This window comes from Pristiophorus japonicus, chromosome 4, assembly GCF_044704955.1.
Source record: "Pristiophorus japonicus isolate sPriJap1 chromosome 4, sPriJap1.hap1, whole genome shotgun sequence".
Lineage (NCBI taxonomy): Eukaryota > Metazoa > Chordata > Chondrichthyes > Pristiophoridae > Pristiophorus > Pristiophorus japonicus.
In genome coordinates this window covers 143446314-143518402 of record NC_091980.1, presented here as the reverse complement: position 1 = coordinate 143518402, position 72089 = coordinate 143446314, and the positions used below count along the sequence as shown (strand labels likewise).

The window sequence follows — 72089 nt, the reverse complement described above, 5'->3', positions numbered from 1 at the left end:
ATATCATAAACTGCATCCAGTCACAATCTCCCAAACTTCACTTGACCTCAATATCATAAGCTGCACCCGGCCCCAATATCATAAACCGCACTCAGTCCCAATATTAATAAACTGCACCCAGTCCCAATCTCATAAACTTCACCCAGTCCCAATATCATAAACTTCACCCAGTCCCAATATCATAAACTGCATCCCAGAGCCAATATCATAAGCTGCACCCGGCCCCAATGTTAAAAAATTGAACACAGTCCCAATATCATAAACTGCATCCAGTCCCAATATCAGAAACTGCACCCGGCTCCAATATTAATAAACTGCAGCCAGTCCCAACATCATAAACTGCACCCAGTCCCAATATCATAAACTGCACCTGGCCCCAATATTAATAAACTGTACCCACTCCCAATATCATAAACTGCACCCAGTCCCAATATCATAAACTGCACCTGGCCTCAATATCATAAACTGCATCCGGCCCCAATATCATAAACAGCACCCACCCTCAATATTATAAACTGGGCCCGGTCCCAATATTAAAAAACTGCACCCAGTCCCAATATCATAAAATGCACCTGGCCCCAATATTAATAAACTACACCCAGTCGCAATGTCATAAATTGCACCTGGCCACAATATTAATAAACTGCGCCCAGTCCCAGTATCATAAACTTCACCTGGCCCCAATATTAATAAACTGCACCCGGTATCAATATAATAAACTGCACACAGTCCCACTATCATAAACCGCACACGGCCCCAATGTTAATAAACTTCACCAAGTTCCAATATCATAAATTGCACCCAGTCCCAATATCATAAACTGCAACCAGTCCCAATATTAATAAACTGCATCCAGTCCCAATATCATAAACTGCACCCGGCCCCAATATTATAAACTACACCCAGCACCAATATTAATCAGCTGCACCCAGCCCCAATATCATAAACTGCACCCAGTCTCAATATCATAAATTGCACCCAGCCCCAATATCAGAAACTGCAACCCAGTCACAATATAATAAACTGCACCCAGTCCTAATATCATAAACTGCACCCAGTCCCAATATCATAAATTGCACACAATCCCAATGTCATAAACAGCGCCGGGCCCCAATATTAATAAACTGCACCCAGTCCCAATATCATAAACTGCACCCAGCCCCAATATCATAAACTGCACCCGGCCCCAATATTATAAACTACACCCAGCGCCAATATTAATAAACTGCACCCAGTCCCAATATCATAAACTGCACCCAGCCCCAATAGCATAAACTGCACGCAGTCCCAATATCATAAACAGCACAGGTCCCCAATATGAATAAACTGCACCCAGTCCCAATATCATAAACTGCACCCAGTCCTAATATCATAAACTGTACCCATCCCCAATATTAATAAACTGCATTCAGTCCCAATATCATAAACTGCACCCAGTCTCAATATCATAAATTGCACACAGCCCTAATATCAGAAACTGCAACCCAGTCACAATATAATAAACTGCACCCAGTCCTAATATCAAAAACCGCACCCAGTCTCAATAATAATAAACTGCATCCAGTCCCAATATCATAAACTGCACCCACTTCCAAAATCATAAACTGCACTCGGCCCCAATATCATAAACTGCACCCAGTCCCATTATCACAAACTGCACCCAGTCCCAAAATCATAAACTGCTCTCGACCCAAATATTAATAAACTGCACCCAGTCCAAATATCATAAACTGCACCCGGACACAATATCATAAACTGCACCCAGTCCCAATTTTATAAACTGTACCTGTCCCCAATATCATAAACTGCACCCAGTCACAATATCACAAACTGCACCCGGCCCCAATATCATAAATTGCACCCAGTCCCAATATCATAAGCTGCACCCAGCCCCAATATCATAAACTGCACCCTGCCCCAATATTAATAAACTGCATCCAGTCCCAATCTCATAAACTGTACCCAGGCCCAATATCATAAACTGCACCCGTCCCCAATATTATAAACTACACCTGGCCCCAATATTAATAAACTGCACCCAGCCCCAATATCATAAATTGCACCCAGCCCCAATATCATAAACTGCAACCAGTCCCAATATCATAAACTGCACACAGTCCCAATGTCATAATCAGCACCGGGCCCCAATATTAATAAACTGCACCCAGCCCCAATATCATAAACTGCACCCGGCCCCAATATTATAAACTACACCCAGCCCCAATATTAATAAACTGCACCCAGTCCCAATATCATAAACTGCACCCAGCCCCAATAGCATAAACTACACGCAGTCCCAATATCATCAACAACACAGGACCCCAATATTAATAAACTGCATCCAGTCCCAATATCATAAACTGCACCCAGTCCCAATATCATAAACTGCACCCAGTCCCATTATCACAAACTGCACCCAGTCCCAAAATCATAAACTGCACTCGACCCAAATATTAATAAACTGCACCCAGTCCAAATATCATAAACTGCACCCGGACACAATATCATAAACTGCACCCAGTCCCAATATTATAAACTGTACCTGTCCCAAATATCATAAACTGCACCCAGTCACAATATCATAAACTGCACCCGGCCCCAATATCATATATTGCACCCAGTCCCAATATCATAAGCTGCACCCAGCCCCAATATCATAAACTGCACCAGTCCCCAATATACAAAACTACACCCAGCCCCAATATTAATACACTGCACCCAGCCCCAATATCATAAATTGCACCCAGTCCCAATGTCATAAACAGCACCGGGCCCCAATATTAATAAACTGCACCCAGTCCCAATATCATAAACTGCACCCAGCCCCAATATCATAAACTGCACCCGGCTCCAATATTATAAACTACACCCAGCCCAATATTAATAAACTGCACCCAGTCCCAATATCATAAACTGCACCCAGTCCCAATATCATAAACTGCACCCAGCCCTAATATCATAAACTTCACCCTTGCCCAATATTAAGAAACTGCATCCAGTCCCAATATCATAAACTGCACCCAGTCCCAATATCATAAACTGCACCCAGTCCCAATATCATAAACTGCACCCAGCCCCAATATCATAAACTGCATTCAGTCCCAATATCATAAACTGTACCCGGCCCCGATATTAATAAACTGCATGCAGGTCGCAATATCATAAACTGCACACAGTCTCAATTTAATAAACTGCACCCAGTCCCAATATCATAAACTGTACCCAGCCCCAATATCATAAACTGCACCCAGTCGCAATATCATAAACTGCACCCGGCCCCGATATTAACAAACTGCATCCAGTCCCAATATCATAATCTGCACCCAGTCCCAATATCATAAATTGCACCCGGCCCCAATATCATAAACTGCATCCACTTCTAATATCAGAAACTGCACCCAGTCCTAATATCATAAACTGCACCCAGCCCCAATATTAATAAACTGCATCCAGACACAATATCATAAACTGCACCCAGTCCCAACATCATAAACTGCACCCAATACCAATATAATAAACTGCGCCCATTCCCAATATCATAAACTGCACCCAGTCGCAATGTCATAAACTGCACCCGGCTCCAATATCAAAAACTGCATCCAGTCGCAATATCATAAACTGCACCCAGACCCAATATTAATTAACTGCACCAGTCCCAATATCATAAACTGCACCCGGTCCCCATATCACAAACTGCACCTGGCCCCAATATCATAAACTGCACCAGGCCCCAATATTATAAACTACACCCAGCACCAATATTAATCAACTGCACCCAGCCCCAATATCATAAACTGCACCCAATCCCAATATCATAAACTGCACCCAGTCCCAATATCATAAACTGCAACCAGCCCCAATATTAATAAACTGCATCCAGTCCCAATATCATAAACTACACCTGGCCCCAATATTATAAACTACACCCAGCACCAATATTAATCAACTGCACCCAGCCCCAATATCATAAACTGCACCCAGTCTCAATATCATAAATTGCACCCAGCCCCAAAATCAGAAACTGCAACCCAGTCACAATATAATAAACTGCACCCAGTCCTCATATCATAAACTGCACCCAGTCCCAATATCATAAACTGCACACAGTCCCAATGTCATAAACAGCACAGGGCCCCAATATTAATAAACTGCACCCAGTCCCAATATCATAAACTGCACCCAGCCCCAATATCATAAACTGCACCCGGCCCCAATATTATAAACTACACCCAGCCCCAATATTAATAAACTGCACCCAGTCCCAATATCATAAACTGCACCCAGCCCCAATAGCATAAACTGCACGCAGTCCCAATATCATGAACAGCACAGGTCCCCAATATGAATAAACTGCACCCAGTCCCAATATCATAAACTGCACCCAGTCCTAATATCATAAACTGCACCCATCCACAATATTAATAAACTGCATTCAGTCCCAATATCATAAACTGCACCCAGTCGCAATATCATAAACTGCACCCAGTCCTAATATCATAAACTGCACCCATCCCCAATATTAATAAACTGCATTCAGTCCCAATCTCATAAACTGCACCCAGTCCCAATATCATAAACTGCACACAGTCCCAATGTCATAAACAGCACAGGGCCCCAATATTAATAAACTGCACCCAGTCCCAATATCATAAACTGCACCCAGCCCCAATATCATAAACTGCACCCGGCCCCAATATTATAAACTACACCCAGCCCCAATATTAATAAACTGCACCCAGTCCCAATATCATAAACTGCACCCAGCCCCAATAGCATAAACTGCACGCAGTCCCAATATCATGAACAGCACAGGTCCCCAATATGAATAAACTGCACCCAGTCCCAATATCATAAACTGCACCCAGTCCTAATATCATAAACTGCACCCATCCCCAATATTAATAAACTGCATTCAGTCCCAATATCATAAACTGCACCCAGTCGCAATATCATAAACTGCACCCAGTCCTAATATCAAAAACCGCACCCAGCCCCAATATTAATAAACTGCATCCAGTCCCAATATCATAAACTGCACTAACTCCCAAAATCATAAACTGCACTCGGCCCCAATATCATAAACTGCACCCAGTCCCAATATCATAAACTGCACCCAGTCCCATTATCACAAACTGCACCCAGTCCCAATATCATAAACTGCACTCGACCCAAATATTAATAATCTGCACGCAGTCCCAATATCATAAACTGCACTCGGACACAATATCATAAACTGCACCCAGTCCCAATATTATAAACTGCACCTGGCCCCAATATCATAAACTGCACCCAGTCGCAATATCATAAACTGCACCCGGCCCCAATATCATAAACTGCACCCAGTCCCAATATCATAAGCTGCACCCAGCCCCAATATCATAAACTGCACCCTGCCCCAATATTAATAAACTGCATCCAGTCCCAATCTCATAAACTGCACCCAGGCCCAATATCATAAACTGCACCCGTCCCCAATATTATGAACTACACCCAGCCCCAATATTAATAAACTGCACCCAGCACCAATATCATAAATTGCTCACAGCCCCAATATCATAAACTGCACCCAGTCCCAATATCATAAACTGCACACAGTCCCAATGTCATAAACAGCACCGGGCCCCAATATTAATAAACTGCACCCAGTCCCAATATCATAAACTGCACCCAGCCCCAATATCATAAACTGCACCCTGCCCCAATATTATAATCTACACCCAGCCCCAATATTAATAAACTGCACTAGTCCCAATATCATAAACTGCACACAGTCCCAATGTCATAAACAGCACTGGGCCCCAATATTAATAAACTGCACCCAGTCCCAATATCATAAACTGCACCCAGCCCCAATATCATAAACTGCACCCTGCCCCAATATTATAATCTACACCCAGCCCCAATATTAATAAACTGCACTAGTCCCAATATCATAAACTGCACACAGTCCCAATGTCATAAACAGCACTGGGCCCCAATATTAATAAACTGCACCCAGTCCCAATATCATAAACTGCACCCATCCCCAATATTAATAAACTGCATCCAGTCCCAATATCATAAACTGCACCCTGTCGCAATATCATAAACTGTACCTGGCCACAATATTAATAAACTGCACGCAGTCCCAATATCATAAACTGCACCCAGTTCCAATATCATAAACTGCACCCAGTTCCAATATCATAAACTGCACCCGGCCCCAAGATCATAAAAGGCACCCAGATCCAATATCATGAACCGCATTCAGTCTCAATATCATAAACTGCACCCGGCCCCACTTATGATAAACTGCACCCGGCCCCATAATCATAAACTACACCCAGTCCCGACATCAATAACTGCAGCCAGTCCCAATATCATAAACTGCACCCGGCCCCAATATTAATAAACTGCACGCAGTCACAATATCAAAAACTGCATCCGGTCCCAATAACATAAACTGCACCCGGGCCCAATATCATAAACTGCACCTAGCCCCAAAATTAATAAACTGCACCAATACCCAATATCATAAACAACACCAGCCCCAATATTAATAAATTGCACCCAGTCCTAATATCATAAACTGCACCCAGTCCCAATATTAATAAACTGCACCCAGACCCAATATCAAAAACAGCACCCAGTCGCAATATTAATAAACTGCACCCAATTCCAATATCATAAACTGCACCCGGCCGCAATATTAATAAACTGCACCCAGACCCAATATCATAAACAGCACCCAGTCGCAATATTAATAAACTGTACCCAGTGTCAATATCATAAACTGCACCAGATCCCAATATCATAAAATGCACCCGACACCAACATCATAAATTGAATCTGGCCCCAATATCAAAAACGACGTCCGGCCCCAATATCATAAACTGCACCCGACACCTACGTCATAAACTGAACCCGGACCCAATATAATAAACTTCACTCATTCCCAATATCATAAACTGCACCCGGCCCCATATTAATAAACTGCACCCAGCCCCAATATCATAAACTGCACACGGCCCCAATATTAATAAACTGCACCCAGTCCCAATATCGTAAACTGCACCCGGCCCCAATATTGTAAACTGCATCCAGTCCAAATATCGTAAAATGCACCCAGCCCCAATATCATGAACTGCACCCAGGCGCAAAATCATAAACTGCACCCGGCCATATTATGAATAAACTGCGCCCAGTCCCAATATCATAAACAGACCCAGTCCCAATATCATAAACCGCACCTGGCCCCAATATTAATAAACTGCACCCAGTCCCAATATCGTAAATTGCATCCAGTCCCAATATCATAAACTGCACCCGGCCACATTATTAATAAACTGCACCCAGTCCAAATATCATAAACTGCACCCAGTCGCAAAATCATAAACTGCACCCAGCCCCAATATAAATAAACTGCACCCATCCCAGTATCATCAACTTCACCTGGCCCCAATATTAATAAACTGCACCCGGTACCAATATAATAAACTGCACATAGTCCCACTATCATAAACCGCACACGGCCCCAATATTAATAAACTTCACCCAGTCCCAATATCATAATTGCACCCAGTCGCAATATCATAAATGGCAACCGGCCCCAATATTAATAAACTGCACCCAGTCCCAATATCATAAACTGCACCTGGTCCCAATATTAATAAACTGCACCCAGACCCGATATCGTAAACTGCATCCAAACCAATATCATAAACCGCACCCGGCCCCAATATTAATAAACTGCATCCAGTCCCAATATCATAAACTGCTCCCGGCCCCAATATTAATAAACTGCACGAAGTCCCAATATCATGAACTGTACCCAGTTCCAATATCACAAACTGAACCTGGCCCCAATATTAATAAACTGCACGGAGTCCCAATATCATAAACTGCATCCAGTCCCAATACCATAAACTTAACATGACCCCAATATCATAAACTGCACCCAGATCCAATATCATGAACTGCATTCAGTCCCAATATAATAAACTTCACCGAGTCCCAATATCATAAACTGCACCCGGTCTCAATATTAATAAACTGCACCTAGTCCCAATATCAAAAACTGCACCCGGCTCCAATATCACAAACTGCATTGGGCCCCAATATCAAAAACTGCAACCGGCCCCATATTAATAAACTGCACTCAGTCCCAATATCATAAACAGCACCTAGCCCCAATATCATAAACTGCACCCGGCCCCAATATCATAAACTGCACTCAGTCCCAATATGAATAAACTGCACCCAGTCCCAATCTCATAAACTTCACCCAGTCCCAATATCGTAATCTTCACCCAGTCCCAATATCATAAACTGCATCCCAGAGTCATATCATAAACTGCAACCGGCCCCAATATTAATAAACTGCACCTAGTCCCAATAACATAAACTGCACCTAGTCCCTATATCATAAACTGCACCCGGCCCCAATATGAATAAACTGCTCCCAGACGCAATATCATAAACTGCACCCGGCCCCAATATAAATAAACTGCACCCAGTCCCAATATCATAAACTGCACCCAGTCCCAATATCATAAACTGCATCCAGTCACAATCTCCCAAACTTCACTTGACCTCAATATCATAAGCTGCACCCGGCCCCAATATCATAAACCGCACTCAGTCCCAATATTAATAAACTGCACCCAGTCCCAATCTCATAAACTTCACCCAGTCCCAATATCATAAACTTCACCCAGTCCCAATATCATAAACTGCATCCCAGAGCCAATATCATAAGCTGCACCCGGCCCCAATGTTAAAAAATTGAACACAGTCCCAATATCATAAACTGCATCCAGTCCCAATATCAGAAACTGCACCCGGCTCCAATATTAATAAACTGCAGCCAGTCCCAACATCATAAACTGCACCCAGTCCCAATATCATAAACTGCACCTGGCCCCAATATTAATAAACTGTACCCACTCCCAATATCATAAACTGCACCCAGTCCCAATATCATAAACTGCACCTGGCCTCAATATCATAAACTGCATCCGGCCCCAATATCATAAACAGCACCCACCCTCAATATTATAAACTGGGCCCGGTCCCAATATTAAAAAACTGCACCCAGTCCCAATATCATAAAATGCACCTGGCCCCAATATTAATAAACTACACCCAGTCGCAATGTCATAAATTGCACCTGGCCACAATATTAATAAACTGCGCCCAGTCCCAGTATCATAAACTTCACCTGGCCCCAATATTAATAAACTGCACCCGGTATCAATATAATAAACTGCACACAGTCCCACTATCATAAACCGCACACGGCCCCAATGTTAATAAACTTCACCAAGTTCCAATATCATAAATTGCACCCAGTCCCAATATCATAAACTGCAACCAGTCCCAATATTAATAAACTGCATCCAGTCCCAATATCATAAACTGCACCCGGCCCCAATATTATAAACTACACCCAGCACCAATATTAATCAGCTGCACCCAGCCCCAATATCATAAACTGCACCCAGTCTCAATATCATAAATTGCACCCAGCCCCAATATCAGAAACTGCAACCCAGTCACAATATAATAAACTGCACCCAGTCCTAATATCATAAACTGCACCCAGTCCCAATATCATAAATTGCACACAATCCCAATGTCATAAACAGCGCCGGGCCCCAATATTAATAAACTGCACCCAGTCCCAATATCATAAACTGCACCCAGCCCCAATATCATAAACTGCACCCGGCCCCAATATTATAAACTACACCCAGCGCCAATATTAATAAACTGCACCCAGTCCCAATATCATAAACTGCACCCAGCCCCAATAGCATAAACTGCACGCAGTCCCAATATCATAAACAGCACAGGTCCCCAATATGAATAAACTGCACCCAGTCCCAATATCATAAACTGCACCCAGTCCTAATATCATAAACTGTACCCATCCCCAATATTAATAAACTGCATTCAGTCCCAATATCATAAACTGCACCCAGTCTCAATATCATAAATTGCACACAGCCCTAATATCAGAAACTGCAACCCAGTCACAATATAATAAACTGCACCCAGTCCTAATATCAAAAACCGCACCCAGTCTCAATAATAATAAACTGCATCCAGTCCCAATATCATAAACTGCACCCACTTCCAAAATCATAAACTGCACTCGGCCCCAATATCATAAACTGCACCCAGTCCCATTATCACAAACTGCACCCAGTCCCAAAATCATAAACTGCTCTCGACCCAAATATTAATAAACTGCACCCAGTCCAAATATCATAAACTGCACCCGGACACAATATCATAAACTGCACCCAGTCCCAATTTTATAAACTGTACCTGTCCCCAATATCATAAACTGCACCCAGTCACAATATCACAAACTGCACCCGGCCCCAATATCATAAATTGCACCCAGTCCCAATATCATAAGCTGCACCCAGCCCCAATATCATAAACTGCACCCTGCCCCAATATTAATAAACTGCATCCAGTCCCAATCTCATAAACTGTACCCAGGCCCAATATCATAAACTGCACCCGTCCCCAATATTATAAACTACACCTGGCCCCAATATTAATAAACTGCACCCAGCCCCAATATCATAAATTGCACCCAGCCCCAATATCATAAACTGCAACCAGTCCCAATATCATAAACTGCACACAGTCCCAATGTCATAATCAGCACCGGGCCCCAATATTAATAAACTGCACCCAGCCCCAATATCATAAACTGCACCCGGCCCCAATATTATAAACTACACCCAGCCCCAATATTAATAAACTGCACCCAGTCCCAATATCATAAACTGCACCCAGCCCCAATAGCATAAACTACACGCAGTCCCAATATCATCAACAACACAGGACCCCAATATTAATAAACTGCATCCAGTCCCAATATCATAAACTGCACCCAGTCCCAATATCATAAACTGCACCCAGTCCCATTATCACAAACTGCACCCAGTCCCAAAATCATAAACTGCACTCGACCCAAATATTAATAAACTGCACCCAGTCCAAATATCATAAACTGCACCCGGACACAATATCATAAACTGCACCCAGTCCCAATATTATAAACTGTACCTGTCCCAAATATCATAAACTGCACCCAGTCACAATATCATAAACTGCACCCGGCCCCAATATCATATATTGCACCCAGTCCCAATATCATAAGCTGCACCCAGCCCCAATATCATAAACTGCACCAGTCCCCAATATACAAAACTACACCCAGCCCCAATATTAATACACTGCACCCAGCCCCAATATCATAAATTGCACCCAGTCCCAATGTCATAAACAGCACCGGGCCCCAATATTAATAAACTGCACCCAGTCCCAATATCATAAACTGCACCCAGCCCCAATATCATAAACTGCACCCGGCTCCAATATTATAAACTACACCCAGCCCAATATTAATAAACTGCACCCAGTCCCAATATCATAAACTGCACCCAGTCCCAATATCATAAACTGCACCCAGCCCTAATATCATAAACTTCACCCTTGCCCAATATTAAGAAACTGCATCCAGTCCCAATATCATAAACTGCACCCAGTCCCAATATCATAAACTGCACCCAGTCCCAATATCATAAACTGCACCCAGCCCCAATATCATAAACTGCATTCAGTCCCAATATCATAAACTGTACCCGGCCCCGATATTAATAAACTGCATGCAGGTCGCAATATCATAAACTGCACACAGTCTCAATTTAATAAACTGCACCCAGTCCCAATATCATAAACTGTACCCAGCCCCAATATCATAAACTGCACCCAGTCGCAATATCATAAACTGCACCCGGCCCCGATATTAACAAACTGCATCCAGTCCCAATATCATAATCTGCACCCAGTCCCAATATCATAAATTGCACCCGGCCCCAATATCATAAACTGCATCCACTTCTAATATCAGAAACTGCACCCAGTCCTAATATCATAAACTGCACCCAGCCCCAATATTAATAAACTGCATCCAGACACAATATCATAAACTGCACCCAGTCCCAACATCATAAACTGCACCCAATACCAATATAATAAACTGCGCCCATTCCCAATATCATAAACTGCACCCAGTCGCAATGTCATAAACTGCACCCGGCTCCAATATCAAAAACTGCATCCAGTCGCAATATCATAAACTGCACCCAGACCCAATATTAATTAACTGCACCAGTCCCAATATCATAAACTGCACCCGGTCCCCATATCACAAACTGCACCTGGCCCCAATATCATAAACTGCACCAGGCCCCAATATTATAAACTACACCCAGCACCAATATTAATCAACTGCACCCAGCCCCAATATCATAAACTGCACCCAATCCCAATATCATAAACTGCACCCAGTCCCAATATCATAAACTGCAACCAGCCCCAATATTAATAAACTGCATCCAGTCCCAATATCATAAACTACACCTGGCCCCAATATTATAAACTACACCCAGCACCAATATTAATCAACTGCACCCAGCCCCAATATCATAAACTGCACCCAGTCTCAATATCATAAATTGCACCCAGCCCCAAAATCAGAAACTGCAACCCAGTCACAATATAATAAACTGCACCCAGTCCTCATATCATAAACTGCACCCAGTCCCAATATCATAAACTGCACACAGTCCCAATGTCATAAACAGCACAGGGCCCCAATATTAATAAACTGCACCCAGTCCCAATATCATAAACTGCACCCAGCCCCAATATCATAAACTGCACCCGGCCCCAATATTATAAACTACACCCAGCCCCAATATTAATAAACTGCACCCAGTCCCAATATCATAAACTGCACCCAGCCCCAATAGCATAAACTGCACGCAGTCCCAATATCATGAACAGCACAGGTCCCCAATATGAATAAACTGCACCCAGTCCCAATATCATAAACTGCACCCAGTCCTAATATCATAAACTGCACCCATCCACAATATTAATAAACTGCATTCAGTCCCAATATCATAAACTGCACCCAGTCGCAATATCATAAACTGCACCCAGTCCTAATATCATAAACTGCACCCATCCCCAATATTAATAAACTGCATTCAGTCCCAATCTCATAAACTGCACCCAGTCCCAATATCATAAACTGCACACAGTCCCAATGTCATAAACAGCACAGGGCCCCAATATTAATAAACTGCACCCAGTCCCAATATCATAAACTGCACCCAGCCCCAATATCATAAACTGCACCCGGCCCCAATATTATAAACTACACCCAGCCCCAATATTAATAAACTGCACCCAGTCCCAATATCATAAACTGCACCCAGCCCCAATAGCATAAACTGCACGCAGTCCCAATATCATGAACAGCACAGGTCCCCAATATGAATAAACTGCACCCAGTCCCAATATCATAAACTGCACCCAGTCCTAATATCATAAACTGCACCCATCCCCAATATTAATAAACTGCATTCAGTCCCAATATCATAAACTGCACCCAGTCGCAATATCATAAACTGCACCCAGTCCTAATATCAAAAACCGCACCCAGCCCCAATATTAATAAACTGCATCCAGTCCCAATATCATAAACTGCACTAACTCCCAAAATCATAAACTGCACTCGGCCCCAATATCATAAACTGCACCCAGTCCCAATATCATAAACTGCACCCAGTCCCATTATCACAAACTGCACCCAGTCCCAATATCATAAACTGCACTCGACCCAAATATTAATAATCTGCACGCAGTCCCAATATCATAAACTGCACTCGGACACAATATCATAAACTGCACCCAGTCCCAATATTATAAACTGCACCTGGCCCCAATATCATAAACTGCACCCAGTCGCAATATCATAAACTGCACCCGGCCCCAATATCATAAACTGCACCCAGTCCCAATATCATAAGCTGCACCCAGCCCCAATATCATAAACTGCACCCTGCCCCAATATTAATAAACTGCATCCAGTCCCAATCTCATAAACTGCACCCAGGCCCAATATCATAAACTGCACCCGTCCCCAATATTATGAACTACACCCAGCCCCAATATTAATAAACTGCACCCAGCACCAATATCATAAATTGCTCACAGCCCCAATATCATAAACTGCACCCAGTCCCAATATCATAAACTGCACACAGTCCCAATGTCATAAACAGCACCGGGCCCCAATATTAATAAACTGCACCCAGTCCCAATATCATAAACTGCACCCAGCCCCAATATCATAAACTGCACCCTGCCCCAATATTATAATCTACACCCAGCCCCAATATTAATAAACTGCACTAGTCCCAATATCATAAACTGCACACAGTCCCAATGTCATAAACAGCACTGGGCCCCAATATTAATAAACTGCACCCAGTCCCAATATCATAAACTGCACCCAGCCCCAATATCATAAACTGCACCCTGCCCCAATATTATAATCTACACCCAGCCCCAATATTAATAAACTGCACTAGTCCCAATATCATAAACTGCACACAGTCCCAATGTCATAAACAGCACTGGGCCCCAATATTAATAAACTGCACCCAGTCCCAATATCATAAACTGCACCCATCCCCAATATTAATAAACTGCATCCAGTCCCAATATCATAAACTGCACCCTGTCGCAATATCATAAACTGTACCTGGCCACAATATTAATAAACTGCACGCAGTCCCAATATCATAAACTGCACCCAGTTCCAATATCATAAACTGCACCCAGTTCCAATATCATAAACTGCACCCGGCCCCAAGATCATAAAAGGCACCCAGATCCAATATCATGAACCGCATTCAGTCTCAATATCATAAACTGCACCCGGCCCCACTTATGATAAACTGCACCCGGCCCCATAATCATAAACTACACCCAGTCCCGACATCAATAACTGCAGCCAGTCCCAATATCATAAACTGCACCCGGCCCCAATATTAATAAACTGCACGCAGTCACAATATCAAAAACTGCATCCGGTCCCAATAACATAAACTGCACCCGGGCCCAATATCATAAACTGCACCTAGCCCCAAAATTAATAAACTGCACCAATACCCAATATCATAAACAACACCAGCCCCAATATTAATAAATTGCACCCAGTCCTAATATCATAAACTGCACCCAGTCCCAATATTAATAAACTGCACCCAGACCCAATATCAAAAACAGCACCCAGTCGCAATATTAATAAACTGCACCCAATTCCAATATCATAAACTGCACCCGGCCGCAATATTAATAAACTGCACCCAGACCCAATATCATAAACAGCACCCAGTCGCAATATTAATAAACTGTACCCAGTGTCAATATCATAAACTGCACCAGATCCCAATATCATAAAATGCACCCGACACCAACATCATAAATTGAATCTGGCCCCAATATCAAAAACGACGTCCGGCCCCAATATCATAAACTGCACCCGACACCTACGTCATAAACTGAACCCGGACCCAATATAATAAACTTCACTCATTCCCAATATCATAAACTGCACCCGGCCCCATATTAATAAACTGCACCCAGCCCCAATATCATAAACTGCACACGGCCCCAATATTAATAAACTGCACCCAGTCCCAATATCGTAAACTGCACCCGGCCCCAATATTGTAAACTGCATCCAGTCCAAATATCGTAAAATGCACCCAGCCCCAATATCATGAACTGCACCCAGGCGCAAAATCATAAACTGCACCCGGCCATATTATGAATAAACTGCGCCCAGTCCCAATATCATAAACAGACCCAGTCCCAATATCATAAACCGCACCTGGCCCCAATATTAATAAACTGCACCCAGTCCCAATATCGTAAATTGCATCCAGTCCCAATATCATAAACTGCACCCGGCCACATTATTAATAAACTGCACCCAGTCCAAATATCATAAACTGCACCCAGTCACAATATCACAAACTGCACCCAGTCCCAATATCATCAACTGTATCCTAGAGCCAATATCATAAACTGCAACCAGCCCCAATATTAATAAACTGCACCTAGTCCCGATAACATAAACTGCACCTAGTCCCAATATCATAAACTGCACCCAGTCCCAATATCATAAACTGCACCCAGCCCCAAAATTATAAACTGCACTCAGTCCCAATATCAAAAACTGTACCCAGCCCATTATCATAAACTGCACAGGCCCCAATATCATAAAATGCAACCAGTCTCAATATCATAAGCTGCACCCAGTCCAAATAGCATAAACTGTACACTGTCCCAATAGCATAAACTGCACCCGGCCCCAAGATCATAAAAGGCACCCAGATCCAATATCATGAACCGCATTCAGTCTCAATATCATAAACTGCACCCGGCCCCACTTATGATAAACTGCACCCGGCCCCATAATCATAAACTACACCCAGTCCCGACATCAATAACTGCAGCCAGTCCCAATATCATAAACTGCACCCGGCCCCAATATTAATAAACTGCACGCAGTCACAATATCAAAAACTGCATCCGGTCCCAATAACATAAACTGCACCCGGGCCCAATATCATAAACTGCACCTAGCCCCAAAATTAATAAACTGCACCAATACCCAATATCATAAACAACACCAGCCCCAATATTAATAAATTGCACCCAGTCCTAATATCATAAACTGCACCCAGTCCCAATATTAATAAACTGCACCCAGACCCAATATCAAAAACAGCACCCAGTCGCAATATTAATAAACTGCACCCAATTCCAATATCATAAACTGCACCCGGCCGCAATATTAATAAACTGCACCCAGACCCAATATCATAAACAGCACCCAGTCGCAATATTAATAAACTGTACCCAGTGTCAATATCATAAACTGCACCAGATCCCAATATCATAAAATGCACCCGACACCAACATCATAAATTGAATCTGGCCCCAATATCAAAAACGACGTCCGGCCCCAATATCATAAACTGCACCCGACACCTACGTCATAAACTGAACCCGGACCCAATATAATAAACTTCACTCATTCCCAATATCATAAACTGCACCCGGCCCCATATTAATAAACTGCACCCAGCCCCAATATCATAAACTGCACACGGCCCCAATATTAATAAACTGCACCCAGTCCCAATATCGTAAACTGCACCCGGCCCCAATATTGTAAACTGCATCCAGTCCAAATATCGTAAAATGCACCCAGCCCCAATATCATGAACTGCACCCAGGCGCAAAATCATAAACTGCACCCGGCCATATTATGAATAAACTGCGCCCAGTCCCAATATCATAAACAGACCCAGTCCCAATATCATAAACCGCACCTGGCCCCAATATTAATAAACTGCACCCAGTCCCAATATCGTAAATTGCATCCAGTCCCAATATCATAAACTGCACCCGGCCACATTATTAATAAACTGCACCCAGTCCAAATATCATAAACTGCACCCAGTCGCAAAATCATAAACTGCACCCAGCCCCAATATAAATAAACTGCACCCATCCCAGTATCATCAACTTCACCTGGCCCCAATATTAATAAACTGCACCCGGTACCAATATAATAAACTGCACATAGTCCCACTATCATAAACCGCACACGGCCCCAATATTAATAAACTTCACCCAGTCCCAATATCATAATTGCACCCAGTCGCAATATCATAAATGGCAACCGGCCCCAATATTAATAAACTGCACCCAGTCCCAATATCATAAACTGCACCTGGTCCCAATATTAATAAACTGCACCCAGACCCGATATCGTAAACTGCATCCAAACCAATATCATAAACCGCACCCGGCCCCAATATTAATAAACTGCATCCAGTCCCAATATCATAAACTGCTCCCGGCCCCAATATTAATAAACTGCACGAAGTCCCAATATCATGAACTGTACCCAGTTCCAATATCACAAACTGAACCTGGCCCCAATATTAATAAACTGCACGGAGTCCCAATATCATAAACTGCATCCAGTCCCAATACCATAAACTTAACATGACCCCAATATCATAAACTGCACCCAGATCCAATATCATGAACTGCATTCAGTCCCAATATAATAAACTTCACCGAGTCCCAATATCATAAACTGCACCCGGTCTCAATATTAATAAACTGCACCTAGTCCCAATATCAAAAACTGCACCCGGCTCCAATATCACAAACTGCATTGGGCCCCAATATCAAAAACTGCAACCGGCCCCATATTAATAAACTGCACTCAGTCCCAATATCATAAACAGCACCTAGCCCCAATATCATAAACTGCACCCGGCCCCAATATCATAAACTGCACTCAGTCCCAATATGAATAAACTGCACCCAGTCCCAATCTCATAAACTTCACCCAGTCCCAATATCGTAATCTTCACCCAGTCCCAATATCATAAACTGCATCCCAGAGTCATATCATAAACTGCAACCGGCCCCAATATTAATAAACTGCACCTAGTCCCAATAACATAAACTGCACCTAGTCCCTATATCATAAACTGCACCCGGCCCCAATATGAATAAACTGCTCCCAGACGCAATATCATAAACTGCACCCGGCCCCAATATAAATAAACTGCACCCAGTCCCAATATCATAAACTGCACCCAGTCCCAATATCATAAACTGCATCCAGTCACAATCTCCCAAACTTCACTTGACCTCAATATCATAAGCTGCACCCGGCCCCAATATCATAAACCGCACTCAGTCCCAATATTAATAAACTGCACCCAGTCCCAATCTCATAAACTTCACCCAGTCCCAATATCATAAACTTCACCCAGTCCCAATATCATAAACTGCATCCCAGAGCCAATATCATAAGCTGCACCCGGCCCCAATGTTAAAAAATTGAACACAGTCCCAATATCATAAACTGCATCCAGTCCCAATATCAGAAACTGCACCCGGCTCCAATATTAATAAACTGCAGCCAGTCCCAACATCATAAACTGCACCCAGTCCCAATATCATAAACTGCACCTGGCCCCAATATTAATAAACTGTACCCACTCCCAATATCATAAACTGCACCCAGTCCCAATATCATAAACTGCACCTGGCCTCAATATCATAAACTGCATCCGGCCCCAATATCATAAACAGCACCCACCCTCAATATTATAAACTGGGCCCGGTCCCAATATTAAAAAACTGCACCCAGTCCCAATATCATAAAATGCACCTGGCCCCAATATTAATAAACTACACCCAGTCGCAATGTCATAAATTGCACCTGGCCACAATATTAATAAACTGCGCCCAGTCCCAGTATCATAAACTTCACCTGGCCCCAATATTAATAAACTGCACCCGGTATCAATATAATAAACTGCACACAGTCCCACTATCATAAACCGCACACGGCCCCAATGTTAATAAACTTCACCAAGTTCCAATATCATAAATTGCACCCAGTCCCAATATCATAAACTGCAACCAGTCCCAATATTAATAAACTGCATCCAGTCCCAATATCATAAACTGCACCCGGCCCCAATATTATAAACTACACCCAGCACCAATATTAATCAGCTGCACCCAGCCCCAATATCATAAACTGCACCCAGTCTCAATATCATAAATTGCACCCAGCCCCAATATCAGAAACTGCAACCCAGTCACAATATAATAAACTGCACCCAGTCCTAATATCATAAACTGCACCCAGTCCCAATATCATAAATTGCACACAATCCCAATGTCATAAACAGCGCCGGGCCCCAATATTAATAAACTGCACCCAGTCCCAATATCATAAACTGCACCCAGCCCCAATATCATAAACTGCACCCGGCCCCAATATTATAAACTACACCCAGCGCCAATATGAATAAACTGCACCCAGTCCCAATATCATAAACTGCACCCAGTCCTAATATCATAAACTGTACCCATCCCCAATATTAATAAACTGCATTCAGTCCCAATATCATAAACTGCACCCAGTCTCAATATCATAAATTGCACACAGCCCTAATATCAGAAACTGCAACCCAGTCACAATATAATAAACTGCACCCAGTCCTAATATCAAAAACCGCACCCAGTCTCAATAATAATAAACTGCATCCAGTCCCAATATCATAAACTGCACCCACTTCCAAAATCATAAACTGCACTCGGCCCCAATATCATAAACTGCACCCAGTCCCATTATCACAAACTGCACCCAGTCCCAAAATCATAAACTGCTCTCGACCCAAATATTAATAAACTGCACCCAGTCCAAATATCATAAACTGCACCCGGACACAATATCATAAACTGCACCCAGTCCCAATTTTATAAACTGTACCTGTCCCCAATATCATAAACTGCACCCAGTCACAATATCACAAACTGCACCCGGCCCCAATATCATAAATTGCACCCAGTCCCAATATCATAAGCTGCACCCAGCCCCAATATCATAAACTGCACCCTGCCCCAATATTAATAAACTGCATCCAGTCCCAATCTCATAAACTGTACCCAGGCCCAATATCATAAACTGCACCCGTCCCCAATATTATAAACTACACCCAGCCCCAATATTAATAAACTGCACCCAGCCCCAATATCATAAATTGCACCCAGCCCCAATATCATAAACTGCAACCAGTCCCAATATCATAAACTGCACACAGTCCCAATGTCATAATCAGCACCGGGCCCCAATATTAATAAACTGCACCCAGCCCCAATATCATAAACTGCACCCGGCCCCAATATTATAAACTACACCCAGCCCCAATATTAATAAACTGCACCCAGTCCCAATATCATAAACTGCACCCAGCCCCAATAGCATAAACTACACGCAGTCCCAATATCATCAACAACACAGGACCCCAATATTAATAAACTGCATCCAGTCCCAATATCATAAACTGCACCCAGTCCCAATATCATAAACTGCACCCAGTCCCATTATCACAAACTGCACCCAGTCCCAAAATCATAAACTGCACTCGACCCAAATATTAATAAACTGCACCCAGTCCAAATATCATAAACTGCACCCGGACACAATATCATAAACTGCACCCAGTCCCAATATTATAAACTGTACCTGTCCCAAATATCATAAACTGCACCCAGTCACAATATCATAAACTGCACCCGGCCCCAATATCATATATTGCACCCAGTCCCAATATCATAAGCTGCACCCAGCCCCAATATCATAAACTGCACCAGTCCCCAATATACAAAACTACACCCAGCCCCAATATTAATACACTGCACCCAGCCCCAATATCATAAATTGCACCCAGTCCCAATGTCATAAACAGCACCGGGCCCCAATATTAATAAACTGCACCCAGTCCCAATATCATAAACTGCACCCAGCCCCAATATCATAAACTGCACCCGGCTCCAATATTATAAACTACACCCAGCCCAATATTAATAAACTGCACCCAGTCCCAATATCATAAACTGCACCCAGTCCCAATATCATAAACTGCACCCAGCCCTAATATCATAAACTTCACCCTTGCCCAATATTAAGAAACTGCATCCAGTCCCAATATCATAAACTGCACCCAGTCCCAATATCATAAACTGCACCCAGTCCCAATATCATAAACTGCACCCAGCCCCAATATCATAAACTGCATTCAGTCCCAATATCATAAACTGTACCCGGCCCCGATATTAATAAACTGCATGCAGGTCGCAATATCATAAACTGCACACAGTCTCAATTTAATAAACTGCACCCAGTCCCAATATCATAAACTGTACCCAGCCCCAATATCATAAACTGCACCCAGTCGCAATATCATAAACTGCACCCGGCCCCGATATTAACAAACTGCATCCAGTCCCAATATCATAATCTGCACCCAGTCCCAATATCATAAATTGCACCCGGCCCCAATATCATAAACTGCATCCACTTCTAATATCAGAAACTGCACCCAGTCCTAATATCATAAACTGCACCCAGCCCCAATATTAATAAACTGCATCCAGACACAATATCATAAACTGCACCCAGTCCCAACATCATAAACTGCACCCAATACCAATATAATAAACTGCGCCCATTCCCAATATCATAAACTGCACCCAGTCGCAATGTCATAAACTGCACCCGGCTCCAATATCAAAAACTGCATCCAGTCGCAATATCATAAACTGCACCCAGACCCAATATTAATTAACTGCACCGGTCCCAATATCATAAACTGCACCCGGTCCCCATATCACAAACTGCACCTGGCCCCAATATCATAAACTGCACCAGGCCCCAATATTATAAACTACACCCAGCACCAATATTAATCAACTGCACCCAGCCCCAATATCATAAACTGCACCCAATCCCAATATCATAAACTGCACCCAGTCCCAATATCATAAACTGCAACCAGCCCCAATATTAATAAACTGCATCCAGTCCCAATATCATAAACTACACCTGGCCCCAATATTATAAACTACACCCAGCACCAATATTAATCAACTGCACCCAGCCCCAATATCATAAACTGCACCCAGTCTCAATATCATAAATTGCACCCAGCCCCAAAATCAGAAACTGCAACCCAGTCACAATATAATAAACTGCACCCAGTCCTCATATCATAAACTGCACCCAGTCCCAATATCATAAACTGCACACAGTCCCAATGTCATAAACAGCACAGGGCCCCAATATTAATAAACTGCACCCAGTCCCAATATCATAAACTGCACCCAGCCCCAATATCATAAACTGCACCCGGCCCCAATATTATAAACTACACCCAGCCCCAATATTAATAAACTGCACCCAGTCCCAATATCATAAACTGCACCCAGCCCCAATAGCATAAACTGCACGCAGTCCCAATATCATGAACAGCACAGGTCCCCAATATGAATAAACTGCACCCAGTCCCAATATCATAAACTGCACCCAGTCCTAATATCATAAACTGCACCCATCCACAATATTAATAAACTGCATTCAGTCCCAATATCATAAACTGCACCCAGTCGCAATATCATAAACTGCACCCAGTCCTAATATCATAAACTGCACCCATCCCCAATATTAATAAACTGCATTCAGTCCCAATCTCATAAACTGCACCCAGTCCCAATATCATAAACTGCACACAGTCCCAATGTCATAAACAGCACAGGGCCCCAATATTAATAAACTGCACCCAGTCCCAATATCATAAACTGCACCCAGCCCCAATATCATAAACTGCACCCGGCCCCAATATTATAAACTACACCCAGCCCCAATATTAATAAACTGCACCCAGTCCCAATATCATAAACTGCACCCAGCCCCAATAGCATAAACTGCACGCAGTCCCAATATCATGAACAGCACAGGTCCCCAATATGAATAAACTGCACCCAGTCCCAATATCATAAACTGCACCCAGTCCTAATATCATAAACTGCACCCATCCCCAATATTAATAAACTGCATTCAGTCCCAATATCATAAACTGCACCCAGTCGCAATATCATAAACTGCACCCAGTCCTAATATCAAAAACCGCACCCAGCCCCAATATTAATAAACTGCATCCAGTCCCAATATCATAAACTGCACTAACTCCCAAAATCATAAACTGCACTCGGCCCCAATATCATAAACTGCACCCAGTCCCAATATCATAAACTGCACCCAGTCCCATTATCACAAACTGCACCCAGTCCCAATATCATAAACTGCACTCGACCCAAATATTAATAATCTGCACGCAGTCCCAATATCATAAACTGCACTCGGACACAATATCATAAACTGCACCCAGTCCAAATATTATAAACTGCACCTGGCCCCAATATCATAAACTGCACCCAGTCGCAATATCATAAACTGCACCCGGCCCCAATATCATAAACTGCACCCAGTCCCAATATCATAAGCTGCACCCAGCCCCAATATCATAAACTGCACCCTGCCCCAATATTAATAAACTGCATCCAGTCCCAATCTCATAAACTGCACCCAGGCCCAATATCATAAACTGCACCCGTCCCCAATATTATGAACTACACCCAGCCCCAATATTAATAAACTGCACCCAGCACCAATATCATAAATTGCTCACAGCCCCAATATCATAAACTGCACCCAGTCCCAATATCATAAACTGCACACAGTCCCAATGTCATAAACAGCACCGGGCCCCAATATTAATAAACTGCACCCAGTCCCAATATCATAAACTGCACCCAGCCCCAATATCATAAACTGCACCCTGCCCCAATATTATAATCTACACCCAGCCCCAATATTAATAAACTGCACTAGTCCCAATATCATAAACTGCACACAGTCCCAATGTCATAAACAGCACTGGGCCCCAATATTAATAAACTGCACCCAGTCCCAATATCATAAACTGCACCCAGCCCCAATATCATAAACTGCACCCTGCCCCAATATTATAATCTACACCCAGCCCCAATATTAATAAACTGCACTAGTCCCAATATCATAAACTGCACACAGTCCCAATGTCATAAACAGCACTGGGCCCCAATATTAATAAACTGCACCCAGTCCCAATATCATAAACTGCACCCATCCCCAATATTAATAAACTGCATCCAGTCCCAATATCATAAACTGCACCCTGTCGCAATATCATAAACTGTACCTGGCCACAATATTAATAAACTGCACGCAGTCCCAATATCATAAACTGCACCCAGTTCCAATATCATAAACTGCACCCAGTTCCAATATCATAAACTGCACCCAGCCCTAATATCATAAACTTCACCCTACCCCAATATCATAAACTGCATTCAGTCCCAATATCATAAACTGCACCCGGCCCCGATATTAATAAACTGCATGCAAGTCGCAATATCATAAACTGCACCCAGTCCCAGTTTAATAAACTGCACCCAGTCCCAATATCGTAAACTGCACCCAGCCCCAATATCATAAACTGCACCCAGTCGCAATATCATAAACTGCACCCGGCCCCTATATTAATAAACTGCACGCAGTCCCAATATCATAAACTGCACCGAGCCCCAATATTAACAAACTGCATCCACTCCCAATATCATAAACTGCATCCACTTCCAATATCAGAAACTGCACCCAGTCCTAATATCATAAACTGCACCCAGCCCCAATATTAATAAACTGCATCCAGACACAATATCATAAACGGCACCCAGTCCCAACATCATAAACTGCACACAATCCCAATATAATAAACTGCACCCAGTCCCAATATCAGAAGCTGCACCCGGAACCCATATCGTAAACTGCACCTGGCCACAATGTTATAAACTGCACCCAGTCGCAATATAATAAACTGCACCCAGTGCCATTATCATAAACTGCACCCAGTCCCAAGATCATAAACTGCACCCGGCCCAAATATTAATAAACTGCACCCAGTTTCAATATAATAAACTGCACCTAGTCCTAAAATCATAAACTGCACCCAGCCCCAATATCATAAACTGCACCCAGTCCCACTATCATAAACTGCACCCAGTCCCAATATCAAAAACTGCACCTGGCCCTAGTATTAATAAACTGCACCCAGTCCCAATACCATAAACTGCACCCTGTCCCAATATCATAAACTGCATCTGGGCCCAATATTAATAAACTGCACCTCGTCCCAATATCATAAACTGCAACCAGACCCAATATCATAAACTGTGCCCATTCCCAATATCATAAACTGCATCCAGTCGCAATATCATAAACTGCACCCAGACCCAATATTAATTAACTGCACCAGTCCCAATATCATAAACTGCACCTGGTCCCCATATCACAAACTGCACCTGGCCCCAATATCATAAACTGTACCAGGCCCCAATATCAAAAACTGCGCCCAGCCCTAATATCATAAACTGCACCCAATCCCAATATCATAAACTGCACCCAGTCCCAATATCATAAACTGCACCCGGCCCCATTGTTAATAAACTGCACCCAATCCCAATATCATAAACTGCACCCAGTCCCAATATCCTAAACTGCACCTGGCCCCAATATGAATAAACTGCACCCTGTCCCAATATCATAAACTGCACCCAGTCCCAATATCATAAACTGCATCTGGCCTTAATATTAATAAACTGCACCCAGTGCCAGTATCATAAACTACACCCAGTCCCAATAGCATAAACTGCACCCAGTCCCAATCGCATAAACTGCATCCGGCCTCAATGTTAATAAACTGCACCCAGTTCCAATATCATAAACAGCACCTGGCCCCAATATTAATAATCTGCACCCAGTCCCAATATCATAAACTGCACCCAGTCCCAATAACGTAAACTGCACCCAGCCCCACTATTAATAAACTGCACCCAGCCCCAATTTCATAAACTGCACCCAGTCCCAATATCATAAACTGCACCCAGTCCCAATATTAAGAAACTGCACCCAGTCCCAATATCATAAACTGCACCCAGTCCCAATATCATAAACTGCACCCAGCCTCAATATCATAAACTGCACCTAGCTCCAATATCATAAATGCATCCAGCCCTAATATCATAAACTGCACCCAGTCCCAATATCATAAACTGCACCCAGCCTCAATATCATAAATTCACCCAGCCCCAATATCATAAACTGCACCCGGCCCCAATATTATAAACTACACCCAGCCCCACTATTAATAAACTGCACCCAGCCCCAATATCATAAATTGCACCCAGCCCCAATATCATAAACTGCACCCAGCCTCAATATCATAAATGCACCCAGCCCCAATATCATAAACTGCACCCGGCCTCAATATCATAAACTGCACCCAGCTCCAATATCATTTAAGCACAGCCAGTTCGAATATTGTTGAACTTCTCTGAGCTGCTGCGTTGCCCTAGCATAAAGGAATTGATAGGAACAGGAGTCGGCCATGCAATGTCCTGAGCCTATTCCGCCATTAAATTAGATGAGGGCTGATCTGTCCTCAACTGCATTTTCCTGTCATAACTATTCTCCTTTGAAACCCTTACCCAACAAAAATCTATCAATTTCTGTCCTAATAGCTCCAATTGTCCTAGCACCCTTAGAGCCAGAATTTCGGCTTCATTGTCGCCGATTTTCTTGGTGTTACAGCTGGTTTTTCGCCCGGTGGGAATTTCCAAGTAAGTTTTTGAACGTTGTCGCCCACATCTGAAGGCACCCACCAGGACCAGACTGCCCACGTGCAATGCCGAGATCAACCACCGGGCGTAAGTTTGGACTCAACCGCCTGCGTCCAGATCGCCGAGAGACCCGCCCTGTAAAAGCTGCAAAGAAAGGTAAGTTAAAGGTTATTTCATTTTTTTTTAAATTTTAACACGGCGATTAGAGTCAAAACTGTCTTGGGATTGCTTTGTAAGTGTTTATTAATTTTTTTAATGCCATTTTTTTTTTTAAGTTTTCACCCCTCCCCCGGCCCAACCTCAGCCTCGGACTAAATTTCACTACTTACCATTCATTCCAGTAACGACTGCCCATTTGGCTAACTTTCCACTTTCCCGCCGAGAATGAGTGTACAATGCCCATTTTCTCGGCGGGAGATTAGTTTTACTTACTTTTACCTTTAAAATGGAATTTCTCGGCAGCTTTTTTCGCTGAACGTAGCGTTGCTTCTCAGTGGGCAATCGGGTGCTGAGGGCCTTTCGGGAAAGTCTGTCCCTTAGTCTTTTGGGTGAGAAGATTCCAGGTTTTTATCTCCCTTTTTGTGAAAATTCCTGTGTTTTGATTGTTTGTTTACTGTACTTCTTCCAAAGTGTCTGTTTTTTCTCAATCTATGGGACTGTAGATCAACAGACAGGTGTCAGCCTTGGTTTAGAGGTAGCACTTTTTTTCTTTATCAACAGCAACAACATAAACTTGCATTTATAAAGCACCTTCAATGTAGTAAAACGCCCCAAGATGCTTCACGAGTGATTCTCAAATAAAATATAACACTAGGCCACAGAAAGATATATTAGACCAGGTGCTTGTTCAAAGAGTTAGGTTTTAAGGAATGTATTAAAGGACCTGCGAGGAACATCTGCAGCAGGTCGGGGCCTTAAAAGGAGCATACCATTCCAGAGAGCAGCGCATGCTGGTGTAGCAGGGCAACGGCAGTGAAGAGGGCGACTGGAATGGATGTTACTATAATCCAGGTCATTGATTGGATCATAGAAACATAGAAACATAGAAAATAGGTGCAGGAGTAGGCCATTTGGCCCTTCTAGCCTGCACCGCCATTCAATGAGTTCATGGCTGAACATTCAACTTCAGTACCCCATTCCTGCTTTCTCGCCATACCCCTTGATCCCCCTAGTAGTAAGGACCTCATCTAACTCCTTTTTGAATATATTTAGTGATTTGGCCTCAACAACTTTCTGTGGTAGAGAATTCCACAGGTTCACCACTCTCTGGGTGAAGATGTTCCTCCGCATCTCGGTCCTAAATGGCTTACCCCTTATCCTTAGACTGTGACCTCTGGTTCTGGACTTCCCCAACATTGGGAACATTCTTCCTGCATCTAACCTGTCTAACCCCGTCAGAATTTTAAATGTTTCTATGAGGTCCCCTCTCATTCTTCTGAACTCCAGTGAATACAAGCCCAGTTGATCCAGTCTTTCTTGATAGGTCAGTCCCACCATCCCGGGAATCAGTCTGGTGAACCTTCGCTGCACTCCCTCAATAGCAAGAATGTCCTTCCTCAAGTTAGGAGACCAAAACTGTACACAATACTCCAGGTGTGGCCTCACCAATGCCCTGTACAACTGTAGCAACACCTCCCTGCCCCTATACTCAAATCCCCTTGCTATGAAGGCCAACATGCCATTTGCTTTCTTAACCGCCTGCTGCACCTGCATGCCAACCTTCAATGACTGATGTACCATGACACCCAGGTCTCTTTGCACCTCCCCTTTTCCTAATCTGTCACCATTCAGATAATAGTCTGTCTCTCTGTTTTTACCACCAAAGTGGATAACCTCACATTTATCCACATTATACTTTATCTGCCATGCATTTGCCCACTCACCTAACCTATCCAAGTCGCTCTGCAGCCTCACAGCATCCTCCTCGCAGCTCACACTGCCACCCAACTTAGTGTCATCCACAAATTTGGAGATACTACATTTAATCCCCTCATCTAAATCATTAATGTACAGTGTAAACAGCTGGGGCCCCAGCACAGAACCTTGCGGTACCCCACTAGTCACTGCCTGCCATTCTGAAAAGTACCCATTTACTCCTACTCTTTGCTTCCTGTCTAACAACCAGTTCTCAATCCATGTCAGTACACTACCCCCAATCCCATGTGCTCTAACTTTGCACATCAATCTCTTGTGTGGGACCTTGTCGAACGCCTTCTGAAAGTCCAAATATACCACATCAACTGGTTCTCCCTCATCCACTCTACTGGAAACATCCTCAAAAAATTCCAGAAGATTTGTCAAGCATGATTTCCCTTTCACAAATCCATGCTGACTTGGACCTATCATGTCACCTCTTTCCAAATGCACTGCTATGACATCCTTAATAATTGATTCCATCATTTTACCCACTACCGATGTCAGGCTGACCGGTCTATAATTCCCTGTTTTCTCTCTCCCTCCTTTTTTAAAAAGTGGGGTTACATTGGCTACCCTCCACTCCATAGGAACTGATCCAGAGTCAATGGAATGTTGGAAAATGACTGTCAACGCATCCACTATTTCCAAGGCCACCTCCTTAAGTACTCTGGGATGCAGTCCATCAGGCCCTGGGGATTTATCGGCCTTCAATCCCATCAATTTCCCCAACACAATTTCCCGGCTAATAAGGATTTCCCTCAGTTCCTCCTCCTTACTAGACCCCCCGACCCCTTTTATAACCGGAAGGTTGTTCGTGTCCTCCTTCGTGAATACTGAACCAAAGTACTTGTTCAATTGGTCCGCCATTTCTTTGTTCCCCGTTATGACTTCCCCTGATTCTGACTGCAGCGGACCTACGTTTGTCTTTACTAACCTTTTTCTCTTTACATATCTATAGAAACTTTTGCAATCCGTCTTAATGTTCCCTGCAAGCTTCTTCTCATACTCCATTTTCCCTGCCCTAATCAAACCCTTTGTCCTTCTCTGCTGAGTTCTAAATTTCTCCCAGTCCCCAGGTTCGCTGCTATTTCTGGCCAATTTGTATGCCACTTCCTTGGCTTTAATACTATCCCTGATTTCCCTTGATAGCCACGGTTGAGCCACCTTCCCTTTTTTATTTTTATGCCAGACAGGAATGTACAATTGTTGTAGTTCATCCATGCGGTCTCTAAATGTCTGCCATTGCCCATCTACAGTCAACCCCTTAAGTATCATTCGCCAATCCATCCCAGCCAATTCACGCCTCATACCTTCAAAGTTAGCCTTCTTTAAGTTCTGGACCATGGTCTCTGAATTAACTGTTTCATTCTCCATCCCAATGCAGAATTCCACCATATTATGGTCACTCTTCCCCAAGGGGCCTCGCACAACGAGATTGCTAATTAATCCTCTCTCATTACATAACACCCAGTCTAAGATGGCCTCCCCCCTAGTTGGTTCCTCGACATATTGGTCTAAAAAACCATCCCTTATGCACTCCAGAAAATCCTCCTCCACCGTATTGTTTCCAGTTTGGTTAGCCCAATCTATGTGCATATTAAAGTCACCCATTATAACTGCTGCACCTTTATTGCACGCACCCCTAATTTCATGTTTGATGCCCTCCCCAACATCACTACTACTGTTTGGAGGTCTGTACACAACTCCCACTAACGTTTTTTGCCCTTTGGTGTTCTGCAGCTCTACCCATATAGATTCCACATCATCCAAGCTAATGTCCTTCCTAACTATTGCCTTAATCTCCTCCTTAACCAGCAATGCTACCCCACCTCCTTTTCCTTTTATTCTATCCTTCCTGAATGTTGAATACCCCTGGATGTTGAGTTCCCAGCCCTGATCATCCTGGAGCCACGTCTCCGTAATCCCAATCACATCATATTTGTTAACATCTATTTGCACAGTTAATTCATCCACCTTATTGCGGATACTCCTTGCATTAAGACACAAAGCCTTTAGGCTTGTTTTTTTAACACCCTCTGTCCTTTTAGAATTTTGCTGTACAATGGCCCTTTTTGTTCTTTGCCTTGGGTTTCTCTGATCGCGACCAGTTACAGCAGGAGCGGTGAGGTCAGAGCGAAGGAGCGATGAGAGATTGCAGAGCGACGTGATCGGGGCCCAGGGAAGGCGTGAGTTCAGGACTCAGAAGAGGCGAAGGCCCAGGGGCAGCACGGGTCAGCACACACTGCAATAGGTGTGCATACTAGGTCCGTGCAGCAGAGCTGGTCTCCAGTTGTCTTGGATAATCCTTGCCACTGGACCAAGACCTAGCTCTGTCAAGCCCATGTGCTGGCTGGTGTGCAACGGCCACCATACGTTCAAAAAATCCACGCACAGACATCTGCCACACTTCAACATGTAGTTTGGGATCCGGAATATTAGATCCTTCATTGAAACACCTGTGAACTCATCTCTTTTTGGCATGGAAGCAAGTAATCCTTGATACGAGGGACCGCCTAAGAAGAAGATTAAAGGAGAGAGAGGTGAAGAGGTTTTGGTCGGGAATTCTGAAGCTTCGGAGCTAGGCAGCTGATGGAACGATCGCCAATGGTGAAGCGATGAAAATCGGGGTTGCGCAAGAGGCTATAATTGGAGGAGCACAAAGATCTCGGAGAGTAACAGTAACAGAGATAGGGAAAGTCATGGCAGGATTTGAAAACAAGGATGAGAACTTAAGTCAAGGCATTGCCAGACAAAAGGTTATGGATTCTCACCCCACTGCAGAGACTTGAGCACATAAGCTGGGTTTACACTTCAGTCCAGTACTGAGGGAGTGCTGCACTGTCAGAGATGCTGTTTTTGGGAGGAACATCGAACCGAGGACTGGTCTACTCTCTCAGCTGGAAATAAAGAACCCCATTGTACTATTTAAAGAAGAGAAGGGGACTTCTGGTCGATATTTGTCCCTCAATCAACATGACTAAAGGAGATTATCAGGTCATTGCCTCATTGTTGCTTGTGGGACCATACTGAGCACAAATTGGCTGCCGTATTTCTTACATTGCAACAGTGATTAGATTTGAAAAGTACTTCATTGGGTGTTAAGTGGTTTGGGTAGGTAGATTTATAGACAGACAGACAAACAGATCTAATACTGAATGTCGATTGCAACCAACAATTGGATAAGCTCCTAGCTAAAGCTAACACTATCTATTGAAATCAACCGTAACCCTGTACTGACCTAAGAACATATGTAAGGGATTATAGAGAGCTAATCCTTCTGATAATCTGTTTCTTCTTAGAAACATAGAAAATAGGTGCAGGAGTAGGCCATTCAGCCCATCGAGCCTGCACCACCATTCAATAAGATCATGGCTGATTATTCACCTCAGTACCCCGTTCCTGCTTTCTCTCCATACACCTTGATCTCTTTGGCCATAAGGGCCATATCTAACTCCCTCTTGAATATATCCAAAGAACTGGCATCAACAACTCTCTGCGGTAGGGAATTCCACAACTCTCTGAGTGAAGAAGTTTCTCCTCATCTCAGTCCCAAATGGCTTACCCCTTATCCTTAGACTATGTCCCCTGGTTCTGGACTTCCCCAACATCGGGGATATTCTTCCTGCATCTAACCTGTCCAGTCCCGTCAGAATTTTATATGTTTCTATGAGATCCCCTCTCATTCTTCTAAACTCCAGTGAATACAGGCCCAGTCGATCCAGTCTCTCCTCATATGTCAGTCCTGCTATCCCAGGAATCAGTGTGGTGAACCTTCGCTGCACTCCCTCAATAGCAAGAACATCCTTCCTCAGATTAGGAGAGCAAAACTGAACACAATATTCCAGGTGAGGCCTCTCTAAGGCCCTGTACAACTGCAGTAAGACCTCCTGCACCTATGCTCAAATCCCCAAGCTATGAAGGCCAACATACCATTTGCCTTCTTCACCACCTGCTGTACCTGCATGCCAACTTTCAATGACTGATGTACCATGGCACCCAGGTCTCGTTGCACCTCCCCTTTTCCTAATCTCCCGCCATTCAGATAATATTCTGCCTTTGTGTTTTTGCCACCAAAGTGGATAACCTCACATTTATCCACATTATACTGCATCTGCCACTCGTTTGCCCACTCACCTAACCCTACAGCCTTTTAGCATCCTCCTCACAGCTCACACTGCCACCCAGCTTAGTGTCATCTGCAAACTTGGAGATATTACACTCAATTCCCTCATCCAAATCATCAATGTATATTGTAAATAGCTGGGGTCCCAGCACTGAGTCCTGCAGCACCCCACTAGTCACTGCCTGCCATTCTGAAAAGGACCCGTTTATCCCGACTCTCTGCTTCCTGTCTGCCAACCAGTTCTCTATCCATGTTAGTACATTACCCCCAATACCATGTGCTTTAATTTTGCACAACAATCTCTTGTGTGGGACCATGTAAAAACCTTTTGAAAGTCCAAATACACCACATCCACTGGTTCTCCCTTGTCCACTCTACAAGTTTCATCCTCAAAAAATTCCAGAAGATTTGTCAAGCAGGATTTCCCTTTCATAAATCCATGCTGACTTTGACCGATCCCATCACTGCTTTCCAAATGTGCTGCTATTTCATCTTTAATAATTGATTCCAACATTTTCCCCACTACTGATGTCAGGCTAACTGGTCTATAATTACCCACCTTCTCTCTCCCTCCCTTCTTAAAAGTTGTGTTACATTAACTACCCTCCAATTCATAGGAACCGATCCAGAGTCGATAGACTGTTGGAAAATGATCACCAATGCATCCACTATTTCTAGGGCTACTTCCTTAAGTACTATCAGGCAGACTATCAGGCACCGGAGATTTATCGGCCTTCAATCCCATCAATTTCCCGAACACAATTTCCCGCCTAATAAAGATTTCTTTCAGTTCCTCCTTCTCACTAGACCCTCGGTCCGTTAATATTTCCAGAAGGTTATTTGTGTCTTCCTTCGTGAAAACAGAACCAAAGTATTTGTTTAACTGGTCCGCCATTTCTTTGTTCCTCATTATAAATTCACCTGAATCTGATTGCAAGGGACCTACGTTTGTCTTCACTAATCTTTTTCTCTTCACATATCTATAGAAGCTTTTGCAGTCAGTTTTTATGTTCCCAGCAAGCTTCCTCTCATACTCTATTTTCCCCATCCTAATTAAACCCTTTGTCCTCCTCTGCTGAATTCTAAATTTCTCCCAGTCCTCAGGTTTGCTTCTTCCTTGGATTTAACACTATCCTTAATTTTCCTTCTTAGCCATGGTTGAGCCACCTTCCCCGTTTTATTTTTACTCCAGACAGGGATGTACAATTGTTGAAGTTCATCCATGTAATCTTTAAATGTTTGCCATTGCCTATCCACCGTCAACCCTTTAACTATTACTCGCCAGTCTATTCTAGCCAGTTCATGTCTCATACCATCAAAGTTACCTTTCCTTAAGTTCAGGACCCTAGTCTCTGAAGTAACTGTGTCACTCTCCATCTTAATAAAGAATTCTACCATATTATGGACACTCTTCCCCAAGGGGCCTCACACAACAAGTTTGCTAATTAGTCCTTTCTCATTTACACATCACCCAGACTAGGATGGCCAGCCCTCTGGTTGGCTCCTTGACATATTGGTCTAGAAAACCATCCCTAACACACTCCAGGAAATCCTCCTCCACTGCATTGCTACCAGTTTGGTTAGCCCAATCAACATGTAGATCAAATTTGCCCATGATAATTGCTGTACCTTTATTGCATACATCCCTAATTTCTTGTGTGGATTTTTGCCAAGATATTGAGGTTTATGTATGAGTTAAGGGTGGATATTCAAATCAGTGTAAATGGAAATAGGCCATGACTTCTGGAGAATTGAACAGGTGGTAAAAGTTTGACTTATTTCTATTAAATTAATAACTTCCTAACAAAACTGCATCTGGTGAAGAGGTTGGTTTAAACAGTTTTCATATTGTAATTTTTATAAATAGCCAACCTTCCCTCTTCCAAAAAAAAACATTTTGTGTAATGAGTTTTTTGGTTAACTTTTAACTGGAGTGACCCAGGAGTAATGATTGCAGAGGGGAAAGAATTATCTGAACTGCATTCACCTTTTGGATGGTCTCCCATTTGTCGATGCCTTCTGTTCCTTTCTCAGTTCGAATATAACCTTTTTTACTGTTGCCATATTCCCCACATTTGACTGGAGAACAATTATTCCCAGGAGAATCCTTACTTCTGATTGCCAGTTGTACACCAGAGACAGAGATCTGACGATTCCCACCTCTAACCCAACCAGATTTTCCTCCTGTTTTGTTTAAAGAAACGTGATTAATAATATTAATAATAATTATAATAATAGCATTAATAGCTATGCCAATAATTATTATGTACTAGTAATCATAATAACAATGCGATTATGAAGAATGATTATAATAGCTATAGCATAACAGTAGTGGTTTTAACAACACTAAGAACAGATTATCTGGTCATAATCATGTTGCTGTTTGTGTAACAACATTACAGTGCGGTCCCGGCCTGCAAGACCATCAACATGCCGGAGCCATTGGAGGGAGCAGCGTGCGGCGGAATACCACTGCAGGGAGCAGCGCGTGCTGCTGCAGGAGGGCGACGGCTACGAAGCCAGGTCACTGATTGCAGTGCGGGCAGGCACAGCAGGAGGGACGAAGGAGTGGCAAAAGTTTGTAGAGGGAAGTGACTGAGGCCCAGGAGAGGTGTGAATCTGGGGCCCAGAAGAGGCGAGGGCCCAGGGGCAGCACGGGCCAGCCCACACTGCGATATGTGTTCAGACTCGTCCTTGCAGCAGAGTTGGTCTCCAGTTAGTCTTGGGTAATCTTTGCCACTGGACCAAGACCTAGCTCTGTCAAGCCTGTGTGGTGGCTGGTGTGCAACGGTCACCATACGTTAAAAAAATCCACACACAGGTATCTTCCACCCTTCAACATGTAGTTCGGGATCTGGAATATTAGGTCCTTCATTGAAACACCTGTGAACTCATCCCTTTTTTGGCGTGGAAGCAAGTCATCCTCGTTTCGAGGGACCGTCTATGATGATGATGATGATGACATTACAACACTTCAAATGTACCTCATTGCTGTAAAGCGCTTTGGGATATCTTGGGTCCTGGAGGACACTGTATAAATGCAAGTATTTCTTTCTATAGTTACAATAGTAATGGTCTGGACTGTTATGTTTATGGCACTTACACTAACAGGATTTGTTTCTGAGTTATATTCAATTACAAATAAATGAATGAGAATTTGGGACAAATATCCCCAGCAAAACGCAGAGTGTCTGACTCTGAGCTCCCGCTGGCTGGGGGTGGGGTTGTTGGGGTCATTTACACATATACCCGAGTGTTGGGGTCATCTCCTGGGCTGGGATACCATGGGCGTTGTTTTGACAAGGAGTCACATTAACAGTTCGTTCCTGGATGTGGGAGTCACTGGAAAGGCCGATATTTATTGCCCATCCTTAACTGCCCTCCAGAAGGTGGTGGTGAGCCGCCTGCTTGAACCGCTGCAGTCCGTGTGGTGAAGGTACTCCTGCAGTGCTGTTAGGGAGGGAGCTGCAGGATTCTGACCCCCATCGCTCCAGGTGCCAGGCTGAGAGGGGCGCAGGGTTCAAATTGCAGTGCAGGTCTGCACCCAAAGCCAAACCAGGCACTTTGTAAACGCGCCCTTAAACAAGTCCCTTTTAAAGGCATGTTCCTCCTCGGAAATCAGAGCCAGCGTCTCCCTCCAAGTAAAATATTGGGAATGGAAAGGTCAGAAATAAATCTGGTCCCTCTGCTGCAGTAACTCGCTCACCCTGACATCCAACTAGTGCTGGGCTGCCCCGGCGTCGTGTCCCCTTGCCTGGCGGATTATTGCATCATTTATCATTCGCTCAGCACCGGTTCCCTGATGCCGGTCGGAGACTTATTTTTATTGTCTGGGAGAAGGGGTCCCCGAGGAACCCCGGCGATTGGGACTGATCTCTTGGATTGTAGCCACCACCTAATGTATTCCGGCTTTCAAATTAGAAACCTTTTCTTCCCCAAAAAATGTGCATTGCTGAGTGTAATTGGTGTTTCAGAAACAGTTCATAATATCACTGAAGTGCCGCATTTTTGATACCAAGCTCGCAGCAGCGAGAAGAAAATATATTGTAATAATCGCTGACCCACGAAAACAAATATTTAAAGCCCCCCCCAACAGGTCAGAGATATCTGTTGAGCGGGGAGAGAGCTGGTGCTGTAGGTCTGTCTACACTCCCAGGTACATGTAGAAATATCAGTTCGGAACAGTGCCGGGCGGTGTAGAGGATTATAACCCACAATACCAACCTGTCGTCGCACCGCAACTGTCCGCTCTGCTGTCAATAGCCAAACTTTGCTCTTACAATTTATCTTTCTCTTGAATTTAGAGTATTTTATTTAAATTGTTCGTTGGCTGGATGTTCGGGAACAGCGGGATGATATTTGCCGACTTTACTCGCGGCCACACCAGCAACAGGGCGATATGGAAAGGAGAGATCCCGGTATCGGCCCCAGTCCCCGAGAGAACCCGGTACCGGCCCCAGTGTCTGAGAGAACCCGGTATCGGCCCCAGTGTCTGAGAGAACCCGGTATCGGCCCCAGTGTCTGAGAGAGCCCGGTACCGGCCCCAGTGTCTAAGAGAACCCGGTACCGGCCCCAGTATCTGAGAGAACCCGGTATCGGCCTCTGTCCCCGAGAGAACCCAGTATCGGCCCGTGTCCCCGAGAGAGCCCGGTATCGGCCCCAGTGTCTGATAGAGCCCGGTATCAGCCCCAGTGTCTTATCTTTGACCAATGAGGTGCTGAGTTACAGGACCAAGCGACGGCTGACCGAGGCTGCAAGGCTCTCTTTTAAACAAAAGCAAAACCAGTGAACTAACCAGAATTGTGTTCACTTTATTAATTGGAGTATCGCCATATTACACTGTTGAAAAGAGCAGATAAATCAAGAAAGGACGATTGAATTTGGCCAGGAGTGGGTTAGGAAAGACTGTGGAAGGAAAATGAAAATTGAAGGAGGTGAGGAGATCCACAGTTCGAAGAGGTTCAAGATAACATTAGCAATAGGAGCAGGAGTAGGCCTCGAGCCTGCTCCGCCATTCAATATGACCATGGCTGATCTGATCCTGGCCTCCACTTCCCTGCCCGCTCTCCATAACCCTTGATTCAGCCCTGGCTCAGTTTGCACATTTGCCTCTGAGTCAGAACTCATGGGTGCAAATCTCTCTCTGGAGATTTGAGCACATAATCTCGGCTGACACTTCAGGGAGTGCTGCACTGTTGGGAATGCAGTCTTTCTAATCAGGCGTTAAACTGCCCTCTGGTGTGATTATCAAAGATCCCCTGGCAGTGTTGGAAGAAGAGCAGGGGAGTGCTCCCGGTGTCCTGGCCAATATTTATCCCTCAACCAACATTAATAAAACATTAATAAAAGCAGAAAATGGTTCTGACCAAGAGTCACCGGCCTGAAGCATTAACTCTGTTTCTCTCCACAGATGCTGCCTGACCCGCTGAGATTTCCAGCATTTTCTGTTTTATTTCAGATTCCAGCATCCGCAGTATTTTGCTTTTTGTATTAAACATTATTTGTCAATTATCGCCTTGTTGATTATGGAAACTTGCTGTGTACAAATTGGCTGCTGCAATTCCTGCATTCCTACATTCACTTCAAAAGTATTTAATTGGTTTTGGGACATCCTGAGGCGCTGAGAGTCGCTATATAAATCTAAATCTTTCTGTCTTTTTGAATCCAAGACAGTGAGTATAGGAACTAGATCGTGGAGGGTGGTGTATTTATACAGAAGAGTATTCATGTGCCTGTTCTGTATAGACTGAGCCATATTAATGGCAGATTGGTAGCTGGGAGAATGTCAGAGCGGAACAGCTTATTGGGGCTGGAGTTATGTATGTGGAGTTGTGTAATAATGTGATATTTGGGATGTCTGGTCAGAACGACGAAGATTGTTTTTTTTAAAGAAAACAGACTTTTATTTACACATTTCGTAAGTACAAAGTAATAGTGTACAGTGCTTGTTATATACATTATATTACCGTCACTCAAACCTATAGTCGATGGCGTTATATGAATCCATACATTTAAAAAATGTTCTGGCGCATGCTTCTCACACAGAGGTGATGAATTAATAGCCCCCTTGCCCAGGCGATGGGGTCGAAGCTGGATTAAAGTGAACAAGAGGGAATTCAAATAAAGACAGGAATTTTCAATAATAAAAGAAATTGAAGGGTGCCGTTTTGTTGGGTGAATAAGTACATTAATGAAGTCCCTGCAATTCTCACACTCTCTCTCCACAGATAGCTAGTTCAGGATTCCATCTCACATTTCGCAATGCTTCCAGTGAGGTCGCACCTCGCGGGGTTCCCGATCTCTCCGGGAGAGGGCCTCCCGGGAACTAAAATGCCAAGTGCTGAGAGGGCGCAATCCTCAGAGAGGTGCAAGTTCAGCTCCTCACCTGGGGCCTGTGCGGGAGGGGATGATAAATTTACAGTTTCACTCCACAAAAGTTTGTATTTGTTTTAATAGATGGGCACCTAAACTCTTTAATTGACCCACGTCACTCAAAGGGAGAAGTCAGCTTAACGCCCAGTCTTCGAGTGGTTCAAGTGAACAAAACATGTTTGAAATTCTCCCTTTTTCCTGAGGGCTACTTTGAAAAATTATAATTATTAACATAAAACCTTTTAGTATTCCCGAAGATTTGACAGCAGGCGATGTTTATGAAGTTTGCAGTCAAACTGACGCGGCAAGTCTACCTCCGCGCTCTCCCCCTCTCCGGGTTCCCAGTGCTAAAAGGAGTCTTTTATAACTATTGTTGCTGTTGTTTAAATGCTTCTCGGAGATGTTTTGTTGGTTATTCTCCCTCACGTTACTGGCTTCGAGCACTTTGACAAATATTCAGTTCGGAAAAGAGTCCTTCACCCGCTTGGTTACTTGTCCTGGGTCAGATTCTCTGTCTAATTTCTCTCTCTCTCCCCCAATTCATCTTTGAACGAAAAAGAACACACACATGTCCGGGAGAGTCCGGCTCTGCTGGGTGCCCACCCATTAGGCTCACACTAAAGACGTGACAACTGGGATCTTGGCGTTCTCATCGGCCCAGGGCTGCAGGTTCTGCAGGGCGTAGAGCGACGAGTTGTGGAGGCAGAGAGGATCGGGTTGGATGGAATCGTTGAGGGATTTCTGGAAGGCGTCATGTTGCAGCTGTAACATCAGTCTGTTGGCCTGCTGTCTCTCGGCCTCTCGCTCCTCTGCCGTCTGCCGCCTGGGTGAGATAAACACAATAACCCCGTTAGATCAGAGGCCAGCCCGTGACACCTCGGGCCCAGTCAACAGCAAGGGATGGATCCCATCTTGGCTTCGCTTTTTCAGCCCTTCCTTGCTCACTGTGTTACTCAATTAGCCATTTTGGTCCGCATTACCTCGCTCTATTAATGGCCCCATTGCAATGTTTTCAAAGCCTCCAGGAATGGATGGTTCAATATCTCAAATAGGCTGCAATCAATTCTAATAAACGGAAGTCCTTTTATAACACTGCAAGATCAGGAATCTGATCAGGAATAATACAGGTTGCTGCAGTCATGTTCCAAGATTGGCATTCTGCCTCCGATACAGACCTTGTATAAAAGGAGCCAGGTTATCCCAGGTATCAGTTACCTGGTCACACCTTACAACAACAACAACAACTTGTATTTATATAGCGCCGTTAACGTAGTGAAACGTCCCAAGGCGCTTCACAGGAGTATTATGAGATACAAATTTGACACCGAGCCGCAGCAGTAGAAATTAGTGCAGGTGAGATATGGTTTAAGGAGCGTCTTCAGGGAGGTAGAGAGACGGAGAGGTTTAGGGAGGGAGTTCCAGAGCTTGGGGCCTAGGCAACAGAAGGCACAGCCACCTATGGTTGAGCGATTATAATCAGGGATGCTCAAGAGGGCAGAATTAGAGGAGCACAGACATCTGGGGAGGGGGGTGGGGAGGTGTTGTGGGGCTGGAGGAGATTACAGAGATAGGGAGGGGCGAGGCCATGGAGGGATTTGAAAATAAGGATGAGAATTTTGCTTAACCGGAAGCCAATGTAGGTCAGCGAGCACAGGGGTGATGGGTGAGCAGGACTTGGTGCGCGTTAGGAGTTTTGGATCACCTCTAGTTTACATAGGGTAGAATGTGGGAGGCCAGACAGGAGTGTGTTGGAATAGTCAAGTCTAGAGATAACAAAGGCATGGATGAGGACTTCAGCAGCGGATGAGTTGAGGCAAGGGCGGAGACAGGCGATGTTATGGAGGTGGAAATAGGCGGCCTTAGTTATGCTGCAGATATGTGGTCGAAAGCTCGTTTCAGGATCAAATATGACACCAATTTTCCTCTAACCTGCTCCTACTCGTCACTTTACAATCTCTTCAATTCGTTGTTTTATTAACCCCACATCCCAATCCACACCGACAAAGATTTTCCAATTTACATTTTAAAGAAGTAACGAATCTGTAACTCGGTTACACTCAGATCCAAGGACAGACGTCACTCAGATCCAAGGACAGACGTCACCTGTGGGTAGAAGGGGCGAGGTTCAGTTGGAGCGGGACACTCCAGTCAGCGGCCTCCAGTTAACCACGGGTGCTGGGGGAACCTGGACTGCACAGCGCCGATATAATCACATATAATTAGAATGCAAACAGAGCTGAATGGGACGGGCAGTTTGCCAGGTTTAGGTTTTGGTTGCTAAATGAAGCGCCATTAAAGGAAACATTTCTATTGGTTAATGGTGATTTGGCGAGCCGAGGACATGACACGGGCCCACAGTAAAGCTGCGAGTAATTGGGGCTCAGGACAGAAGAAACTCCACTCCCGTGCGGGTTGAAACTGCAAGTAACGGGGGTGGGGGAGAGAGCTCCTGTCAGCTGGGGAAATATCGGGTGCTGGCCAATTCAAGAATAAACGAGACTTTAAATAAATGCAAAGATCGCAACGGCTCTCTAGTAACCTGTGTTAGCCACAATGTGGGAAGGCTTTCTATTTAACCGCAGTACAGAAGGTGGACACTTATCCATGATATCTGTGCTCTTTGCTGGAGCACTCCAGAACTAATCCACTGTCCTCCTGTCTCCACACAAGCCCGTCTCTTCTTCGGATTCAAATATTTATCTCTTTCCCATAAAAGATGCAATGGTGCCGGTGTCAATCGCTCACTCTGGGAGAACAGCGCATGCTCCAATGATAGTCATTCCTCTAACTTCCCTCCTCGCTCTCTTAGTGATCAAATTCGTTTCATGACCCAATCCTCACTCACTCTCCAACCAGAGGAATCGTGTTGGCAATCTCTGGCCAAATCCTAAATGCATTCTGAAAAGAAAGGGCTTATAATGTCACTAAATTGCGAACCAGAGGAAATTCTCCCCCTCCAGTTTTACGGTCGCCTCCAAAAACAGTAAATGATTAAAACATGACTTCACATTACTGTTGTGAAAGACACGCATCTTCCTTTTAACATCGGCAACCTTTCACCTTACAGAAAACAGGCGTCAGCACTCAGATAACAGGGCAAGACAAACTTAAAATGCAGCAAGTCTGAAAATGCTGGAAATACAAAGTGTGCAATGGCATGGGGTAAGGTTCCGTGTGTCGACCCCTGGGCAGAGCCCGACAGACTGATCAAGACCTGTGACATCAAACTGCCTTTCAAACCACATTCAAAACACTACAGAGGCTGGAATCTGAGTCAGAAACAGAAGCTGCCTGATGTTTCTCTGATGAAGGAATAGGCCTAAAAAGTCAACAAAAAGTTTCCCTCTCTTTAAAGAGGAATGTACCTAATATTTCGTGTATCAATCTGCCTTTCCTCTTTCCCCAGGATGTGAAGTATTTACATTTGCGTTTCAATAAATGCATTTCAAAGGGTGAATGGATGAGTGCAATAATTCCGATGGCTTTGTTCAGAATGGACATCACTGGCGGGTCACTGGAACACGCTGTATTATTAGTGCCGCTGGGTTGGCGGTCAGTACACTATTTATATGCCTGGTTTTGTATTTTCACTCTGCCAGCTTGGGTTCCAATTATGAGAGGTACAATCTGACTTGTATTAATTGGTTCACCCCGAAAATCTAAACCTGTCCCTTGTGTATCAAAGTGGTAGACGCCTCCATGAAGGTTCCTCCATTTCCTGCTTCTAGCATTGCACCTTTAGGATTTCGTTAGAAGCAGCGAACGGAGTGAATCGTCACCAACATGCTTACACCGAGGACCATCCGCGCCTGGGATAGATGCAAGCACACACCACGACTTTCCTCATCCACTTTAATGGATGGGCGGGGACCTGCGTTTCCTGACATGCCTGCCCTGGAGTGGCGAGCTGGAAGTGTTTACTCCGATGGCATTATGCAGCGGGACCAGAGAAATTCTTGCCAACAGAATATGTGTTTTTAAAAATCATGGCAGTTAATGAGTTTCTAAGTGACACAGCCTGGTTTTAGATTATCCACCAATCCGAAAAATAATCATTCACCACTACTCTCTGCTTTTTGTCCCTTAGCCAATTTTATACCAATGCTGCCACTGTCCCTTTAATCCCATGGGCTTTAATTTTGCTAACAAGTCTATTATATGCTACTTTGTGAAACACCATTTGAAAATCCATATACACAACATCAAATTTATTACCCATATCAACCCTCTGTTACTTCATCAAAGAATGTGATCAAGTTAGTCAAACATGATTTACCTTTAACAGACCCATGCTGACTTTTATTTATTAGCCCATACTTTTCCAAATGTCAATTTATTTTGTCTCAGATTATTGTCACTAAAAGTTTCCCCACCACCGACGTTAGGCTGACTTTTACAGCCCTTTTTTGAACAAGGGTGTAACATTTGCAATCCTCTAGTCTTCTGGCAGCACTCATATCTGGGAGGATTGGAAGATTATAGCCAGAGTCTCCAGAATTTCCACTCGCACTTCCCTCAGCAACCTAGGATTACTCACATCTAGACTGGATGACTTTCCTACTTTGAGCACTGCTAATCTTTTAAGTACCTCCTATTTATCTATTTCTATCCTATCCAATTTCACTACTGCCTTCTCCTATACTGCTACATTGATAGCATCCTCTTTAGTGAAGACAGATGCAAAGTACTTGTGTAGTACCTCAGCCATGGCCCCTGCCTCCATGCAATCTCCATTTTGGTCCATAATCAATCCCACCTTTTTTGACAATCCTTTTCCAATTTATGTGTTTACAAAAGACTTTTGGGTTACCTTTTATGTTGGCCTCTAATCTATCCTCAGACATTCTCTTTGTCCCCCTTATTCCCTTTTTTAGATTGCTGTACTTTCTATATTCAGTTTTGATCTCTACTGTATTATGATTCTTACAATTATCATAAATCTTCTTTTTCTGTCTCATTTTAACCTCTATCTCTTTAGTCACCAGTGTACTCTAGCTTGGGATGCCCTTCCTTTAATCCTATGGAAATGTGTCTATTCTGTAAACGAAGAATCTCCTCATTGAAGGCTTCCCTTTGTTCAATTCTGTGCTACATTATTCCATAATTTGAATTACCGTTTTGCCTACAAATTTTCGATTCCACTACACCTGGGCCATATCATTATTCAACTCATTGAAGTTAGCTCTCCTCCAGTTAAGTATTTTTACACTTGATTGCACCTTGTCCTTTTCCATAACTATTCTCAAGCTACTATTATGATGACCGTTCCCTAAATGCTCTCCCACTGAAACATGCTCCATTTGCCCCATTTAATTCCCCAGAACTAGGTCCAGGACTGCTTCCTTCCTCGTTGAGCTGGAAACACACTGATCAAGGAGGTTCTCTTGTATGCATTTTAGGAATTCCTCCCCCTCTTTTCCCTTTATACTGCTACTATCCCAGTCTATATTCGGATAATTGAATTCCCCCATTATCACTACTCTTGCATTTTTCTGTAATTTTCCTGCAGATTTGGTCCACTATCTACTTCCCATTTTTTGTGGCCTATAATATATATTGAATAATGTAATAACTCTTCTATTGTTCCTTAATTCTAACCAAATAGATTGTGTCTTTGATTCCTCAACTACATCATGCCTCCTCAGTGCTATAATAGTTTATTTGATCAATACTTTCACCCACTTGTTTTAATTTTTCTTCCCTATCTATCCTGAATACTTTGTAACCAGAAATATTAAGTTTACAATCCTCCCCTTCTTTGAGCCAGGTCTTTGTTATTGCCATTATATCATAGTTCCATGTGGTGACTTGTGCCTGAAGCTCACCAATCTTACTGAGCACGCTATGTGCATCTATGGACATGCATTCCAAACCCATCCTGGTCTACGTCATATTTTCCCCCAGTCTGATCTCTCCTGTTTCTGAATTATTCTTTTCTTTAGTGCTATTTGCCTCTCTTAGTCCTATGTGCACCTTGTTTTTTCCTCTCTAATGTTTCATCCTGGTGCCCTTCCCCCTACCAAATTAGTTTAAACCCTACACAACAGTACTAGTTAAACTTCCCACTAGGATATTAGTCCCAGCTCTGTTGAGGTGCAATATTACCACCTTGAATAGGTCCCTCCTGCCCCAGAACTGGTCTCAATACCCCAGGAATCTGAAGCCCTCCCTCCTGCACTATTTCTTCAGCCCCATGCATTAACCTGTTTATCCTATTTTTCTCTACTCATTAGCATGTGACACTGGGAGTAATCCAAAGATTACTAACTTCCTCTCTAGCACCTGAAAATCTGACTGTAGAACCTCAACCTTTTTCCTTTATAATGTCATTGGTTCCCACATGGGTCAGAACTTCTGACTGTTCCACTTTCCCCCTCAAAATGTTCTGCATCCTCTCAGTGGTGTGCCTTACCCTGGCACCAGGGTGACAACACACCATGCAGGACTCACATTGGTGGTTGCAAAAATGCCTATCTATCCCGCTGACTATCGAATCTCCTATGATCTTTGCATTTCTACAATTTGCTGTGTCCCCTGTGCAGTTAATTGCCCACACAGTGCCAAATTAAATTGGCAAAGGTAAGCTGGAGGACAAGTTCATGGAATGCATTTGAGGCCGTTTCCTAGAACAATATGTCATGGAACCAACCAGGGGACACGTTATTTTAGATCTTGTATTGTGTGATGAGACAGCACTAATTAGTAATCTCATAGATCCTCTGAGGAAGTATTTCACATTGAGTTTGAGTGTAAAATACTTCAGTATGAAACGAGTGTTTTAAACTTAAATAAAGCTAATTACATAGGTATGAGGGGCCAGTTGTCTAAGGTAGATTGGGAAATTAGCTTAAAAGGTATGATGGTAGATAAGCAGTGGCAGACATTTAAAGAAATATTCTAAAATTCTCAACAAATATACATTCCATTGAGAAATAACAATTCCACAGGAAAAGTGATCCATCTGTGGCTAACTAAAGAGGATAGTACTAGCTTTAAAGAAGAAGCTTATAATGTTGCAAAGAATAATCATAAGCCTGATGATTGAGGGAGTTTTAGACACCAGAAAAGGATGAACAAAAAATTGGTAAAAGGGGAGAAAATATATTATGAGAGTAATCTCGCAAGAAATATAGAAACAGATTATTATAAGAGCTTCTACAAGTATGTAAAACGGAAGAGAGAGCAAAAATAAACATTGGTCCCTTAGAGGCTGAGACAGGTGAAATTTTAATAGGGAATAATGGCAAAGACTTAAAACAAATATCTTATATCTGTCTTCATAGCAGAAGAGACAAAAAGCATACCAAAATAATGGGGAAGCATGGGGCTAATTAGAGTGAGGCACTTAAAATAATTAATATCAGCAGAAAGAAAGTACTTGAGAAACGAATGGGACTGAAAGCGAACAAATCTGCACCAGATGGCCTACATCGTAGGGTTTGAAAAGAGGTGCCTGAAGAGGCAGTAGATGCATTGGCTGTGATATTTCAAAATGCTCTAGATTCTAGAGCGGTTCCAGCAGATTGGAAGGTAGCAAATGTAATCCCGCTATTCAAGAAAGGAGGGGCAGAGAAAACAGGGAACTACAGACCAGGTAACCTGACATCAGTCGGTGGGAAAATGTTGGAATCAATTATTAAGCAAGTAGTAACAGGGCACTTAGAAAATCATAATATAATTAGGCAGAGTCAATATGGTTTATGAAATGGAAATCAGGTTTAACATATTTATTAGAGTTTTTTGATGAGGTAACTAGCAGGGTAGATACAGGGGAACCAATGGATGTAGTTTATTTGGATTTCCAAAAAATATGCAATAAGGTGCCACATAAAAGGTTGCTATGCAAGATAAGAGCTCATGGGGTTGGGGGTAATATATTGGCAAGGACAGAGGATGGGTTAATGGACAGAAAACAGAGAGTAGGGATAAACAGGTCATTTTCCGGTTGGCAGACTGTAACTGGTGGGGTGCCACAAGGATCAGTGCTGGGGCCTCAGCTATTTACAAACTATATTAATAACTTTGATGAAGGGACAGAGTGCAATGTATCCAAGTTTTCTGACAGTACAAAGCTAGGTGGGACAGTAAGCTGTGTGGAGGACACAAAGAGCCTGTAAAGGGATAGAGACAGGTTAAGTGAGTGGGCAACAAGGTGGCAGATGGAGTATAATTTGGGAAATGTGAGGTAATTCACTTTGGTCAGAAGAGCAGAGAAAATGAATATTTTTTAAATGGTGAGAAATTATTAAATGTTTAGAGTGTTCAAAGAGATTTAGACAAGAAACACAGAAAATTAGCATGCAGGTACAGCAAGCAATAAGAATGGCAAATGGCATGTTGGCCTTTATTGCAAGCGGGTTGGGATACAAGAGAGTGGAAGTCTTACTACAATTGTACCGGGCTTTGGTGAGACCACACCAGGAGTACTGCGCACGGTTTTGGTCTCCTTATCTGAGGAAGGACATACTTGCCTTAAAGACAGTGCAACGGTGATTCACTAGATTGATTCCTGGGATGAGAGAGTTGTCCTATGAGGAGAGATTGAATAGATTGGGCCTCTATTCTCTGGAATTTAGAAGAATGAGAGGTTATCTCATTATAACATACAAGATTCTGAGGGGCATTGACAGGGCAGATGCTGAGAGATTGTTTCCCCTGACTGGAGAGTCTAGAACTAGGAGGTATTGTCTCAGGGTAAGGGGTTGGCCATTTAAGATTGAGATGAGAAAGAATTTCTTCACTTAGAGAATCTTTAGAATTCTCTGCCCCAGAGGGCAGTGGATGCTGAATCATTGAGTATACTCAAGGCTGCGATGATCGATCTATGGGAATCATGGAATATGCGGATTGGGCGGGAAAGTGGAGTTGATGTTGAAGATCAGCCGTGATATTGAATGGGGAGAAGGCTCTTATACTCTTATGTTCTTATAATTTGGGTGGAGTGGATGGGGATGGGGTGGTGTGAGGGGTCAGTTCAGTAATTAAGGTTGTGGGGGTGGATCATTAGGGACATGTTTGTGAATGAAATGTGGATTGTTTTGTGGTTTGAAGGCCCCGACTAGAATGTAAATAACTAGAGAGCAAGGTGCAGTGCTCATTGTTCAGGGTGGAGCGAAGTGGCGAGTGATTATCGGGTCAGAAGGTTATGGGTTGAAGTCCCACTACAGAAACTTGAGCACGAAAATCTAGGCTGACTCACTGGTGCAGTACTGAGGGAGTGCTGCACTGTCGGAGGTGCCGTCCTTCGGATGAGATGTTAAATTGCTCTCTCCCAAAAGATCCCATGACACTATTTCAAAGAAGAGCAGGGGAGTTATCCGTGGTGTCCTGGACAATATTTATCCCTCAACCAACATCACTAAAACAGATTATCGGGCATTATCACATTGCTGTTTGTGGGAGCTTGCTGTGCGCAAATTGGCTGCTGCGTTTCCTACATTACAACAGTGACTACACTTCAAAAGTACTTAATTGGCTGTAAAGCGCTTTGGGATGTCAGGTGGTCCTGAAAGGCGCTTTATAAATACTTCTGTCTTTCTTTTATTAAAAATACATCTGTCATTATATGCAGTTAAATTATCCGATTAAATTATGTAACACGGGGAGATTTCTCCGCTTAGACTTCCGGTGGGTCTCACAGATAATATTAGTGGATATTGGAGCGTGCGCGGTGCCTAATGGATGGAACTTATGTCGAGAACATTTTGTTCAGTCCAGTCACAGGCCATACAATTGCTGATGGTTTCACTTTACACTGCACCCTGTGCCGGCAGCCCCTGGGTCCAGAGCCCAGACTCCTAGTGCTGGCAGCGGCACAGGTGAGGTGTGTGATCGCAACAAATCTGTACAAGATTCTTCACGCTCCGCCATGCACCAGCCTGCCCTTGAGTTATTTTATTAATCCTCTGGAACATTTCAAATGCTATCTGTTAACCCATTACAAACTCTCCTTGTTCGATTCATGTAGGAGACACATGATTCATGTAGGAGTACATTCAGTAGTTGGTAAATATACAACTCCGATGAGACATTAGGCGCTAAGATCCTCTTAAAACAGTTTAGTTACAGCACGTAGACGGTGCGACTGTGAACTAAAATCGGGAAATGGCCAGGATACAGAGTAGGGCCGTCAGTATCTGAGAAGAGGGGATGGGTGCTCTGTCAGGCTTGCTGGGAACTGTCTTCTCTCGGGTAATGACCAACCTTATGAATATTTGTTTTTCTGCGTTTGATATCTATTTAAAAAAAAAATTGACATCGGTTGGGGAAAATAGGGAAATACCTAAACACGTGTTTGTGAGATTTAAAATGTTTTCTTTAAAATAAATATTTGTGTTAAATATAGAGATAAACATATATGTACGTACGATGCATGTGTATGTAGGACAATATGTACACATATATATTTACTCTAGAAATGTATCATATTGGAGCAGAAGTATATATATGTGTGTGTATGGAATATATACGCGTGTGATATACGGGAGTGTGGATTTTAGTTGTACAGTATCCTGTGTAATTGATGTTGTTATGATCGGTTCGAAGTTCACGTTGTTTACCGTTTATTCGTTCAATATTAAAATAGAACAGAAAAACCGATGCTTCTTTGCAGCCTATTAAAACAGGCACACACACACCTCACCCACAAACATTCTCACACACAAATACACAAACACACACTCTCAAACACAAGCACTCTACCACGCACACATACACACACTTTCACACTTCCTCAAGCTAACGCACACATTCTTGATACGCACTCGCACACTAACACACACTCACACATACTCATTCTAACACACACTGTCACAGACACTCTCACAGACACACACTCTAACACATAATCTCTCAGACACTCACACACAATCGAACACATTCTCGCATACATTCTCTCACACACACTCACCCACGCACACATACTCACACACACTCTAACACATGCAAACACTCACACACTCTCTAACACACACATTCACACACCCTCTCTAATAAACACTCCAACACACACCCTCTTACACACACATTCTAACATACACTCCCACAGACTGTAACACACACATTCTAACACACACTATTTTGCATACACTCACACACACACTCTAACATATATTCCCTCACACACACTCTCGCACACAAATTCTAACACACACTCTCGCACACACACTCTCAAACACAAACTGTAACACACACTCACACACACTCACACACACTCTTAACACACACAAATTCTAACAACACACTATTGTGCACACACTCACACACACACTAACACATACTCCCTCACACATTCACACACTTTAGCACACACAAATTCTAACACACACTCTCACACACACAATCTAACACACACGCTTGCGCACACTCTCACACACTCTCTTGCCTACAGACACACACTAACAAACGCTCTCTCACACACATAATCTAACACACACTAACAAACGCTCTCTCACACACACAATCTAACACACACTCTTGCGCACACTCTCACACACTCTCTAACACATTCTCTTGCACACACACACTCACACACGAACACACACTCATACACGCACACTCTGACATACACTCTCACACACTCTAACACATACTCTCTCACACACACACTCCAACACACACTCTCACTCTAACACACTCTCTCACGCACACACTTTTTCTCGCACACATTTTAAAAGCGCCCTGTGCTCAGAGTTTAATAATGAATCACGAGTGCACCGCATCCGATCTGCAGTATTTTCACAGCAAAACACATTCTAATATTTAGCCCTGATTTAAGGTGCTGCACTCGCATCTCTATCATCTAATTCACCGAAGGCGACTGCTCCATTTCAGGGAGACAGAGAAAAATCCAAATGTACATGTTGCCATCATTCATCCTGTAAATCTCCCCTGGCCTTCAGATTTATAACAGCAGGAAACCCGGCGAAATAAACATCATCCCTTTATTCACAGTTGCCTGTTTGGCGGCGGGAACTGCAGCCAGTTCCGATAACAGATTGCCCAATAACACTGTTGCTGCTGTTTACTGATGTTATTACAAATGCTATCATCTTGTCCAGAATCTATTATGTTTGACAGAGAGCTGTAAATGGGTCAATTCCCGCTAACGAGCCATTAGTGTCAATCTCTGCATGCACAAGTACTTTCTGTATGTCCACGTATATTCCTATTTCTCAATAAATAAAATCCTGAAAAATTCAGTTTGCTGTCCCAGTTAGAATCGGCTTTAGACATTTCTAATTGCACTTTTCAGGACTTCGTGTCCCGATATTCAGACACCTTCTAACACCCCAACAGATTGTTTATTAATCAACAATATATTCACACCAAAATACAGATTTAGGAGAGAGAAACGCTTCACGCTCATTGCAAACAGACCTTCTTCGCCCATTGAATTGAATCTAAAGATAACTTCGAACAAGAGGGCGGTGTTATTATTAAAAATAATGAAAGTTTCCTTAATTCGTTTACTTTATTTATCTCTTTTTAATTGTATGGTAACATATCCCTCCTCCCCATTTCTCAGGTCTGTAGTTTACAGATTTAGTCTATTTTTTCCGTTCTTATTCGACCTCTCGGAAAGTAATAGTTTCCCCATCAAAGAGGGGTTATTACTGGTGAGAAAGTTAATTAAAACAGCCCTACGGTACAAAGCCTGATTTTACAGACAGCCGTGCCTTATTTAATTATTAAATAAAATGAAAATTACATGCATCAAAAAAACCTTCTGCAGAAAACCAGTCAGAGAACAGCTGCAGTTCCCTCTAACATCAACCCATCCTGAAATGATTAGGGATGGGGCATCTTTATCGAGAAGCTCACAAGGACAGATTTCCCTTCCCCACATCTGCCCTCTCTCTCTCACACGGACACAGACACACTCAAAATTCAATTTTGCCACAGAACCACCAGCCTCGATGAGGGATTCACCAATGAACAGATTACTTTGCAGAACATGTACTTGTTCAATTACAGAGCAGGGGAAATAATTATATTTTACATCCAAACTTTCTTAAGCTTAACTTGCCTTTTAATTGTATTATATCACACAGAGTCCTCAAACCCAATCCCCCAAATCCTACCTAGACAATAACGACACCTCAGCCCTGGACTTTAAAAATGCCCGTGTATTGTCACGGATTAAGAAGCATTTTGTAAACAATTCGGCTAAAACACGAAATGATTTCTGGTCCGAGTTCAATTCTTTGGACCGTGATTTTAAAATTTACTAACGTTTCCCTCGCCTCATCACTCCCAGTATAATTAAAACTTACTGTTCCTCCCCCTCCATCACTCCCAGTATAATTAAAACGTACTGTTCCTCCCCCTCCATCACTCCCAGTATAATTAAAACTTACTGTTCCTCCCCCTCCATCACTCCCAGTATAATTAAAACTTACTGTTCCTCCCCCTCCATCACTCCCAGTATAATTAAAACTAACTGTTCCTCCCCCTCCATCACTCCCAGTATGATTAAAACTTACTGTTCCTCCCCCTCCATCACTCCCAGTATGATTAAAACTTACTGTTCCTCCCCCTCCATCACTCCCAGTATGATTAAAACTTACCGTTCCTCCCCCTCCATCACGCCCTTGTATTTTTAATTCGAATAATTTTACTCTTGTCACTCCTTGTATTTTTAAATCCATTAATCTCACCTTCTCTCCACATCACTCCCTTGTATTTTAAATTCATTAACTTTACTCTCTATCTGCCACTCTCCTGTATTTTAGATGTATTAATTTTACGCTCTGTCAATCCCTGTATTTTATTCTATTAATTTTATTCTCCATTCTCGTATTTTAATTGTATTAATTTTGCTCTCCTGGTGACTCTCCCCTGTATGTTCCGATCTATTAATTTTACTCTAGCTTGCTGTAATTCTGTATTTTATAAGCATTATTTTACTCGCCCCATCATTCTGCTGTATGTTTAAATCTATTAATTTCACTCTCTCTCTCGCTGTCACTCCCTGTATGATTAAACGCATTAATTTTACTCTCGCTCTCTATCACTCCCTGTATATTTAAATGTATTAATTTTAATCTTTGCCTATCTCTCCACGCATGTTAAAATGTATTAATGTTACTTTTTTGCTGTGTTACCACCCTCTATTTTTAAATGTATTAACGTTGCTTTATTTCCCTGCAATTCTCAGCATTGTTATGTATAATTATAATCTAGTTGCTTGTCACTCAACCGCATTTTAAAATATATTAATTTAAAGTTAGTTCTTTGTCATTGCCCTCCAATTTTAATATATAAATGTTACTCTCCCTCCCTATTGCTGCACTGCCCTTTTATGTATGAATTGTACTCAATTTCTCTCTCTCCTGTCACTCCCCTTTATGGTTAAAAACATTCATTTAAAGCGAATTTCTTGTTACTCCCTCTATTTTTAAATGCACTAATTTAACTGATTCTCCCTCTGTTTACTGTTGTATTAATTGTACTCTCAATTTCTCTCTGCATCCCTCTCCTCCCTCCCCCTCTATCTCTCTTTCTGTCTCTCTCTGCCCCTTGCACATTTTAACCGCGTCTGCCTTCACTCACCTCCATTTAGTCCTCCTGTTCTGGAACCAGGTTTTGACTTGAGCGTCGGTCATCTTGAGGGACTTGGCGAGCGCCGCTCTCTCCGCCGAGGCCAGGTACTTCTGCCGGTGGAACCTCTTCTCCAGCTCGCAGATCTGGATCCTGGTGAAGGAGGTTCGCGGCTTCTTCCGTTTCGGAGGGGTCCTGTTCTGGTAAGGGTGACCGATCCGCCGTGTCACCGTGAACGGCGTCAGGGCAGCTAGCAGAAGGAAATAGAACAGGGCACCTCAGTGACCTCCAGCAACATAGGCAGGGGCGAAATCAGGCTCCGTTTCCAAAGCAAATGTTCCTTCTGAATATTATTCACATCTAAGTGTTATATATTTTTTCCCTGTAGGGATACAGACTCTGCATTTCGACCACAGGACAAGAAAACACTCTAAAGAATAAACCGTAAAGGTACACACACACATACATATACACAGACAGACACAAAGACACTACAGCTCACAGACACACATACATATACACTAACTTTCAGGAGTGAAGTTAGAAAACACTACGGGTGGTAGAAGTTTGGAACTCTTCCGCAAATGGCACTTGATGCTAGATCAATTGTTAATTTTAAATCCGAGTGAGAGATTTTTGTTAACCAAAGGTATTACGGTATATGGGCAATGGCGGGGATATAGAGTTAGGTCGCAAATCATCCCTGGTCTGATCACTGAATGGCGGAACAGGCTCGAGGGGCTCAATGGTCTATCTTCCTGTCTGCCCAGACTGGCCAGAGATTCCAAACCAGCAACAGAAAACCATTGAAATTTGAACTCTTCGGATTTATTAAAAATTAAAAATAATTCGAGTTTTGCTGTTATAATTTGGAATTCATTTAATGTTTAGCAGGCCGGAGCGAGGAACCAATATAACGTGCTGAAGGTTTGGACACACGCGGTTACTTTATATCGAGGCTGCCGCTCCGTCTGTGAAATCTATCCAACTTTTCTCACATTCACCTGTTTTTTAAAACGTAATCTTCAAAAAATATCCCTTATAGAGAACGCTTGATTTGGAGGCCGCAAGTACAATTTTTGACCAATTCAGATATATGTGGCGCCCGTGCAAGGAGCTACACTCTGATCTAGTGGTCGCTGAGCGCAGGCTGCCGATGGCACAGTTCGGGGCCGCAAATCTAGGGCCACAAAGTGAAGGGGGTAATGGAGAGCGTGCAACTCACGCAGGGAGATTCCCTCGCATTAAACTTGTAACAGCACAAATGATAGCGAGTAGCGAGTGCCGAGGTTAAGGTGCCCTTTGGCAGTGTGCTGGAACGGTTTAAATCTTTCCTTTCCTTCTCCCGAGATCTAATGTGTGTGGATTATTGAGGATTTACATTATTGCATTGTAAACCAGAACCCTCCAGTATATATATCCTAAGCGCCCATCCCAACCACACGGGGTATGTTTAAATCGGTGCTCTTTTAGAACTGGGAGGCACATTATAAAAATACTTGATTTGAAAATTAAAACACATCAAGGTATTTCTTTGGGATAAGACCTGTTCTCTTTGGGATGGGACATGCTCACTCGGGGATGGGACATGTTTCTCTGGGATGGGATCTTTTCTCTCTGGGCCTGGGACTTGCTCTCTCTGGGATGGGACCTGTTTCTCTGGGATGGGATCTGTTCTCTCTGGGCCTGGGACTTGCTCTCTCTGGGATGAGACCTGTTTCTCTGGGACGCGATCTGTTTTCCCTGGGCCTGGGACTTGCTCTCTCTGGAATGGGACCTGTTTCTCTGGGATGGGATCTGTTTTCCCTGGGCCTGGGACTTGCTCTCTCTGGAATGGGACCTGTTTCTCTGGGCCTGGAAGTTGCTCTCTCTGGGATGGGACCTGTTTCTCTGGGCCTGGTATTTGCTCTCTCTTGGATGGGACCTGTTTCTCTGGGCCTGGGACTTGCTCTCTCTGGGATGGGACCTGTTTCTCTGGGATGGGACCTGTTTCCCTGGGCCTGGGACTTGCTCTCTCTGGGATGGGACCTGTTTCTCTGGGATGGGACCTGTTTCCCTGGGCCTGGGACTTGCTCTCTCTGGGATGGGAGCTGCTCTCTCTGGGATGGGATCTGTTTCTCTGGGATGGGACTTGCTCTCTCTGGGATGGGATCTGTTTCTCTGGGATGGGACTTGCTCTCTCTGGGATGGGAGCTGCTCTCTCTGGGATGGGATCTGTTTCTCTGGGATGGGACTTGCTCTCTCTGGGATGGGAGCTGCTCTCTCTTGGATGGGATCTGTTTCTCTGGGATGGGATCAGTTTTCCCTGGGATGGGAGCTGCTCTCTCTGGGATGGGATCTGTTTCTCTGGGATGGGACTTGCTCTCTCTGGTATGGGAGCTGCTCTCTCTGGGATGGGACCTGTTTCTCTGGGCCCGGGACTTGCTCTCTCTGGGATGGGACCTGTTTCTCTGGGATGGGGCCTAATCTCTTTGGGGTGGGACCTGTTTCTCTGGGATGCGACCTGTTTCTCTGGGCCTGGGACTTGCTCTCTCTGGGATGGGACCTGTTTCTCTGGGATAGGACCTGTTTCTCTGGGATAGGACCTGCTCTCTCTGGGATGGAACCTCTTTTCTCTGGGCCTGGGTCTTGCTGTCTCTGGGATGGGACTTGATTTCTCTGGACTGTTTTTTTCGACATAAATTGCAATTTATCCATTATATGTTTCTGTTTTGATTTGACCTTATTTTTAAACTGGACAGCTTGCAAACCATTTCCAGGTTACCCCGTTGTTTTATATATGTGAGTACATTACATCCGAATCGGCCCTTCCCCGCCGTGTCACTCTGTGCAGCGGTGCTGTTCCATCCACCCTCTTTAACTTAGTGTTAACATATCGCCAGGTCCGCGATTCATTGTTTTAAACTCTCAAACAGTTTTGTAAGTAATATTACATATTTAAATCTACTTGTTCGAAATTCGATTCCTTTTCCGAGTCAATTTCCGTTCACAAACCTCAGTCTCTTTCAATCCAACCTTTTCGCACAACGAAAACCAACTCATACAAAACCTGACTTTAAATATTAATTAAAAAATTGGTATGGAAATCAAATGAATTTTAAAATACCACACGTTTGAAAATGTCTCAGAATGAACGAAATGCGGTTTGCAAAGGTAGTGTTATGCATTGACTGAGCTAAATCCACACACTTTGCCAGCTGTCCAATCTCACACTCGGCATTGTGGACGTTCTGGGCAGATCATTTAAAGTTGGATGTACTTACATAGAAACATACAAAATAGGTACAGGAGTCGGCCATTCGGCCCTTCGAGCCTGCACCGCCATTCAATATGATCATGGCTGATCATGCAACCTCAGTACCCCATTCCTGCTTTTTCTCCATACCCCTTGATCCCTTTAGCCATAAGGGCCATATCTAACACCCTTTTGAATATATCCAACGAACTGGCCTCAACAACTCTCCACGGCAGGGAATTCCACAGGTTCACAATTCTCTGGATGAAGAAGTTTTTCCTCATCTCAGTCCCAAATGGCTGAGTTAGTTGTGAGGTTTTTGATGGAAAGAATGTGCCAACCCCGGACCCGCTGTGTCACATGCACGCTTCATTCTTGTGTTTACAGTATATTAAAACATAAAACTCGTTCCCCCTACCTGTCAGCCTGTCCTTAGCAAACCTCCTGCTGCTCTCCATCCAGGGGAAATTCAGGCTGTTCAAGCCGGCCATGCTAGGCATGCTGGGCACGGCGGCCTGTGGGATGGGACGGTGAGCCGGCACTCTGATCACCCCGGCCGAAGCCAAGCCGTTGACGTTCATACTCAGGTTAACACTGTAAGATCCGGACAGGCTGTCCTCGTACGTAGTAGCCCCCATGGCCGGATAGGCCGCCGCAAGGGTCGGGTAGGCGCCGCTGACCGGGCTGGCCAAGTAACCCGCCTCGGAAACTCTGACGCTGGATTGCAGGCAGCTCTCCTGGTCCGAACCACTGAGAATCTGGTCGATGCCGAAGCTGATGGGCTCGTGTTGAGGCTGTGTCTGCGTGTTCCCTGACTGATCCATCGGGATCCCCCCCAACCAAAGCAATGTTTGCCAGGAAAAAAAAAACACAATCTTTTAAGAGAAGCGCCTCGCCACTACTGCAAATCCACGAAGCATGCTCCTAGTTGGACTTTGAGAAGGTTGGACGGAGCAGGTGGGCTTTGATAGGGAGCTTCATCACTTTCAGATGCTTCCTACAGCATGCACTGGGTTCTGTTCCTTCAGACACACGGCCCTTCACTGGCTGAAAGCGAGGAGGTCTCCACCTGCTATTGGCTAATGCCTGGCAAATCCACAGGAAGGGGGAGCTAAGGGGCCGTGTGGATTTGTCAAGAATCTTAACGAGAGAATTCAATACAAGATCGTTGATAACGAAAACTATTTAAACGAAGCGTTTTATTCAGCGGCAGACTGTTAAATAGAGCGACATTTAAGACCCCGGGCAATCGATGGACCGACGGCCCAAAGTCCCTTGTCTGACCCACAGATTTATCTCGATACCAATGTAGACGGTCTGCTGGGTTTGAGCACTGAATAAGTACCGGCCACCTCCATTTAAATTGCTGTGAATGCCATTATATTTTAGTTAAAAGACGCCAGTCTCGGCACCTCAAACCCTTCCGTTATATCTTTCCTGAGGCAAACTTTAGAAAGACTTTCAGCGAACAGATGAGCGAAGAAGTCGTGTTTGGTTCGAGATGCCGTTTCTGTTCTTTGTCAAGTTTATTATTTAAAACAAATGTACTTTAGTGATTAACCCATCAACGGAAATGAACACAATTAATATGTTTTAACAAGTTCACACCTTGCATTTAACGACTGGAAAAGCATGCGAGTATAGAACGACACCGCCAGCAGACAATTCGATTGAATTGCTGTTAAAATAAGCGTTCGTTTACATTTCTATGATTTTGAATTATCTTCGCTCGTTCAGAAATAAATAAAAATTAATTAACAAAACCACGGGAGCCACAGAGCGAATCTTGAAACTTCCAACATTTCCCAGTTCAATCTTGTTTATCTATTGGGAAAACGTGCAATCGCTGAACAGGAAGGGGAACGGATTTAGAGATTTTAGGTTTGTGCTGGGAGGGGAGATGTTTGGAGGGATCCCCAGTCTCTGAATGAGCCGGTATATGGTAGGAAAAAAGGAACATGCCCCCCGATTAATAACTATTTTTCACAACTTTCCCCGCCTCGAAAGCCAATTTATTGAGATGATATATACATATAAAAAGTTTGTTTAAAACAAGTTGGAATTTGGCAACACTCCCTAGCCACGCCCAGTCCAATAAACGCTATAAGTGTTGGGAATCAAACAAGGTTAGACTGCCACGGTCTAGCTGTGCAGTCACTTATCTCTTTATAAAAGAAATGAAAAGAGGGAATACAATTTTACATTAATAAAATCAGCATTTTATCAGCGTGTGTTAGGAACCATTTCGTGATTTTATAAAAACAGTAACAAGGCGAGGGTTATTAGTTTTTCAGAACCTTCGTATTCAATTACACAAACACGCTGAATAATTTAAATGACCGCAATAAAACAGCTCAACACAGAGGCGGCTTCAGAACCCATCGCTGTAATTTGCTGATTGCTGTTTAGAAGATGCATCGGAACTGGTTAAGTGGTCCTGAAATGTCAGGGCGAGTCCTTTCCAACAGTTTTTAAAAATTAGTTGGATGAAATGCCAGGCACTTAACAAAAATTGAAACAGATAACAGGCCTCCTCAGTCAGAAAGCCTGCCTCCAAACTCCATAATTGGAAAGTCTCGGCTTAACAAGAATTAATTTCCTTACAAGGAATTTTAAACTGCAATTTTTCATTATACATTTCATTAAATTAATCAAGACATTTAGTGTTTATTTGTTTTTCAGAAACTGATCTGTATTCGCCCTGAATCTATTTTCTAAACCTTTTAGAATAAGTCACTTTTTCTACATTTTCTACAGTTTTCTGTGAGTATCTTCATTTCAACCGATTTTCCGTTTCTGATCACGAAACCTGTACGGAAATAACACCACGGATAATTAAAATACATTCATGAGACTTGCTCAATAAGGAACTTCCCAAATAAAATACACAAATTACAACATTTAATTCACACGAACAGTGTTGTAAATGTATATATCACTCTATATCACGCATTAGAACGGCTCGAGCAGAGAAGCATTTAAGATTGATTGAAGTAAGCTCGTTTAGCAATAAAGTGTAAGGCTGAGCTATACAGCGTTTATTCTCTCACTCGCTCCCTCTATATATACAACATTAAACTGTAAGTACTGTTTGTATATATTTACAAAATTGCACATATACTATATGTACGGTTTAAAATACATAAATATTGTTTGTATATATGTAAAAATTAAATATAAATTATGTAATTTTTGTGTATATATACAAAATACACTATATCTGGGGTTTGTATCTATGTAAAACATTAAATATATACTATAAGTAGTCTTTATATATATTTATATATATATATATATATACAAAGACAACATTAAATATATACGATGAATAGTGTTTGTATATACGGACAATATTAAATATACTCTATATGTAGTATTTTTATATTTACAGATTTATAAAAAAATTAAAACTGTTTGTTTATACGTACAACATTATATATATTATATATAGTGTTTGTTTATATGTACAACATTATATATATATATTATATATGGTGTTTGTTTATATATACAACATTAAATATATTATATGTAGTATCTGTATATATGTACAATATTACATATAAAGTCCACGTAGTGTTTGTATATGTATAGCATTAAACATAGACTATTGTGCAGTGTTTGCAAATACGGAAGAGTTAAATATACACGAAGTAGGTTTGTATATACGGACAAAGTTAAATATTGCGGTGAGCTTCAGATGAATCATTCGCTCCTTTTCTGGTCTAAAATATTTCTCCTCGTCCCACATTTTTCAAAGAGCTGAGATCTGAGTGAATTCGGCCTGAATATTTTCTGCTGCATTGATCACAGGGGATTGTCGGAGTAAAACCGGGAGACGCCGCCGACTGTACAAGTAACGCTGGACTGGAGCAAATGTGCATTCGTTTTTACAAATGTTCAGCAAAAGCCCCGAACGAACAATTTATAAATGTAAATACATGCACCTTCAGCCGCGGTGGTGTGACGAGAATCTATGGAGCGGGTCCACAGCCCTGGGGTGTTTTAATAAAAGACTTGATCGGAGCACTAGCAATAAGAGTTCAATTCCGTTCTAAAGCGGGACACCAAAACAAAACAGAATCAGCCTCTCTTTTATGATCCGTGTGTTGTTACCCGGACTTTTCGCTCAGTGTAAAAAAAGTGAGATTGCTGTTGAACATATGATGGATTTAGAGCCTGGGGACAGGGATCGCTCATCGACTGTCACCAGCCAGAAGAGAAGGGATCTCTCTCTCTCTCTCTCGCCCTGTCTGTCTCATTTCTAATGGATTTTTGCTGAGAGATTATCCTTCACTCAGCTTCCAAGGAGAGCAGAGGCCCTTCACAGAGAGAGGACTTTAATACCCTTGAACGGAGAGCACCTCTAGTCTATTAAATATAATTATCAGGATATATTAATAAACGATATGGTTGCGATGAATCTGATCAGTTACAGAAAGGGACCGGCAAGCATTGAGACCGCCCACGGTCTTTCCGATCACTGAACTAAACCCGTCTCCTTAACATGGTGAAGAAAGATTCATTAAAATATATCAATGGAACACGTAGTAATTTGGTCATTCAACTCAACTAAACGTTAAATAAGCGGCGACACCCCGTGCTGCTCGCGAGTGACAAGATCGCGGGGAAGGAAGCTACGATTTCGGGCTGAAATCCTTCCATCAGACCAATGTGTGTTTCACTTTGCATAAACCTGTCAATTGGATGTTATGCACATGGTCTGTAAACAGACAAACATTGTGCATGTCTTTATATGAACGAATATATACCCTGTGTATAACAATTGATACAGGCACATTTCATAAAATCTTATACGAAATGATTTTACAGGTGGAACAAATACATAATTGTTATAATATATGGACAGAATATATACATGAGTGCATTTCTGTAACGTACACACATACACTACACATAATGTGTAATTATTTGCACAAACAATACATATAATATATATTTCGTGTTGTACAAATATACAAACACTGCTTAAAGCGTATATTTAGTTGTGTACATATATACAAACACTATACATAGTGTATATTTTACATTGTATACACAAACACTACATATAGTGTATATTTATTATTATATATTATTATATATAAAATATAGTGTATCTTTAGCTTTGTACATATATGCAAGCACTACTTATAATGCCGATATATGTATACACTCAGAAACACTACATATACATATAGTGTATATATTTAATTTAGCACCTATAAACAACACTACCTTTTGTGTATATATTTAATTTTGCACATTAACATACAACCACTTCATATAGTGTATACATTTAATTTTGCATATATATGTCTATACACACTCCATATATAATACACACATATACAGGCATTGCATGGCGTGTGTCTATTCAATTTTCGATGTATATAAATCATTACATATCGTGTATATTTTAATTTTTCGCATATATAAAATGCTATTTAAACTATATATATATGTACATTTTCAGGTATATATAAGTATTGCATATACACAAAGAGCACATATAGTGTATATTTATTAATATCAATATACTCTGCCTTGTAGAAACTGCACTCGATCGTTTGTTCAAATGGTTAGTTTAATTTATTCAATTATATTTATTTAATACGGTTATAGTTTAGAGAAAACATTGCCGTGAAATGCCAGTTCCCGCTGTCTCTAATCCCAGAATATCTGGGCGATATTAAAAGGGTTTTCTTACTGTTGATCTATAAGGATGAATCTGAGGTTTCTGCACATCATTCTCTGTTAGCTGTCCCAGCCGTACCATAATATTTAACATATATTAAATACATTTAGTCAGAAGAGATGGCAGTGCAGTATAAGAACCAAGTTATTTACCGGCTGCGGCAGATGCTGCGGTGCTGGGAGCTTATTTTTATTATTGTTTGCAGGAGTAAATTCCTGAGGAATCCGCTTCATTTATATAGAAAGTGAGAGGAGAGGAGCGGATAGGGACCAAGGGAAATGCCGGCCCGGTAAAGCGGAGACAAACCAGAGCGTGAAATAAAGCGTAAGAGGACCGCAGCGAGGGGCGCTTCTCTCAACATTTAATACAAAAAAAGTTTTTTTTTAATATTAAGAAAGTTACAGTGACACTCACTCGTTTGGTGCAGGAAAATGTGCAGAATTTAACGGCGACAGCGGGGCAGAGAGACAGAGAGGCACCGTCTAACGGGGATTAATCCGTCGTACAATACCGCAAGTTGCCCAGCACAGTCAGAGGGGAATTTTAATTTCTGCGGCCGGTGCGTTGTCATATTATATTAAATAGTATTTATAGATTATTTATAAGGAATTTTACATTGTATATTAAAAACTGCTGTGCTTGTATCATTATTCCTGTTGTAAATATGATTTTATTGAAAACCGGAAGCTGAAAGGCCAGGACCTCTGTGCAGGACATAACCCAGGGCAGGAGGCAGAGAAAGAACCTATAATCAATGTCTGTCCGACAGCCCAGGACTGGTAGAGGCCAACTGGACCCGTGTGACCACCCGCAATAATCTTTCCAGACACCTATTCTATCATTGTGTGTTTCAGTTTTATAATTCGCTCCACTTCCACCCAAACTGTGCGGGACAGCAGGGATCGGCAAGATCCCAATAAGTAAAGCAACTTTTAGTAATTCCGATATATGAATGCATTAGGCAGCCGCTCTCCATATTGTCAATGTTGTGTCTGGGAGTGGAAAGAGGGCCACCCGTTCGCGGTCCCACATGCCGAAGGCTGTAAGGGCCGAAGTTTAGAGGCTGATTCCGGGAACAGACTTAGTGCTGCTATTGAATGTGGGGTCTGTCTCTGGGGTCCCATAGAACTAAAGGGCAAGAGAGTGGAATCATGACGAGTGAGGTCAGTACAGGGAGAGAGAGAGAGAGAGAATGAACAGGGTACAATTCCTCTCATCATAAGAAATAGGAGCAGGAGTAGGCCATTGGGCCCATCGAGCATGCTCCGCCATTTAATAAGATCATGGCTCTCATCATGGATTCAGCTCCACCTCTCTGCCCGCTCCCCATAACCCTGGACTCCCCTGTAGTTAAATATCTGTCGATCTCAGTCTTGAATACATTCAAGAGCCTCCACAGCTCTCTGGGGTAGAGAATTCAATAGATTCACGAACCTCTGAGAGAAGAAATTCCTCCTCATCTCAGTTTAAAATGGGAGACCAATAATTGCAAAATTATGCCCCCTAGTTCGAGATTCACCCACAATGCAAAACATCGTCTCTGCATCCACCCTGTCAAGCCTCCTTTCAATTTTATACATTTCAACAAGACCATATCTCAGTCTTCTAAACTCCTATCGGTATAAGCCTGGGGTCAGGCATGCTGCCCTCTCATCTTGGGGTCAGTCACACTGCCCTCTCACCCTATGGTCAGTCAAACAGCCCTCTCACCCTGGGGTCAGTCAAACTACCCACTCACCCTGGGGGCAGTCACACTGTCCTCTCACCCTGGGATCAGTCACATTCCCTCTCATGCTGGTGTCAGTCACACTGCAGTCTCACCCTGGGGTCAGTCACACTGCCCTCTCAACGTGGGTTCAGTCACACTGCCCTCTCACCCTGGGGTCAGTCACACTGCCCTCTCACGCTGGTGTCAGTCACATTCCCTCTCAGTCTGGGGTCAATCACACTGCCCTCTCACACTGGGGTCAATCACACTGAGATCTCACACTGGGGCCAGTCAAACTGCTCTCTCACCCCGGGGTCAGTCACACTGCCCTCTCACACTGCAGTCAGTCACTGCCCTCTCACCCTGGGGTCAGTCACACTGTCCTCTCAACCTGGAGTCGGTCACATTCCCTCTCAACCTTGGGTCAGTCACATTCCCTCTCACCCTGGGGTCAGTCAGACCTCCCTCTCACCCTGGCGTCAGTCACAGTGCCCTCTCACCCTGGGGTCAGTCAGACTGCCCTCTCACCCTGAGGTCAGTTACTCTGCCCTCTCACCCTGGGGTCAGTTACTGCCCTCGCACCCCGGGGTCATTCACACTAACCTCTTACCCTGGGGTCCGTCACTGACCTCTCACCATAGGGTCAGTGCACTGTCCTCTGACCCAGGGGTAAGTCTCACTAACCTCGCACCCTGGGGTCAGTCACTGCCCTCTCACCCTGGGGTCAGTCCCATTCCCTCTCAGACTGGGCTCAAAAAAACTGCCCTCATCCTGGGGTCAATCACATTGACCTTTCTCCCTGGGGTTAGTCACACTGCTCTATTACCCTGGGGTCAGTCACTGCCCTCTCACCCTGGGGTCAGTCACACTGTCCTTTCTCCCTGGGGTCAGTCACTGCCCTCTCACCCTGGGCTCAGTCAAACTGCCCTCTCACCCTGGGGTCAGTCAAACAGCCCGCTCACCCTGCGGTCAGTCACTGCCCTCTCTCGCTGGGGTCAGTCAGACTGCCCTCTCAGCCTGGGATCAGTCACATTCCCTCTCACCCAGGTTCAGTCACACTGCCCTCTCACCCTGAGGTCAGTCAAACTGCCCTCTCAACCTGGGGTCAGTCACTGCCCTCTCACCCTGGGGTCAGTCAAATTCCCTCTCACCCTGGGGTCAGTCACATTCCCTCTCACCCTGGGGTCAGTCATTGCCCTCTCACCCTGGGGTCATTCAAACCGCCCTCTCACACTGTGGTCAGTCACACTGCCCTCTCACCCTGGGGTCAGTCACTGCCCTCTCACCCTGGGGTCAGTCACATTCCCTCGCACCCTGGGGTCAATCACACTGACATCTCACCCTGGTGTCAGTCACATAGCCCTCAGCTTCTGCGGTCCGTCACATTCTCTCTCAACCTGGGGTCAGTCACACCGACTTTTCACCCTGGGGTCAGTCAAACTGCCCTCTCACCCTGGAGTCAGTCACTGCCCTCTCACCTTCGGTCACTCAAACTGCCCTCTCACCCTGCCGTCAGTCACACTGCCATCTCACCTTGCGGCCACTCACTGCCCTCTCAACCTGGGGTCAGTCACATTCCCTCTCACCCTGGGGTCAGTCACACTGCACTCTCACCCTGGGGTGAGTCACAATCCCTCTCACCCTGGGATCATTCACACAGCCCTCTCACCCTGGGGCCAGACACATTCCCTCGCACCCTGGGGTCAGTCACTGTCCTCTCACCCTGGGGTCATTCACACTGCCCTCTCTCTCACCCTGGGGTCATTCACACTGCCCTCTCTCTCATCCTGTGGTCAGCCACTGCTCTTGTAACCTGGGGTCAGGCACACTGCCCTCTCACCCTGGGGTCAATCACATTCCCTCTCACCCTGGGGTCAATCACACTGCCCTCTCACTCTGGGGTCAATCACACTGCCCTCTTAACTTTGGGTCAGTCACACTGCCTTCTCACCTTGGGGCCACTCACTTCCCTTTCAACTTGGGATCATTCGCACTGCCCTCTCATCCTGGGGTCAGTCACTGCCCTCGTACCCTGGGGTCAGTCACATTCCCGCTCAACCTGGGGTCAGTCACATTGCCCTCTTAACTTTGGGTCAGTCACACTGCCTTCTCACCTTGGGGCCACTCACTTCCCTTTCAACTTGGGATCAGTCACACTGCCCTCACCCTGGGGTCAATCACACTGCCCTCTCATCCTGGGGTCAGTCACACTGCCCTCTCGCCCTTGGATCAGTCACTGCCCTCTCACCCTGGGGTCAGTCACTGCCCTCTCACCCTGCAGTCAGTCACACTGCCCTCTCACTCTGGGGTCAGTCACACTGCCCTCTCATCCTGGGCTCAGTCACTGACCTCTCACCCTGGGCTCAGTCACTGCCCCCTCACCCTTGGGTCAGTCACTGCCCTCTCACTCTGGGGTCAATCACTGCCTTCTCACCCTTGGGTCAATCACTGACCTTTCACCCTGGGGTCGGTCACACTGCCCTCTCACCCTGGGGTCAGTAACATTCCCTCTCACCCGGGGGTCAGTCATACTGCGCTCTCACCCTGGGGTCAGTCACTTCCCTCTCATTCGGAGGTCAGTCACATTGCGCTCTCACCCTGGGGTTAGTCACTATCCTCTCACCCTGTAGTCAGTCACGTTCCCTCTCATCCTGGCGTCAGTCACACTGCCCTCTCACCCTGGGGTCAGTCACACTGCCCTCTCGCCCTGGGGTCAGTCACATTCCCTCCGACTCTGGGGTCAATCACACTGCCATCTCACCCTGGGGTCAGTCACATTCCCGCTCACCCTGGGGTCAGTCACACTGCCCTCTTAACTTTGGGTCAGTCACACTGCCTTCTCACCTTGGGGCCACTCACTTCCCTTTCAACTTGGGATCAGTCACACTGCCCTCACCCTGGGGTCATTCACACTGCCCTCTCATCCTGGGGTCAGTTACACTGCCCTCTCGCCCTTGGGTCAGTCACTAACCTCTCACCCTGGGGTCAGTCACTGCCCTCTCACCCTGCAGTCAGTCACACTGCCCTCTCATTCTGGGGTCAGTCACACTGCCCTCTCATCCTGGGCTCAGTCACTGACCTCTCACCCTGGGCTCAGTCACTGCCCCCTCACCCTTAGGTCAGTCACTGCCCTCTCACCCTGGGGTCAATCACTGCCCTCTCACCCTTGGGTCAGGCACACTGCCCTCATACCCTGGGGTCAGTCACTACCCTCTCACCCTGGGGTCAGTCACACTGCCCTCTCACCCTGGGGTCAATCACTGCCCTCTCACCCTTGGGTCAATCACTGACCTTTCACCCTGGGGTCGGTCACACTGCTCTCTCACCCTGGGGTCAGTAACATTCCCTCTCACCCGGGGGTCAGTCATACTGCGCTCTCACCCTGGGGTCAGTCACTTCCCTCTCATTCGGAGGTCAGTCACATTGCGCTCTCACCCTGGGGTTAGTCACTATCCGCTCACCCTGTAGTCAGTCACGTTCCCTCTCACCCTGGCGTCAGTCACACTGCCCTCTCACCCTGGGGTCAGTCACACTGCCCTCTCGCCCTGGGGTCAGTCACATTCCCTCCGACTCTGGGGTCAATCACACTGCCATCTCACCTTGGGGTCAGTCACGTTCCCTCTCACCCTGGCGTCAGTCACACTGCCCTCTCACCCTGGGGTCAGCCACACTGCCATCTCACCCTGGGGTCAGTCACACTGCCCTTTCGCCCTGGGGTCAGTCACATTCCCTCCGACTCTGGGGTCAATCACACTGACCTTTCACCCTGGGGTCAGTCACAAACTCTCTCACCCTGGGGTCAGTCACACAGCCCTCTCACCCTGGGGTGAGTCACTCTGCCCTCTCACCCTGGGGTCAGTTACTGCCCTCGCACCCTGGGGTCAGTCACACCGCCCACTCACCCTGGGGTCAATCACTGCCCTCTCACCCTGGGTTCGGAACAAATCATCTCACCCTGGGGTCATTCCCACTGCCCTCTCACGCTGGGGTCATTCTCACTGCCCTCTCACCCTGGGGTCAGTCACTGCCGTCTCACCCTCGGGTAAGTCACACTGTCCTCTCACCCTGGGGTCAGTCACTGCCCTCTCACCCTCGGGTCAGTCACACTGTCCTCTCACCCTGGGGTCAGTCACTGCCCTCTCACCCTGGGATCAATCAAATTCCCTCTCACACTGGTGTCAGTCACACTGCCCTCTCACCCTGGGGTCAGTCACACTGCCCTCTCACCCTGGGGTGAATCACACTGCCCTCTCACCCTTGGGACAGTCACTGCCCTCTCACCCTGGGATCAGTCACATTCCCTCTCACCCTGGTTCAGTCACACTGCCCTCTCACCCTGGGGTCAGTCACTGCCCTCTCACACTGTGGTCAGTCACACTGCCCTCTCACCCTGGGGTCAGTCACTGCCCTCTCACCCTGGGGTCAGTCACATTCCCTCGCACCTTGGGGTCAATCACACTGACATCTCACCCTGGTGTCATTCACATAGCCCTCAGGTTCTGCGGTCCGTCACATTCTCTCTCAACCTGGGGTCAGTCACACCGACCTTTCACCCTGGACTCAGTCAAACTGCCCTCTCACCCTGGAGTCAGTCACTGCCCTTTCACCTTCGATCACTCAAACTGCCCTCTCACCCTGCCGTCAGTCACACTGCCATCTCACCTTGGGGCCACTCACTGCCCTCTCAACCTGGCGTCAGTCACATTCCCTCTCACCCTGGGGTCAGTCACACTGCACTCTCACCCTGGGGTGAGTCACAATCCCTCTCACCCTGGGGTCATTCACACGGCCCTCTCACCCTGGGGCCAGACACATTCCCTCGCCCTCTCACCCTGCCGTCAGTCACACTGCCATCTCACCTTGGATCAGTCACACTGCCCTCACACCCTGGGGTCAGTCACTGCCCTCTCACCCTGGGGTCAGTCACACTGCCCTCTCACCCTGGGGTCAATCACTGCCCTCTCACCCTGGGGTCAATCACTGACCTTTCACCCTGGGGTCGGTCACACTGCTCTCTCACCCTGGGGTCAGTAACATTCCCACTCACCCGGGGGTCAGTCATACTGCGCTCTCACCCTGGGGTCAGTCACTTCCCTCTCATTCGGAGGTCAGTCACATTGCGCTCTCACCCTGGGGTTAGTCACTATTCTCTCACGGTGCGGCCAGTCAAACTGCCCTTTCACCCTGGGGTCAGTCACTGCCATCTCACCCTGTAGTCAGTCACTGCCCTCTCACCCTGGGTCAGTCACTGCCCTCTCATCCTGGGGTCAGTCACACTGCCTTTTCACCCTGGGGTCAAACACATTCCCTCTCACCCTGGGATCAGTCACTGCCCTCTCACCCGTGGGTCAATCACATTCCCTCTCACCCTGGGGTAATTCCCACTACGCTCTCACGCTGGGGTCAGTCACACTGCCCTATCACTCTGGGGTCAGTCACACTGCCCTCTCACCATGGGGTCAGTCACTGCCCTCTCACCCTCGGGTCAGTCACACTGCCCTCTCACCTTGGGGCCACTCACTTACCTTTCAAATTGGGATAATTCGCACTGCCCTCTCAACTTGGGGTCAGTCACACGGCCCTCTCACCTTTGGGCCACTCACTGCCTTTTCAACTTGGGGTCAGTCGCAATGCCCTCACAACCTGGGGTCAGTCACACTGCTCTCTCACCTGGGGTTAATCACACTGCCCTCTCAACCTGGGGTCAGTCACACCGCCCTCTCACGCTGGGGTCAGTCACATTCCCTCTCACCCTGGGGTAATCGCAGTGCCCTCTCACCCTGGGGTCAGTCACACCGCCCTCTCACGCTGGGGTCAGTCACATTCCCTCTCACCCTGGGGTAATCGCAGTGCCCTCTCACCCTGGGGTCATTCACACTGCCCTCTCATCCTGGGGTCAGTCACTGCCCTCGTACCCTGGGGTCAATCACAATGCCCTCTCACCCTGGGGTCAATCACATTCCCTCTCACCCTGGGGTCAGTCACATTCCCGCTCACCCTGGGGTCAGTCACACTGCCCTCTTAACTTGGGGTCAGTCACACTGCCTTCTCACCTTGGGGCCATTCACTTCCCTTTCAACTTGGGGTCAGTCACACTGCCCTCTCACCCTGAGGTCATTCACACTGCCCTCTGATCCTGGGGTCAGTCACACTGCCCTCTCACCTTGGGGTCAGTCAAAGTACCCTCTCACCCTGGGGTCAATCACACTGCCCTCCCACCCTGGCGTCAGTCACACTGCGCTCTCACTCTGGGGTCAGTAACACTGCCCTCTCACCCTTGGGTCAGTCACATTCTCTCTCGCCCTTGTGTCAGTGTCTGCCCTCTCACCCTGGGGTCAGTCACTGCCCTCTCACCCTGCAGTCAGTCACACTGCCCTCTCACTCTGTGGTCAGTCACACTGCCCTCTCATCCTGGGCTAAGTCACTGACCTCTCACCCTGGGCTCAGTCACTGCCCTCTCACCCTTAGGTCAGTCACTGCCCTCTCACCCTGGGGTCAATCACTGCCCTCTCACCCTTGGGTCAGTCACACTGCCCTCACACCCTGGGGTCAATCACTGCCCTCTCACCCTTGGGTCAATCACTGACCTTTCATCCTGGTGTCGGTCACACTGCTCTCTCACCCTGCGGTCAGTAACATTCCCTCTCACCCGGGGGTCAGTCATACTGCGCTCTCACCCTGGGGTCAGTCACTTCCCTCTCATTCGGAGGTCAGGCACATTGCGCTCTCACCCTGGGGTTAGTCACTATCCTCTCACGGTGCGGCTAGTCAAACTGCCCTTTCACCCTGGGGTCAGTCACTGCCCTCTCACCCTGTAGTCAGTCACGCTGCCCTCTCACCTGGGGTCAGTCACACTGCCCTCTCACCTTGGGGTCAGCCACTGCCCTCTCACCCTGGGGTCAAACACATTCCCTCTCACCCTGGGATCAGTCACTGCCCTCTCACCCGCGGGTCAATCACATTCCCTCTCACCCTGGGGTAATTCCCACTACCCTCTCACGCTGGGGTCAGTCACACTGCCCTATCACTCTGGGGTCAGTCACACTGCCCTCTCACCATGGGGTCAGTCACTGCCCTCTCACCCTCGGGTCAGTCACACTGCCCTCTCACCTTGGGGCCACTCACTTACCTTTCAAATTGGGATAATTCGCACTGCCCTCTCAACTTGGGGTCAGTCACACGGCCCTCTCACCTTTGGGCCACTCACTGCCTTTTCAACTTGGGGTCAGTCGCAATGCCCTCACAACCTGGGGTCAGTCACACTGCTCTCTCACCTGGGGTTAATCACACTGCCCTCTCAACCTGGGGTCAGTCACACCGCCCTCTCACGCTGGGGTCAGTTACATTCCCTCTCACCCTGGGGTAATCGCAGTGCCCTCTCACCCTGGGGTCATTCACACTGCCCTCTCATCCTGGGGTCAGTCACTGCCCTCGTACCCTGGGGTCAATCACAATGCCCTCTCAC

At 44.7% G+C, this 72089-nt stretch overlaps 1 protein-coding gene across 1 annotated transcript; it reads right to left on the bottom strand.

Annotated features, from left to right (window-relative positions):
• Positions 1-40054: 40054 nt before the first annotated feature.
• Positions 40055-58042, bottom strand: LOC139262232 (T-cell leukemia homeobox protein 3-like). The gene is made up of 3 exons (XM_070877375.1): positions 57637-58042; positions 53996-54233; positions 40055-40265 (listed from the first exon to the last, which is right to left on the bottom strand). The coding sequence occupies exons 1-3, from the start codon at positions 58040-58042 to the stop codon at positions 40055-40057; spliced, it is 855 nt and encodes a 284-aa protein (XP_070733476.1).
• Positions 58043-72089: the final 14047 nt, after the last annotated feature.

Bases quoted from the DNA above. Each gene is read 5' to 3' on its own strand.
- LOC139262232 (XM_070877375.1), bottom strand. From the start codon at position 58,042: ATGGATCAGTCAGGGAACACGCAGACACAGCCTCAACACGAGCCCATC. The intron at 54,234-57,636 runs GTAGGGGGAACG...TCCTTCTGCTAG, and splicing joins TGCTAAGGACAGGCTGACAG to CTGCCCTGACGCCGTTCACG. The intron at 40,266-53,995 runs GTGAGTGAAGGC...TATCTCACCCAG, and splicing joins AACAGGAGGACTAAATGGAG to GCGGCAGACGGCAGAGGAGC.